Source organism: Triticum urartu, chromosome 4A, assembly GCF_056163025.1.
Source record: "Triticum urartu cultivar PI428250 chromosome 4A, HENAU_Tu73, whole genome shotgun sequence".
NCBI classification, from domain to species: Eukaryota; Viridiplantae; Streptophyta; class Magnoliopsida; order Poales; family Poaceae; genus Triticum; species Triticum urartu.
Window position 1 is genome coordinate 35,916,234 of NC_141876.1, and position 72,089 is coordinate 35,988,322.

Genomic DNA, 72,089 nt, shown 5'->3' on the forward strand with positions numbered 1-72,089 from the left:
ACCACTATCGTTTTGGGGTTATGCATTAGAGACAGCTGCATTCACGTTAAATAGGGCACCATCAAAATCCGTTGAGACGACGCCTTATGAACTGTGGTTTGGCAAGAAACCAAAGTTGTCGTTTCTGAAAGTTTGGGGCTGCGATGCTTATGTGAAAAAGCTTCAACCTGATAAGCTCGAACCCAAATCGGAGAAATGTGTCTTCATAGGATATCCAAAAGAAACTATTGGATACACCTTCTATCACAGATCCAAAGGCAAGACTTTTGTTGCTAAATTCGGAAACTTTCTAGAGAAGGAGTTTCTCTCGAAAGAAGTGAGTGGGAGGAAAGTAGAACTTGACGAGGTAACTGTACCTTCTCCCTTACTGGAAAGTAGTACATCACAGAAAACTGTTCCAGTGACACCTACACCAGTTAGTGAGGAAGCTAATGATAATGATCATGAAACTTCAGATCAAGATACTACTGAAACTCGTAGATCAACCAGAGTGAGATCCGCGCCAGAGTGGTACGGTAATCCTGTTCTGGAGGTCATGCTACTAGATCATGATGAACCTACGAACTATGAAGAAGCGATGGTGAGCCCAGATTCCGCAAAGTGGCTTGAAGCCATGAAATCTGAGATGGGATCCATGTATGAGAACAAAGTATGGACTTTGGTTGACTTGCCCAATGATCGGCAAGCAATTGAGAATAAATGGATCTTCAAGAAGAAGACTGACGCTGACGGTAATATTACTGTCTACAAAGCTCGACTTGTCGCGAAAGGTTTTTGGCAAGTTCAAAGGATTGACTACGATGAGACCTTCTCGCCCGTAGCGATGCTTAAGTCTGTCCGAATCATGTTAGCAATTGCCGCATTTTATGATTATGAAATTTGGCAAATGGATGTCAAAACTGCATTCCTGAATGGATTTCTGGAAGAAGAGTTGTATATGATGCAACTAGAAGGTTTTGTCGATCCTAAAGGTGTTAACTAAATATGCAAGCTCCACCGATCCATCTATGGACTGGTGCAAGCCTCTCGGAGTTGGAATAAACGCTTTGATAAGTTGATCAAAGCATATAGTTTTATACAGACTTGCGGTGAAGCCTGTATTTACAAGAAAGTGAGTGGGAGCTCTGTAGCATTTCTGATATTATATGTGGATGACATATTACTAATTGGAAATGATATAGAATTTCTGGATAGCATAAAGGGATACTTGAATAAGAGTTTTTCAAAGAAAGACCTCGGTAAAGCTGCTTACATATTGAGTATCAAGATCTATAGAGATAGATCAAGACACTTGATAAGTTTTTTCAATGAGTACATACCTTGACAAGATTTTGAAGTAGTTCAAAATGGAACAGTCAAAGAAAAGGTTTCTTGCCTGTGTTACAAGGTGTGAAGTTGAGTAAGACTCAAAGCCCGACCACGACAGAAGATAGAAATAGAATGAAAGTCATTCCCTATGCCTCAGCCATAGGTTCTATAAAGTATGCCATGCTGTGTACCAGATCTATTGTATACCCTACACTGTGTTAAGCAAGGGAGTACAATAGTGATCTAAGAGTAGATCACTGGATAGCGGTCAAAATTATCCTTAGTGGAATAAGGAAATATTTCTCAATTATGGAGGTGAAAAAAAAGGTTCGTCGTAAAAAGTTACGTCGATGCAAGTTTTGACACAGATCTGGATGACTCTAAGTCTCGATCTAGATACATATTGAAAGTGGGAGCAATAAGCTAGAGTAGCTCCGTGCAGAGCATTGTTGACATAGAAATTCGCAAAATACTTACGGATCTGAATGTGGCAGACCCGTTGACTAAAATTATCTCACAAGCAAAACATGATCACACCTTAGTACTCTTTGGGTGTTAATCACATAGCGACGTGAACTAGGTTACTGACTCTAGTAAACCCTTTTGGGTGTTGATCACATATCGATGTGAACTATGGGTGTTAATCACATGGTGATGTGAACTATTGCTGTTAAATCACATGGCGATGTGAACTAGATTATTGACTCTAGTGCAAGTGGGAGACTAAAGGAAATATGCCCTAGAGGCAATAATAAAGTTATTATTTATTTCCTTATAATCATGATAAATGTTTATTATTCATGCTAGAATTGTATTAACCGGAAACATAATACATGTGTGAATACATAGACAAACAAAGTGTCACTAGTATGCCTCTACTTGACTAGCTCGTTAATCAAAGATGGTTATGTTTCCTAACCATGAACAATGAGTTGTTATTTGATTAACGGGATCACATCATTAAGAGAATGATCTGATTGACATGACCCATTCCATTAGCTTAGCACCCGATCGTTTAGTATGTTGCTATTGCTTTCTTCATGACTTATACATGTTCCTGTAACTATGAGATTATGCAACTCCCGTTTACCGGAGGAACACTTTGGGTACTACCAAACGTCACAACGTAACTGGGTGATTATAAAGGAGTACTATAGGTGTCTCCAAAGGTACATGTTGGGTTGGCGTATTTCGAGATTAGGTTTTGTCACTCCGATTGTCGGAGAGGTATCTTTGGTCCCTCTCGATAATGCACATCACATAAGCCTTGCAAGCATTGCAACTAATGAGTTAGTTGCGGGATGATGTATTACATAACGAGTAAAGAGACTTGCCGGTAACGAGATTGAACTAGGTATTGGATACCGACGATCGAATCTCGGGCAAGTAACATACCGATGACAAAGGGAACAACGTATGTTGTTATGCGGTCTGACCGATAAAGATCTTCGTAGAATATGTAGGAGCCAATATGGGCATCCAGGTCCCGCTATTGGTTATTGACCGGAGACATGTCTCGGTCATGTCTACATTGTTCTCGAACCCGTAGGGTCCGCACGCTTAAGGTTACGATGACAGTTATATTATGAGTTTATGCATTTTGATGTACCGAAGGTTGTTCGGAGTCCCGGATGTGATCACGGACATGACGAGGAGTCTCGAAATGGTCGAGACATAAAGATTGATATATTGGAAGCCTATGTTTGGATATCGGAAGTGTTCCGGGTGAAATCGGGATTTTACCGGAGTACCGGGAGGTTACCGGAACCCCCCGGGAGCCATATGGGCCTTAATGGGCTTTAGTGGAAAGGAGAAAGGGGCAGCCCAAGGTGGCCGCGCGCCTCCCCCCTCCCCTAGTCCTATTAGGACTAGGAGAGGTGGCTGGCCCCCCTCTCTCTCTTTCCCCCTCAGGGAATCCTAGTCCAACTAGGATTGGGGGGGGGGGGAGTCCTACTCCCGGGAGGAGTAGGACTCCTCCTGCGCCCTCCTCCTGGCCGGCGGCCCCCTCCCCCTTGGATCCTTTATATACTGAGGCAGAGGCACCCCAGAAACACACAAGTTGATCCACGTGATCTATTCCTTAGCCGTGTGCGGTGCCCCCAGCCACCATATTCCTCGATAATACTGTAGCGGAGTTTAGGTGAAGCCCTGCTGCTGTAGTGCATCAAGATCGTCACCACGTCGTCGTGCTGACGGAACTCTTCCCCGACACTTTGCTGGATCGGAGTCCGGGGATCATCATCGAGCTGAACGTGTGCTCGAACTCGGTGGCGCCGTAGTTTCGGTGCTTGATCGGTTGGATCGTGAAGACGTACGACTACTTCCTCTACGTTGTGTCAATGCTTCCGCAGTCGGTCTGCGTGGGTACGTAGACAACACTCTCCCCTCTCGTTGCTATGCATCACCATGATCTTGCGTGTGCGTAGGAATTTTTTTGAAATTACTACGAAACCCAACAGATGCACTACAGCAGCAGGGCTTCGCCTAAACTCCGCTACAGTATTATCGAGGACTATGGTGGCAGGGGGCACCGCTCACGGCTAAGGAATAGATCATGTGGATCAACTTGTGTGTTCTAGGGTGCCTCTACCTCAGTATATAAAGGACTAGAGGGGGGAGGCTGGCCGGCCACAGGAGGCGCGCCAGGAGAGTCCTACTCCCTCTGGGAGTTGGAATAGGACTCCTTGAGGGGGGAAAGAGAGAGAGGGGGCCGGCCACCTCTCCTAGTCCTAATAGGACTAGGGGAAGGGGGGAGGTGCACAGCCACCTTGGGCTGCCCCTTTCTCCTTTCCACTAAAGCCCACTAAGGCCCATATAGCTCCCGGGGGGTTCCGGTAACTTCCCGGTACTCCGGTAAAATCCCGATTTCACCCGGAACACTTCCGATATCCAAACATAGGCTTCCAATATATCAATCTTTATGTCTCGACCATTTCGAGACTCCTCGTCATGTCCGTGATAACATCCGGGACTCCGAACAACCTTCGGTACATCAAAATGCATAAACTCATAATATACCTGTCATCGTAACCTTAAGCGTGCGGACCCTACGGGTTCGAGAACAATGTAGACATGACCGAGACACGTCTCCGGTCAATAACCAATAGCGGGACCTGGATGCCCATATTGGCTCCTACATATTCTACGAAGATCTTTATCGGTCAGACCGCATAACAACATACGTTGTTCCCTTTGTCATCGGTATGTTACTTGCCCGAGATTCGATCGTCGGTATCCAATACCTAGTTCAATCTCGTTACCGGCAAGTCTCTTTACTCGTTCCATAATACATCATCTCACAACTAACATATTAGTTGTAATGCTTGCAAGGCTTATGTGATGTGCATTACCGAGAGGGCCCAGAGATACCTCTCCGACAATCGGAGTGACAAATCCTAATCTCGAAATACGCCAACCCAACATCTCCCTTTGGAGACACCTATAATGCTCCTTTATAATCACCCAGTTACGTTGTGACGTTTGGTAGCACCCAAAGTGTTCCTCCGGCAAACGGGAGTTGCATAATCTCATAGTCATAGGAACATGTATAAGTCATGAAGAAAGCAATAGCAACATACTAAACGATCGGGTGCTAAGCCAATGGAATGGGTCATGTCAATCAGATCATTCAACTAATGATGTGACCTCGTTAATCAAATAACAACACTTTGTTCATGGTTAGGAAACATAACCATCTTTGATTAACGAGCTAGTCAAGTAGAGGCATACTAGTGACACTCTGGTTGTCTATGTATTCACACATGTATTATGTTTCCGGTTAATACAATTCTAGCATGAATAATAAACATTCATCATGAAATAAGGAAATAAATAATAACTTTATTATTGCCTCTAGGGCATATTTCCTTCACTTCTATCGACACTCTTCTCATCTACCAAGTATCTAGGGTAATTCTGCTCCAGTGGTTGTTCCCCTTTATTACAGAAGCACTTAGTCTCAGGCTTGGGTTCAACTTTGGGTTTCTTCACTTAAGCAGCAACTGACTTGTCGTTTCATGAAGTATCCCTTTCTTGCCCTTGCCCTTCTTGAAACTAGTGGTTTCACCAACCATCAACAATTGATGCTCCTTCTTGATTTCTACTTTTGTGGTGTCAAACATCGCGAATATCTCAAGGATCATCATATATGTCCCTGATATATTATAGTTCATCACGAAGCTCAAGCAGCTTGGTGGTAATGACTTCGGAGAACCATCACTATTTCATCTGGAAGATCAACTCCCACTCGATTCAAGCGATTGTTGTACTCAGACAATCTGAGCACAAGTTCAACAATTGAGCTTTTCTCCCTTAGTTTGCAGGCTAAGAAAATCGTCGGAGGTCTTATACCTCTTGACGTGGGCACGAGCCTGAAATCCCAATTTCAGCCCTCGAAACATCTCATATGTTTCGCGACGTTTCAAAACGTCTTCGGTGCCTCAACTCTAAGCCGTTTAACTGAACTATCACGTAGTTATCAAAATGTGTATGTCAGATGTTCGCAACATCCATAGACAACGTTCGAGGTTCAGCACACTGAGCGGTGCATTAAGGACATAAGCCTTCTATGAAGCAATGAGGACAAACCTCAGTTTACGGACCTAGTCCGCATAATTACTACTATCAACTTTCAACTAAATTTTCTCTAGGAACATATCTAAACAGTAGAACTGAAGCGCGAGCTACGACATAATTTTGCGAAGACCTTTTGACTATGTTCAGGATAATTAAGTTCATCTTGTGAACTCCCACTCAGATAGACATCCCTCTAGTGATCTAAGTGATTACATGATCCGAGTCAACTAGGCCGTGTCCGATCATCACGTGAGACGGACTAGTCAACATCGGTGAACATCTTCATGTTGATCGTATCTTCTATACGACTCATGCTCGACCTTTCGGTCTCTTGTGTTCCGAGGCCATGTCTGTACATGCTAGGCTCGTCAAGTTAACCTAAGTGTTTTGCATGTGTTCCGAGGCCATGTCTGTACATGCTAGGCTCGTCAACACCCGTTGTATTCGAACGTAAGAATCTATCACACCCGATCATCACGTGGTGCTTCGAAACGACGAACTTTCGCAACGGTGCACAGTTAGGGGGAACACTTTCTTGAAATTATTATGAGGGATCATCTTATTTACTACCGTCGTTCTAAGTAAACAAGATGCAAAAACATGATAAACATCATATGCAATCAAATAGTGACATGATATGGCCAATATCATATTGCTCCTTTTAATCTCCATCTTCGGGGCTCCATGATCATCATCGTCACCGGCATGACACCATGATCTCCATCATCATGATCTCCATCATCGTGTCTTCATGAAGTTGTCTCGCCAACTATTACTTCTACTTCTATGGCTACCGGTTAGCAATAAAGTAAAGTAATTACATGACGTTTATGTTGACACGCAGGTCATAAATAAATAAAGACAACTCCTATGGCTCCTGCCGGTTGTCATACTCATCGACATGAAAGTCGTGATTCCTATTACAAGAACATGATCAATCTCATACATCACATATATCATTCATCACATCCTTTTGGCCATATCACATCACATAGCATACCCCTGCAAAAACAAGTTAGACGTCCTCTAATTGTTGTTTGCATGTTTTACGTGGCTGCTATGGGTTTCTAGCAAGAACGTTTCTTACCTACGCAAAAACCACAACGTGATATGCCAATTGCTATTTACCCTTCATAAGGACCCTTTTCATCGAATCCGATCCGACTAAAGTGGGAGAGACAGACACCCGCTAGCCACCTTATGCAACTAGTGCATGTTAGTCGGTGGAACCGGTCTCACGTAAGCGTACGTGTAAGGTTGGTCCGGGCCGCTTCATCCCACAATGCCGCCGAATCAAGATTGGACTAGTAACGGTAAGCATATTGAACAAAATCAATGCCCACAACTACTTTGTGTTCTACTCGTGCATAGTAACTACGCATAGACCTAGCTCATGATGCCATTGTTGGGGAACGTAGCATAAATACAAAATTTTCCTACGTGTCACCAAGATCTATCTATGGAGTCATCTAGCAATGAGGGAGGAGTGGATCTACATACCCTTGTAGATCGCGCGCGGAAGCATTCAAGAGAACGGGGTTGATGGAGTCGTACTCGTCGTGATCCAAATCACCGATGATCCTAGCGCCGAACGGACGACACCTCCGCGTTCAACACACGTAGGGAGCAGCGACGTCTCCTCCTTCTTGATCCAGCAAGGGGGGAGGAGAGGTTGATGGATATCCAGCAGCACGACGGCGTGGTGGTGGAAGTAGCGGGATTCCAACAGGGCTTCGCCAAGCGCTGCGGGAGGAGGGAGATGTGTCATGGGAGGGAGAGGGAGGCGCCAGGGCTTAGATTGAGAGGCCCTCCTTCCCCCACTATATATATAGGGAGCCTAGGGGGGGGTGCCGGCCCTAGGAGATGCAATCTCCTAGGGGGGGGGGGGGGCGGCGGCCAAGGGAGGAATCCCTCCTCCCCAAGGCACCTAGGGGGTGCCTTCCCCTTTGAGGACTCTTCCTCTTTTTTTATCTCTTGGCGCATGGGCCTCTTGGGGCTGGTGCCCTTGGCCCATGTAGGCCAAGGCGCACTCCCTACAGCCCATGTGGCCCCCCGGGGCAGGTGGACCCCCTTGGTGGACCCCCGGACCCCTTTCGGCACTCCCGGTACAATACCGATAATGCGCGAAACTTTTCCGGCGACCAAAACAAGACTTCCCATATATAAATCTTTACCTCCGGACCATTCCGGAACTCCTCGTGACGTCCCAGATCTCATCTAGGACTCCGAACAACTTTCGGGTTACCGCATACTAATATCTCTATAACCCTAGCGTCACCGAACCTTAAGTGTGTAGACCCTACGGGTTCGGGAGACATGCAGACATGACCGAGATGACTCTCCGGTCAATAACCAACAGCGGGATCTGGATACCCATGTTGGCTCCCACATGTTCCACGATGATCTCATCGGATGAACCACGATGTCAAGGACTTAATCAATCCCGTATACAATTCCCTTTGTCTAGTGGTACGATACTTGGCCGAGATTCGATTGTCGGTATCCCGATACCTTGTTCAATCTCGTTACCGGCAAGTCTCTTTACTCGTTTCGTAACACATCATCCCGTGATCAACTCCTTGATCACATTGTGCACATTATGATGATGTCCTACTGAGTGGGCCCAGAGATACCTCTCCGTTTACACGGAGTGACAAATCCCAGTCTCGATTCGTGCCAACCCAACAGACACTTTCGGAGATACCAATAGTTTACCTTTATAGCCACCCAGTTACGTTGTGACGTTTGGCACACCCAAAGCACTCCTACGGTATCCGGGAGTTGCACAATCTCATGGTCTAAGGAAATGATACTTGACATTAGAAAAGCTTTAGCATACGAACTACATGATCTTGTGCTAGGCTTAGGATTGGGTCTTTGTCCATCACATCATTCTCCTAATGATGTGATCCCATTATCAATGACATCCAATGTCCATGGTCAGGAAACCGTAACCATCTATTGATCAACGAGCTAGTCAACTAGAGGCTTACTAGGGACATGGTGTTGTCTATGTATCCACACATGTATCTGAGTTTCCTATCAATACAATTCTAGCATGGATAATAAACGATTATCATGAACAAGGAAATATAATAATAACTAATTTATTATTGCCTCTAGGGCATATTTCCAACAGTCTCCCACTTGCACTAGAGTCAATAATTCAGTTCACATCGCTATGTGATTAACACTCAAGGTCACATCCCAATGTGACTAACACCCAAAGAGTTTACTAGAGTCAATAATCTAGTTCACATTACCATGTGATTAACACTCGATGAGTTCTAGGTTTGAACATGTTATGCTTGTGAGAGATGTTATAGTCAACGGGTCTGAATCTCTCAGATCCGTATGTACTTCGCAAATCTCTATGTCATCTTGTAGATGCAACTACTATGCTACATTTGGAGCTATTCCAAATAACTGTTCCACTATACGAATTCAGTTTACTACTCAGAATAATCTGGATTAGTGTTTTGCATCGGCGTAACCCTTTACGGCGAACTCTTTTACCACCTCCATAATCGAGAAAATTCCTTAGTCCACTAGTTACTAATGATAACTTTGACCGCTGTCTTGTGATCCATTCTTGGATCACTCTTGTACCCCTTGACTGACTCATGGCAAGGCACATTTCAGGTGCGGTACACAGCATAGCATACTGTAGGGCCTATGTCTTAAGCATAGGGGACGACCTTCGTCCTTTCTCTCTATTCTGTCGTGGTCGAGCTTTAAGTCTTAACTTCATACCTTACAACTCAGGCAAGAACTCCTTCTTTGACTGATCCATCTTGAACACCTTCAAGATCATGTCAAGGTATGTGCTCATTTGAAAGTACCATTAAGCGTTTTGATCTATCCTTATAGATCTTGATGCTCAATGTTCAAGTAGCTTAATCCAGGCTTTCCATTGAAAAACACTTTCCAAATAACCCTATATGCTTTCCAGAAATTCTACGTCATTTCTGATCAACAATATGTCAACAACATATATTCATCAGAAATTCTATAGTGCTCCCACTCACTTCTTTGCAAATACAAGTTTCTCATAAACTTTGTATACACCCAAAATCTTTGATCATCTCATCAAAGCATACATTCCAACTCCGAGATGCTTACTCCAGTCCTTAGAAGGATTGCTGGAGCTTTGCATACTTATTAGCATCTTTCAGGATTGACAAAACCTTCCGGTTGTATCACATACAACCTTTCTTCAAGAAAATCGTCGAGGAAACAATGTTTTGACATCCTATCTGCAAGATTTCATAAATAATGCAGTAATCGCTAATATAATTCCAACAGACTCTTAGCATAGCTACGAGTGAGAAAGTCTCACCGTAGTCAACTCCTTGAACTTGTCGGAAACTTCTTAACGACAAGTCGAGCTTTCTTAATGGTGACATTTACCATCATTGTCCGTCTTCCTTTTAAAATCCATATGTACCTAACAGCCTTACGACCATCAAGTAGTTCTCCCAAAGTCTACACTTTGTTTTCATATATGGATCCTCTCTCGGATCATATGGACTCGAGCCATTTTGGAATCCAGGCCCACCATCGCTTCTCCATAGCTCGTAGGTTCATTGTTGTCTAGCAACATGACTTCCAAGACAGGATTACGTACCACTCTGAAGTAGTACGCATCCTTGTCATCCCACGAGGTTTGGTAGTGACTTGATCTGAAGTTTCATGATCACTATCATAAGCTTCCACTTCAATTGGTGTAGGTGCCACAGGAACAACTTCCTGTTCCCTGCCACACACTAGTTGAAGAGACGGTTCAATAACCTCATCAAGTCTCCACCATCCTCCCACTCAATTCTTTCGAGAGAAACTTTTCCTCGAGAAAGGACCCGATTCCAGAAACAATCCCTTATTGCTTTCGAATCTGAGACATGAGGTATACCCAACTGTTTTGGGTGTCCTATGAAGATGCATTTATCCGCTTTGGGTTCGAGCTTATCAGCCTGAAACTTTTCCACATAAGCGTCACAGCCCCAAACTTTTAAGAAATGACAGCTTAGGTTTCCCTAAACCATAGTTCATACGGTGTCATCTCATCGGAATTACGTGGTGCCCCTTTTAAAGTGAATGTGGTTGTCTCTAATGCCTAACCCATAAACTATCGTGGTAATTCGATAAGAGACATCATGGTATGCATCATATCCAATAGGGTGCAGTTATGATGTTCGGACACACCATCACACTATGGTGTTCCAGGCTGTATTAGTTGTGAAACAATTTCCACAATGTCTTAATTCTGTGCCAAACTCGTAATTCAGATATTCATCTCTATGATCATATCATAGATATTTTATCCTCTTGTCACGACGATCTTTCAACTTCACCCTGAAATTACTTGAACCTTTCAATAATTCAGACTCGTGATTCATCAAGTAAATATACTCAACATCTACTCAAGTCATCTGTGAAGTAAGAACATAACGATATCCACTACATGCCTCAGCACTCATTGGATTGCACACATCAAAATGTATTACTTCCAACAAGTTGCTTTCTAGTTCCATTTTACTGAAAACGAGGCTTTCACTCATCTTGCCCATGTGGTACGATTTGCATGTCTCAAGTGATTCAAAATCAAGTGAGTCCAAACGGTCCATTTGCATGGAGTTTCTTCATGCATATACACCAATAGACATGGTTCGCATGTCTCAAACCTTTCAAAACAAGTGAGCCCAAAGATCCATCAACATGGAGCTTCTTCATGCGTTTTATACCGATATGACTTACGTGGCAGTGCCACAAGTAGGTGGTACTATCATTACTATCTTTTGGCATGAACATGTGTATCACTACGATCGAGATTCAATAAACCATTCATTTTAGGCATAAGACCATTGAAGGTATTATTCAAATAAACAGAGTAACCATTATTCTCCTTAAATGAATAACCGTATCGCGATAGACATAATCCAATCATGTCTATGCTCAACGCAAACACCAAATAACAATTATTTAAGTTTTAATACCAATCTCGATGGTAGAGGGAGCGTGTGATGCTTGATCATATCAACCTTGGAAACACTTCCAACACATATCGTCAGCTCACCTTTAGCTAGTCTCCGTTTATTCCGTAGCTTTTATTTCGAGTTACTAACACTTCGCAACCGAACCGGTATCTAATACCCTGGTGCTACTAGGAGTACTAGTAACGTACACATTAACATAATGTATATCCAATATACTTCTATCGACAGTCTTCTCATCTACCAAGTATCTAGGGTAATTCTGCTCCAGTGGCTGTTCCCCTTTATTACAGAAGCACTTAGTCTCGGGCTTGGGTTCAACTTTGGGTTTCTTCACTTGAGCAGCAACTGACTTGTCGTTTCATGAAGTATCCCTTTCTTGCCCTTGCCCTTCTTGAAACTAGTGGTTTCACCAACCATCAACAATTGATGCTCCTTCTTGATTTCTACTTTTGTGGTGTCAAACATCACGAATATCTCAAGGATCATCATATATGTCCCTGATATATTATAGTTCATCACGAAGCTCAAGCAGCTTGGTGGTAATGACTTCGGAGAACCATCACTATTTCATCTGGAAGATCAACTCCCACTCGATTCAAGCGATTGTTGTACTCAGACAATCTGAGCACAAGTTCAACAATTGAGCTTTTCTCCCTTAGTTTGCAGGCTAAGAAAATCGTCGGAGGTCTTATACCTCTTGACGTGGGCACGAGCCTGAAATCCCAATTTCATCCCTCGAAACATCTCATATGTTTCGCGACGTTTCAAAACGTCTTCGGTCCCTCAACTCTAAGCCGTTTAACTGAACTATCACGTAGTTATCAAAATGTGTATGTCAGATGTTCGCAACATCCATAGACAACGTTCGAGGTTCAGCACACTGAGCGGTGCATTAAGGACATAAGCCTTCTATGAAGCAATGAGGACAAACCTCAGTTTACGGACCTAGTCCGCATAATTACTACTATCAACTTTCAACTAAATTTTCTCTAGGAACATATCTAAACAGTAGAACTGAAGCGCGAGCTACGACATAATTTGCGAAGACCTTTTGACTATGTTCAGGATAATTAAGTTCATCTTGTGAACTCCCACTCAGATAGACATCCCTCTAGTCATCTAAGTGATTACATGATCCGAGTCAACTAGGCCGTGTCCGATCATCACGTGAGACGGACTAGTCAACATCGGTGAACATCTTCATGTTGATCGTATCTTCTATACGACTCATGCTCGACCTTTCGGTCTCTTGTGTTCCGAGGCCATGTCTGTACATGCTAGGCTCGTCAAGTTAACCTAAGTGTTTTGCATGTGTTCCGACGCCATGTCTGTACATGCTAGGCTCGTCAACACCCGTTGTATTCGAACGTAAGAATCTATCACACCCGATCATCACGTGGTGCTTCGAAACGACGAACTTTCGCAACGGTGCACAGTTAGGGGGAACACTTTCTTGAAATTATTATGAGGGATCATCTTATTTACTACCGTCGTTCTAAGTAAACAAGATGCAAAAACATGATAAACATCATATGCAATCAAATAGTGACATGATATGGCCAATATCATATTGCTCCTTTTGATCTCCGTCTTCGGGGCTCCATGATCATCATCGTCACCGGCATGACACCATGATCTCCATCATCATGATCTCCATCATCGTGTCTTCATGAAGTTGTCTCGCCAACTATTACTTCTACTTCTATGGCTACCGGTTAGCAATAAAGTAAAGTAATTACATGACGTTTATGTTGACACGCAGGTCATAAATAAATAAAGACAACTCCTATGGCTCCTGCCGGTTGTCATACTCATCGACATGCAAGTCGTGATTCCTATTACAAGAACATGATCAATCTCATACATCACATATATCATTCATCACATCCTTTTGGCCATATCACATCACATAGCATACCCCTGCAAAAACAAGTTAGACGTCCTCTAATTGTTGTTTGCATGTTTTACGTGGCTGCTATGGGTTTCTAGCAAGAACGTTTCTTACCTACGCAAAAACCACAACGTGATATGCCAATTGCTATTTACCCTTCATAAGGACCCTTTTCATCGAATCCGATCCGACTAAAGTGGGAGAGACAGACACCCGCTAGCCACCTTATGCAACTAGTGCATGTTAGTCGGTGGAACCGGTCTCACGTAAGCGTACGTGTAAGGTTGGTCCGGGCCGCTTCATCCCACAATGCCGCCGAATCAAGATTGGACTAGTAAGGTAAGCATATTGAACAAAATCAACGCCCACAACTACTTTGTGTTCTACTCGTGTATAGTAACTACGCATAGACCTAGCTCATGATGCCACTGTTGGGGAACGTAGCATAAATTCAAAATTTTCCTACGTGTCACCAAGATCTATCTATGGAGTCATCTAGCAACGAGGGAGGAGTGGATCTACATACCCTTGTAGATCGCGCGCGGAAGCGTTCAAGAGAACGGGGTTGATGGAGTCGTACTCGTCGTGATCCAAATCACCGATGATCCTAGCGCCGAACGGACGACACCTCCGCGTTCAACACACGTACGGAGCAGTGACGTCTCCTCCTTCTTGATCCGGCAAGGGGGGGAGGAGAGGTTGATGGAGATCCAGCAGCACGACGACGTGGTGGTGGAAGTAGCGGGATTCCAACAGGGCTTCGCCAAGCGCTGCGGAAGGAGGAAGATGTGTCATGGGAGGGAGAGGGAGGCGCCAGGGCTTAGATTGAGAGGCCCTCCTTCCCCCACTATATATATAGGGAGCCTAGGGGGGGGGGGCGCCGGCCCTAGGAGATGCAATCTCCTAGGGGGGGCGCCGGCCAAGGGAGGAATCCCTCCTCCCCAAGGCACCTAGGGGGTGCCTTCCCCTTTGAGGACTCTTCCTCTTTTTTTATCTCTTGGCGCATGGGCCTCTTGGGGCTGGTGCCCTTGTCCCATGTAGGCCAAGGCGCACCCCCTACAGCCCATGTGGCCCCCCGGGGCAGGTGGACCCCCTTGGTGGACCCCCGGACCCCTTTCGGCACTCCCGGTACAATACCGATAATGCGCGAAACTTTTCCGGCGACCAAAACAAGACTTCCCATATATAAATCTTTACCTCCGGACCATTCCGGAACTCCTCGTGACGTCCGGGATCTCATCTAGGACTCCGAACAACTTTCGGGTTACCACATACTAATATCTCTATAACCCTAGCGTCACCGAACCTTAAGTGTGTAGACCCTACGGGTTCGGGAGACATGCAGACATGACCGAGATGACTCTCCGGTCAATAACCAACAGCGGGATCTGGATACCCATGTTGGCTCCCACATGTTCCACGATGATCTCATCGGATGAACCACGATGTCAAGGACTTAATCAATCCCGTATACAATTCCCTTTGTCTAGCGGTACGATACTTGGCCGAGATTCGATTGTCGGTATCCCGATACCTTGTTCAATCTCGTTACCGGCAAGTCTCTTTACTCGTTTCGTAACACATCATCCCGTGATCAACTCCTTGATCACATTGTGCACATTATGATGATGTCCTACCGAGTGGGCCCAGAGATACCTCTCCGTTTACACGGAGTGACAAATCCCAGTCTCGATTCATGCCAACCCAACAGACACTTTAGGAGATACCTATAGTGTACCTTTATAGCCACCCAGTTACGTTGTGACGTTTGGCACACCCAAAGCACTCCTACGGTATCCGGGAGTTGCACAATCTCATGGTCTAAGGAAATGATACTTGACATTAGAAAAGCTTTAGCATACGAACTACATGATCTTGTGCTAGGCTTAGGATTGGGTCTTTGTCCATCACATCATTCTCCTAATGATGTGATCCCGTTATCAATGACATCCAATGTCCATGGTCAGGAAACCGTAACCATCTATTGATCAATTAGCTAGTCAACTAGAGGCTTACTAGGGACATGGTGTTGTCTATGTATCCACACATGTATCTGAGTTTCCTATCAATACAATTCTAGCATGGATAATAAACGATTATCATGAACAAGGAAATATAATAATAACTAATTTATTATTGCCTCTAGGGCATATTTCCAACACCAACAACGTCTACAAGAAAAAGGTTGTGTAGTAGACATCAGGGTGCAGCGGCGACGCTGCAACAATGGAGATCATCAATCGTCATCGTCGGAGGTGAGGTCGACGAAGATGGCATCCTGCGCGGTGGCTTCATGGCACCACGCGGCCATGTTGTCATTGAAATCGCGTGCCATCGTGAGTCCCTGCTCGTACAAGACGGCGTCGAGTTCCTCGTCCCGGCGGCGGCGCTGTGGCTGCCTCAATGGCATCCGCATCGGAAGGGGGGGAGTTCCTCCGGCACGACGACGTCGGCACCCCGCCGCTCCGCCTCCGGCTCCCTCTTCACCGCGCGGAGTGGCAGGAGCTCCTCTGGCTCCCTCTTCATCGGCGAGAGAAGAATACGCGAGCTAGCCGACGCGGTGGGAGCTCCTCCGGCTCCCTCTTCATCGTCGGGAGCATAATACGCGAGCTAGCCGATGCGGCGGAGCTGCCCGCGCCATAGAAGAGCCAAGCCTGCCGCCGGTCATACTCCTCCATCTCCCTGCTTCGTGTGCTGCCGGGTGGAGCGCTTCCTCGCTGCATCGGCGGCGACGCAGCGCTTCCGCTCGGGGTCCTCACCACTTCTGGCGCCGCGGCCGGAGCTCCACATCCCGCGCCACATGGTGGTGGGTCTGTCGGCGGTAGCGGGGTGGGGTGACGGATTTGGGTTGCTCGTTTGATATTTTTTCAGCGGAACTCGTAATAAGGTATTTTAGAATATTTAATGAAGTATATTAAGAATGATAAAGAGGTATAATCAACGCGTATACAAGGTATATTGAAGATGGCAGTACATACTCCTAGGAGTACATAAAGTTAGTCCTAAAAATGTTGAACGAGCATTTGAAAAATGTTGAATAAGTATTAAGAATATTTAACAAGTATTTGAAAAAATGTTGAATGAGTATTAAGAAATGTTGAATGAGTATTTGAAAAATGTTGACGAGTATTTTAAGAAATGTTGATCATGTATATATAAGTGTTGAACAAGTATTTAAAAAATGTTGAACGAGTATTTGAAGAAATGTTAATCATGTATATAAAAATGTTGAACAAGTATTGAAAAATATTGAACAAGTATCTGAGAAATGTTGAACGAGTATTTGAGAAATGTTGATCATGTATATAAAAATTGTTGAACAAGTATCTAAAAAATATTGAACAAGTAGTTAGAAAAATATTGATCATGTATAAAAGAATGCAGAATGAAAAAAAATAAAAAAAATGGAGAAGAAAAAATAAATAAAAGCAAAGAAAACGAAAAAGAAAGAAAAAACGGAGAAAACCGGCTCCGATCGCCTCCAGTAGGTTGCGGTCCTACTACTAAACAGTAATTGGAAGCGATCACAGTATTTAGCAGCGCCGGTGTTGCCCCTGTGACTAGGGTTCAATACTTGGGGTGCGCTTCTTTTCTTCCCCATATTTTCAATCTCAGCGCGCTAAATGAGCTGTCTCGACACTGCTTTCTTTTCTATTTCTCGCCTTACGCGAGCCAACAGCAGGCCCCACGCACCTGGTCGGCACCGGCTCTATGTACAAACGAGATACGGAGGGGAGCTACACGATGACGAGTGCAGGAAGGGATAAGGCAAGGATGAGACAAAGTGTGTGGAAGAGACCAGAGGATAAGCCAAAGATGAAGAGCGGCACATCGGGCCCACAGGGGCACATGCCATGTGTATGAGGCCGTGGAACTCTCCACAACATGAGCCAAGTTGCACTCGAGAGCGTGCAACATGACCCATGCCGCAAACCGGTTGGATCAAGAATCGCTCTGTGTGCATGCGTTGAATCAATTTCGGATCCGACAACCCGGTAAGTCGACCGTCGAGTCGCGCGGACAGTTATCAGTCGGGTGAATGCCAGCGTTTTCCATCTCATCTCATAAATGCAGTGAAGATGATGCGGTTGATTGTCCACCGCAAACTTCGAAAGGTGATCGATCGGTCTCTTTTGTGCAATGTACAATCTCGCTCGTTCAAAGAGTGACAGTACCGAACGTCCCCGGCGCTGTCCGCAGTCGTGTACCACGCCCCGTCGGTTTCACGGCAGCTCCCGTTGAAAGAGTTACCCTTGGCCTGCAAATCGCACCCGTCGTTCGGTTCACCGCGACCGGACCAGCAGAACCCAAACAAACGGGTCCGCTACACCGGCGACGCAGCAATAACCCGCTCCCGGCGAGGCCAACCACAAAATTGACCCTGCCTCCAATGGCGTGCGCGTGCGCGTGCTCCCCCGAACCCCCGCTCATCGCAAGCGCGTGATTCATTCCGCGCAACCTCCACTCCACGGCGTTGGTGCGGTGTTGCCTCCCCAGTCAGTCCGCCTCTCCGCCCTTTGTCTCTCTCGTGTTGTTTATTGTTGCGCCCCTAGACGGCAGGAGGAGGAGGAGGAGAGCGCCGTCCAACTCCCAGCCAGCGCCGGCCAGCTCCTTCCTCGCCGCCGTTCCGTGGGTGATTCCCGGAGCCTGAGTTGCCGAGGTGCAGGTCCGGTTCGTCTTCTCCCCGGGGCTTCTTCTCCTGGTACGGGGAACTTTTCTCCTTATTTCTTGATTCCTTTTCCATTTCTTGTTCTTGTTACCTGCCTGCCTGGAAAATTATTCAGTTGATTCTTCCCCGTTCATGTTCTGATGATATTGAGCCACTCCTGCTCGCTACGTTCCCCTGCCGATTGGTAAATCCTGTGCTTGTGTCTGAAAAACTCTGAAACCATCCACCTGAAATCCATCAGGCTCTGTTCATCTGAAAACCCCTGCTATTTTACTGTATACTGTAACTCTGCAGGCATTAGTTAATTGTTAGGGCGGCATCTTTTTAGAAGGAAATAAACATGCTAGCATCAGCAGTACAGATTTAGGAACTCATAAATCTTGATGCTTCTTTGCTGAAGATTTATGAACCAACACAGAGTTATGTACTAGTAGATGGTAAAAGTAACATGTGGAAACCTTCATCTCTCCACAACCTTCTGCATTAGAAGTCAAAAGTTGGGGTGACAATTAACAAGTCAGAGTTGCATCAGGGCTGCTATTAAGGCCGCCCTAACAATTAACTAGTACCAATAAAGGCCGCCCCTCTATCTCTTCTTGTCAGCTACTGATAGTAGAAAACAGGGATTCCTCCACGCACCGCGGACCGTGGTGCGATCCACTCACGGTGGCAGCATGTGAAACCTCACGCACGTTTTCCTGCCACGTGATTAGAAAACAGATGTTTTTAGGCCCATCTGATCTGGTGCCGGCCTAGAACAATGCAACTTTTTCTAGAGGTCTTGGACTTGTTCATGGATGGAGTACGGTCACTTGTCGTTGCCTGTTGTAGTCTGCTGGGACAGTTGATCACGACGTGAGCTTTGTAGGCTTACCACATTTTCTGACCCTCTTAATTGATGTGTGACGGAAAATAAGGGGAAGATGCACCCATACTTTTTCTGCGACGGAGACAGTAGTTAGAGCAAGTGCGCTTATTTATGCTTGCTGAAATGGATCCAAATGCTTGTGGTCTATGGTTCATTTAGACTTACCAGGATGGTAAGACCTTATAGTGTGGTAATTTTTGCATTGGCACACAAAAGAGCTTACTTATGCTGTTCATTCTACAGCATTATGTAGTAGTAGAACACTAGAAATATAATTACATTATTATGGTCATTTTTGTCCAGCTTGAAACATCATGGTCTTTTTTGTCCAAATTTAATTGCCATTTTTAGTGTTATCTGCGAACTGTTGTAATAGGAAGAAAAACAGAGATAATATCAATAATCTCACTACATGATCTCTTGACTCATGCCAACTTGGTCAGATTTGAAGCCACTTCCTCTCAAAAGTAATGACGAACTTATGTTTGAAATTTAGTCAAATAGAAAGTACAACTGCATTCAATTATCTACTCATCTAATATGTATGTTAATTTGTCGTCATTTCACACTTGAAGGTTGAACCTCAGTAAGTTGAAGACAACATGTTTCGTAGGAAGCACACTTCTCATTTCAATTCAGATGATGCTGAGCAGCGACAAGCAAAGGTACTAATTGAAAGTCAGGTTTTGGTTATGCTGTAGAACTATTACCATGTAAAGTACATGTTCTAGGTACTAATATATACAATGATGGTGGATTCATTAGTTTCTTTCCAAGGTTTTTATCAAGCTTCCATCTTATGTGAATATCTAAACAAGTTTTTTTCTTTCCGGAAAGGATATCTAAACAAGTTAACATGGGCAAAACTTTGAACCTGAATATAGCATAGTAGCCCGAATGGTTCTGGCTTAATAAATGAAGAACAAAGGCAGATATATGTAAGTTATCACCTATATATTATTTATTTGATCCGAGACAAATAGTTTGACATACTCCCTCACAAAGGATTGTCATGTCTTATGTTGCGACGGGAATGATACTGTGACAATATGTCTCTTTGCATATTTTTTTGTGGTAGTTCAGATCTTACGTAGACTACTGAATGATATTCTGTTTTGCATAAAAGCCCGTAATGTAGCATTTTTACTCTTTAAGAGTGTGAAATGTACACAAGCTTTTTTACATGCGCTTCTTTTGATACAAATGTATGTTGTAACTGATTCAACATAGCCCCCTTCCGTATCGAGACTGTAGAAGCTCTATTATGAATCCTTTAGATGTTTCCAGTTCAGTGGAAGCCCGTAAGCAATATCGATGCATACTAGTTCTTGTCAAAGAGAAAACTACCTTGGTATCTTCATCTTGGTTAAACATATATACTACTGTTTTTTCGTCCATTTCTCATGAAACAATCTTCCGTGAGCAGATCAACGAACTGAGAGCTGCACTTGGGCCTGCGTCTGCCCGTGGCGACAAGTACTGCAGTGAAGCATGCTTGGCTAGGTATCTCGAAGCCCGCAACTGGAATGTTGACAAGTCTAGGAAAATGTTGGAAGAAAGTCTCAAGTGGAGGGCAGCTAGCAAGCCTGAGGATATTCGCTGGGTAAATATGCATTTTCCTTCCTTGAAATGCTCAAGTGATTTCATTCCAAAAACTTGACCAAGTAACCAAGCATTCTTTTGATTGTTTTCATTTTCATTTCAGCCTGATGTTTCTGTGGAAGCAGAAACAGGTAAAATGTACAGGGCAACTTTCACAGATAGAGAGGGGAGAACTGTCGTTATTATGAGACCTGCAAAGCAGGTAAGCACTTGCTGTTTTTTGTGGGCCTATGGCTTCCTTAACCTCGAATTCACCTGCATAATATTTTTTAAACAATTTCAGAATACATCGTCTCATGAAGGGCAGCTTCGGTATCTTATATATACCTTGGAGAATGCAGTTCTCAGCCTGCCTCAGGGTCTAGACAAAATGGTGTGGTTGATAGACTTCACAGGATGGACGCTGGCCAATGCAACCCCCATAAAGACTGCCAGAGACAGTGCAAATATCCTGCAAAACCATTACCCTGAGAGGCTTTCAGTTGCGTTTTTGTTCAACCCCCCAAAAGTATTTGAGGCTTTCTTTAAGGTGTTGCCTCTGAACACCATCCTTTCATTACCCTGATTCTGTTCAGAAAGATTTTCGAAAAGAGCTATATTCTGTGTTTATGATGTTCCAACTGAAATGTTTCAAATGGTTTCAGGTTATAAAAGTATTCCTTGACCCGAAATCAATCCAGAAAGTCAACTTTGTTTACAAGGACAACGAGGAAAGTATGAAGACCATGTACAAGCACATTGATCCAGAAGTCCTTCCGGTGGAGTTTGGAGGGAAGAACATTGTGGTGTACAACCATGAGGATTACTCTAAGTTGATGACAAAGGATGACACCAAAACAACAAGCTTTTGGGCAGCAGATGGTAGCCATGCCGTAAACGGGGGCTCGGTGCCTCAGGTCATACCGCAGTCGTCACCGATTGTTGCTAAAGCAAGTTGAGGAACATCGGCGAGCCATCTCACCTGTTATTGCAAAAGTAAGTTGAGGAGCTTCAGCGAGCCAATGTGACGGTTCACAGCTCTAAAAGAGGAATATATATATCGATACGTTGAGGATGCTTGGATAAATAAATGTAACTGCAATATCTTGCATGTGATGTTACAAAAATAGTTATTACTAGTATATCCCCAAACAAGTGATCTCACAACAGTTCCATATTCCGTTGGCCAATAATTTGAAACACTAAAGAATAATTCACTTATTATTTACCCGTCTTCCATCTGTATTTTATTATACACTTAAATTTGTAATATGCAGCTGCCATTTCAGGAATATTAATCGAATTTGTTTTTACCATTTCCCCAAGTTACTCCATATATACCCTCCGCAAAAAAACTCCATATATATGAAAAGATGATGGTCATAGAGAAACCTCATGTCTATGATCTCTTTTTAATATTCATATGTAACTGCTTTTCTCTCTGGTTGCAAACTCGCAATCAATTCATAATCAATCTCGTGATCTTGTCGGAGTGGTTAGGGTTGTGAGGCAAAGTTTGCGGAGACAATGGTCGAGCCAAGAGAGGGGACATCCATGAAGTGTTCAAGGACAGGAGTGGGTGTCAAGGTTTTGGATGTTCATTGGTGTCTCCTAGACTTAAAATTTATGTTTATCTAGTCGTTGATGATGTACACCAGGTCGGTGAGAGCTATTTTACGACAGAGTTCGCGGAACAATAGAATTAGACAACCGGTCTTTCAGATGGAGTGTAATAAGGCGTAATAAGGCGGCAGGGCCGGATGGTTGTCCTATGGAGTTTCAGTGGTCCTTTTGGAAAGGTGATTGAAGGTGACCTTAGTGCACATTTTGCGGATTTTCACAAGATTGTGCTTTCTTTTTACAACTTGGATTTTGGGTTTATCACACTACTCCCAAAGTGTCTGGAGGCAATCAAAGTTCAAAAACTCTAACGTAATTGGAGCTAACGAAGTTCATATGCTGTATTGTTGTACACTCCCGTCCTTGTTTTTTTTTTCCAGAAAACTTTCAATCTATCCATCCTCGATCACGGTAGTACAATGAACACCATAAATAATAAAAATCACATCCAAATTCATAGACCACCTACCGACGACTACAAGGACTAAAGCAAGCCGAAGGTGCTCCGCTATCATCGCCCCTCCATCACCGGGGTTGGGCACAACTTGTTGTAGTAGACAGTTGAGAAGTCGTCATGCTAAGGCCCCATAGGACTAGCGCACCAGAACAACAACCGCCGTCGATGAAGAATAACGTAGATCGAAAGGATCTTGTTTGTTGGTGTGCATATATTTTTAGCTCTTCGATTTGATCAACAAAATATAAATTATGCGACAAACAAAGATAAATTTTAATTTTTGTTCAAATATGAATTCAATGAAACGCATTTTTGATACAAACAGACGCACATCCTACAAGACAGTGTAGGGACCATAGCAAGTACTACCTCAGTCCTGGTTTATTGGTCTCGTTCGCACATTATACTAAATTTCGACCTTAGATTTAACTAACAAAACGTTAATGCATGTAACCGAAAATAATGCCACTGAAAACTATGTTCAAATACGAATCAAATGATATAATTTTTGATGACATGCATTATTATTTTTTTACTTAAATCTATGGTCAAAGTTTGGCACAAACAATACGGAGTTAGTACCGTATCGTGGACTGCCGACCTTCCCCTGTGCCGAAAGAGACGATATTTTGGGGGTCCCCGTGCCGTTCACATGCATGCAGTACGGGCCCCGTCACACATCTGGTGGGATGCGATGTCCACTACGAAAGTCTTGCCACCGGACCCGATCCCACACGTCAGAATGCAAAGCACTTTGGCGCAAGTCATTAACCGCTCCGCAAAGCTCTTCATCGTCCACAAGCTGACCCCTTAATGGCCGGCTCCTCCAAATCCCTCCCCATCGCAACATCAACAGCAGTGGCGTGAGATTCCACAGATTCATTCCACGCCGTCGTTTCGGTGTCGCTTCCTTCCCCGGCCCAGCTCCTCCCTCTGTCCCTCCGAGAGGTCAGGACTCAGCTGGAGGAGAAAAGTCCAGCCCAACTCTATCGACATCTCTCCTTTTAACGCCAGTCCAGGTCTCGCCGCCATTGCGCCAGGGACTCTCGGAACCCCGGTTCTTGGTCATCGTTCGTCTCCCGGGGCTCCCGTCGAGGTCGATCCTGGTACGCATGGAGATTTTTTCTTGATTCAGTTTTCATTTATTGTTCTTGTTTGTCCTGCTGGATTGACAACTGCTGTGGTGGATTCTTGCCCAATCATGTTCTGATTATGTATTCAATTACTCGTGCTCGGGTTATATTCCCTGCCCTTGGTGATTCATGATCTTGCGCTTGTCTCTGTGAAACCATTCATCAGGAATCTGTCATTCTCTGTTCCATGTAACTGTGACTCTGCGTGTATGAAACTATGAACATCAGAACATGTTCATCTTTTAGTGGGGAAAGCTTTAAGTATTCAGAAATCTTCAGCCTATTTTCTTATGAGCCCACCCGTCTTCTTCTTTCTGATTCATGCTGCCTTAGGAGATCCGGGATTTCTGCGCATCGAAATGATAAAAAGTAACGTGTTGAACCTTCAGCTTCCACGAACTTTCCCCTTAAAGGTCAAAGTCGGGCAATAATACTTACCACTTACGTGCATTTCCCGGCCACGTGATTTGAAAAAACGGATGTTGCGATCCGACCTGGTGCCATGTTACAACTACCATAGGTTTACTTGGCCTTTGTTAGCACTGCTTGACAGATACCACGATTGTTTCTAGAGGAGATCGACAGCAGATTCTCCCTAGGGGTTGTGCTTTTCCATTCAGCGAAATTGCTTGTGTTTTCGGTGTCATAGTGTGGTACAGTAGTGATTAGGACGACGTCAACAGGCTTGACATTTGGCTGCTGTACGTGCCGAAATGATACATGCATGATAGCAAAATAAGGGAAAGAGGCACCCATCGTTTTGCGCTGATAGAGACAATTTATAAATCAATGTCTTGCTTATTTATGCAAAAAATGTTTGTGGTCTACAATCCCTTCGGACTTGACAATATGGTAAGATTCATTGTATGGTAGTCTGAAGTATGAATATTGACACACAAAGTATACTATGCATTAATAGGCTAGAAATCTAAACACTCGCTCCGTTTCAAATTACGAAAAAGGGTTTCCCCCCGTTTTGTATACAAAGCAACCAACCGGGACAACCAACGATAGGTGCTGGGGCGGAAGCAGCACAGACACGCCCAAAAGGAATGAAAGAGAAAATACAAGAGAAACAAATGCCGACAACGGCGGATCGACAAAAAACGAAGAAGCCTCGTGGCCGCTGCATCCACCGGAGATCGCCCACCAAGCTTCGAGCCTCCGAAGCACCTCCAATAAGAAGGGACGCGACGATGACGACGCTGCTGCCAAGGGTTTCCCCGGTATGCGGTGAGGAGAGAGGAAGGATAGCCCCGACGCCCTCCAGGAAGGTCCGGCGGCACCCTCATGCGCCACCGTGTCGGTGTCGGCCAAGCCAACAGGGATTTCTCCCGATCCCAACCTTCACCTCAGGCACTCCGGAGCTCACCACCAAATTGACCACCACCCTGCACCAACCCGGCCATGAAGCTACCCACGCTGTCTCACCACGGCACCGTGAAGCATGGCCTGCACAATGAAGAAGAGGAGCCGGGACTAGGGCAGCAACACCGTCGGCACGCAGGAGGGCCCCATCTCCACCGTCAATGACGGTAGCTGACCGGACGCAATAACGGGAACATACCAGGCCTGTGGCCGCACAGGCCCGGCAAGGATCTCTGAGGCCCGTAAAGTTCCCGCCTTCGCGCCGCAGCCGGCACGCTGTCGGCGGCGCCGCCCCTGTCCAAGCCGCTCCCCTGCCTCCCCGCACAGAGAGCCGCCAAGTGGAAGCACCACCTCCACGCGCACCGCCAGCCACCACCACCAGGTCGCCGGACCGCCACCAACCGAGCCGCACCACCACGCACGCCCGCGACGGAGAGGAACCAACTCAGCCGCCGGGAGCCTGAGGCCAGACCCCAGCCGCCGCCCACGCCGCCTGCCGGACGGATCCAGGCGCCACGGCGAGGCGCGCTCCACCGCGCAGCCGGCCACGCAGCGCCACGCCCGCCAGGAGGCCGCACGCCGCCATGCTGCGCCGCCACGTGCCCACACCCGAAAAAGCACCCCGCGCCACCCCGTCGCGCCGGAGGAAGAACAAGCCCGCCGGCGCCGGCGTTGGTCGCCCCCCCTGGCGGCGGCGAGGGAGGAGGGAGGAGGGGAAGCTCGCGGCGGGAGGATCTGGGAGCCCTCCCCGGCCGCCTCGCGGGTGGCGGCGCGGGAGGGTAGGGTTTCGCGAGAGCGGGGGATGCGTGGATTGGAGAACTCAAGACAATCTCTTTATATGGCCCGTTTCAGATTATATGAAGTTATAGCTTTGTTCGGAGTCAAGTTTGTAGAAAAATGTGTTAATATATTTCACTAAGTTCATACAAAAATGGGCTAGTATCCACAATGTTAAATATATATCGTCAGGAAATATATTTTATGATGAATCTAAAGAAAATAATTTGGTGTTACAGATGTTGATCAAACTCAAATGATTTGAAATGGATAGGGTATATTGTTATCACCTTTCGTCCAACTTCAATTGCCGTATTGTGCGTTACAGGAGATCGACAGCAGATCTTTCTAGGGTTCATTGAGTGAACTGCTGGTGTTTCGCGATTCATAGTCTGGTACAGTGACTAGGACAACGTCAATAGGCTTGACATTTGGCTGGTGTACGTACTGAACTGGTACATGATAGTGTCAACTAGGGGAAGTAGGCAACCATCGCCTTGCACTGATAGAGACAATTTGAAGTTAATGCTCTTATTGATTTATGTGGAAATGGATTCAAATATTTGTGGTCTATAATTTAGTCAGAGTTTGCAGTAATGGTAGGTAGGATTCATTGTTTGGTAATCTTCAGACATATACACTTTGGAGTATGAATATTTATGCACTTCGTTTCAAACTATTTGAAGTTCTAGCTATGTCGCAAGTCAAACTTCTCCATATTTGACCAAGCTTGTAGAAAAAATTACCCAGAAACTATAACATCAAATATTTATAGTGTGAAAATATATTTTTTGATGATTGTATCAAAATTAGTTTGGTGTTGTAGATGTCAATATATTTCTTCTAGGCTTGGTCAAACTTAAAGAAGTTTGAATCAGCGCTGCCAGCAACGAGAGAAGTTTGAATTATTATCACCTTGTGAGCAACTGTAATTGCCATTTTATAGTGCTGTGGTTGAAGTTTTTACAATACCAAAACAAAAGTAAGATAACATCAAGCATCTCTCGTTGGATTTGCGACCAACTTTCAGAGTCTTGATATTTTTCATCCAGTCTAGCTTTATGTTTCTCTCAAAAGCCACTATAAACTTATTTGGAAGTCTGGTCAAACAAGAAATTATATTTTTCATACATATGCATTCGTATCAATTGTGCAGAATCAGGCATGTATATTAATTGACCATCATTTCAAATTCTGTTATTCTTTAATAGATGTTTGATAGTTCTTGCACGTACTATTTAAAATGTAACTGCACTCAAACATTTGAAGTGGGTTTGCACAAGGGTTGGCCACTGTCACCTAATTTTGTTCCAAATATATTTTCTGTTTAAAGGTTGAGCATCATTGATTTAAAGGGAACATGTTTCGGAAAAAGCAAGCTTCTCATTTCGATTCAGATGATGCTGAACAGAGACAAGCAAAGGTATTTTTGAAAATTATCATATTCTGGTTACCTTGTGGAACTATTAGCATGCAGATTTTATGGCTTCTAGTAAATAAATTACAATGTTGACCCCCATCCTAACAAGAAAAAGAAAAGGTAAAAAAAATCGTGGTGGCTGCATTAATTTGTCTATCTCCGGCTTCAACCTTAGTTGCATTTGTAATAAAATGAAAATGGTCAAACTGTAATATAGCCAAGTAGAATCCTGAAAGATCATGTCATGGTAAATCAAGAAGAAAGGGACACCATGTCAATTTATCTCCTACATACATACTATATTTATTGTGACCCAAACAGCTTATTCTCGGTCCTTGTGTTATGAGTTAATTTTGCTGTCATTACATCTTCACCTTTCATGGAATATTTGTTTCTCCATGATAACGATTCTCGGTTTTATGCACAGACAACTCCACGATTACAAAGTTATGTGGAGTTTGTGTATCTTGTTCTGCTTAAAGAAATATAAACGCATCAATCCAGCTGTATAATGTACTTCAGATACTTCCTCGCAAGGATGATCACATCTCACCCTCTGATGATAATGACCATTTGAAAAAATGTGTCTTACTAAGCATAGTCTTTTGTCAGCAATTCAGAGTTCACGTAGTCTACTAGTTCAATTTTTTTTTGCACAAAATCCTACAATGTAGAATTTTAGGAGTTCGAAATGTCTGACCATGCATTCTTTCATCTAGCTGTACATACACCTGTATGTTGCAGCAGAATCACCATAATCCCCTTTTGAACCAGAGCCTGCAGAGTCATTTTCATCTTTCCACTTACTGGAAGCTCGTAAGGGGCCTACGGTGATAAAAAAAAAATACTAGTTCAAGGAACTTGTGTTCATTGTTATCTGTATAAAGCATACAGGGTTTACACGTATTTATTATTCTAATCTGTTAATTCAAAGATGTCTACTATTTTCTCGTCAATTCTCTCATGTAACAATCTCCTGGGAACAGATCAAGGAACTAAGAGCTGCTCTTGGGTCTTTATCTAGCCGTGGAGAAAAATATTGCGATGAAGCATGCTTGATAAGATATCTCGACGCCCGCAACTGGAATGTTGACAAGTCTAGAAAAATGCTGAAAGAAAGTCTCAAGTGGAGGGCAACTAAGAGACCTGAGGATATTCGCTGGGTAGTTTTTCTTTTTCACTTTCCTTGTTTCTATTCATCAAGTTGCTAAACTCTCCGTTAATTGTCTTATTCCTCATTTCAGCCGGATGTTTCCGTTGAAGCAGAAACAGGTAAAATGTACAGGGCAACTTTCACAGATAGAGAGGGCAGAACTGTGGTTGTAATGAGACCCGCAAAGCAGGTAAGAAGTCAACATGTTCCTAGCTTCAGAACTGTCACCCTCTAGCTTGCTTGTCCTAGCTAGAACTCACATGTATAACATTTTTACACAATTTCAGAATACATTGTCTCACGAAGGGCAGTTGCAATATCTTGTATATACCTTGGAGAATGCAGTCCTCAGCCTGCCTGAAGGTCATGACAAAATGGTGTGGCTGATAGACTTCACAGGATGGACACTGGCCCATGCGACCCCCTTCAAGACTGCCAGAGACTGTATGAATGTCCTGCAAAACCATTACCCGGAGAGGCTTTCAATTGCGTTTCTGTTCAATCCGCCCAAAGTATTTGAGGCTTCTTTCAAGGTGTAGGCTTTTTTCGGAAGTTACTGCTTCATAAACGTAGTCTTGCATGCCTCATTTTTATCAGGAAGCACTTTCATTTATTTCTTAAGAACAGCTATTGACCGATACAAAAAGGTACCATACTTATTTTCCAACTTGAATGTTTCAAATGCTTTCAGGTTCTCAAAGTACTGGTTGACCCGAAATCAGCCCAGAAGCTGAACTTTGTGTACAAGGAGAACGAAGAGAGCATGAAGACAATGTACAACCACATTGATCCAGAAGTCCTTCCTGCGGAGTTTGGAGGGAAGAACAATGCCGTGTACAACCATGAAGATTACTCCAAGTTGATGACAAAGGATGACATCAAAACGGCAAGCTTTTGGGCAGCAGATGTTAACCATGTCATCAACGTGGACTCGGTTCCTGAGGTTAAGCCGCAGCCGTCACTAATTGTTGCTAAAGCGAGTTGAGGAGCATCGGCCAGCCATCTTATCTGTTATTGCAAAAGTTGGTTGAGGAGCTTCAGTAAGCCGTTGCCACGGTTCTCGGTACGGCTCTGAAAGAGGAATGTATAGATATGTTGAGGATGCTTGGATAAACAAATGTAACTGCAGAATATCTCGCTTGTGATGTTACAAAAATAGTTACTACTAGTCTATCCCCAAATAAGTGATCTCACAACAAAATCATATTCCCTTGGCCAAGAATTTGACGCACTGAAGAATCCAAAGCCCTTTGGCGCATGCCAGCGATGCCGGCATGTTACTCCCCAGAGCGCTTCACCGTCCACAAGCTGACACTCAACCGCAACATCAACACCAATTGCGTGATTCCACAGATCCAATCCAAGGCTTCGTTTCGGTGTTGCGTCCTCAACTCCTCCCTCTGTCTCCCACTCCCTCGCTTTGACTATTCCCTCGCTCCCGCTCCCGCTCCAACTCTCTCGGCATCTCCCTTTTTAATAACGCCAGCCAGCGACGCCTGTGCAGGTCAGGTCTTGCCGGCATTGCGTCGGTAAATCTCGCAATCCCACGTTCTTGGTCATAGTCGCAGGCCTGGTCCGTCTCCCTGGGGCTCCTCTCCTCTCCCGGTCGATCCTGGTACGTACGGAGATTTTTCTTGATCCACTTTTCATTCCCTGTTCTTGCTGTCTTGCTGCTGGATTGACAACTGATGTGCTGGATTTCTTTCCCATTCATATTCTGATGATGCATTGAACTACTCGTGCTCGGCTTATATTCCCTGCCCTTGGTGATTGATAAAGCTTGCGCTTGTCTCTGAGACCATCCATCAAGAACACCTCATTCTCTGTTTCATGTCGCAGTAACTCTGCTAGCTAGTACGAACATCACACCATGGCGTTGCAGAGGGCGCCACGCCCCATCGGCCGTGCCTGGATCGACAGACGGAGCCACGCGCACGCGCTGGGGGCGGGGCAACCTTCTCCCCTCCTCTTCCTTTGCCGAGTCCACGGCCGGCGGCAGCGGCTGGGTGAAGAGGATCGTGCGTGACCACCAGGCCGACGGGACGGCGCGGGGAAGGTAGCTGCGCGCCTTCCACGGGACAGCGGCCTCCAGGCGGGAGACGGCGGCGGGGAGCGCCGTTGCGGGGAGAGCGAGGACGGACAGGAGTGGGGGCTCTGTGCCGCCGTCCACCTTCCCCCCAACCCCTGATCTAGATCTTCCATGGGGGGAATTTTAGAGGAAGAAGATAGAACCGACATGTGGGCCCCACATGTTGACAGATAAAATTAATGGAGTAGCACACTAGAATTCGAACTAATACCTCCGTTTCAAATCTTTTGAATTAGCTTTGTCTGAAGTCAAAGTTCTCTATATTTGACCAAGCCCATAGAAAAAATTGCTGATATCTATAACATCAAATACTTATAGTGTGGAAAAATATTGCATGATGAATCTAGCATTTGTTTGGTATTGACATCAATATATTTCTTCTAGATGTGGTCAAATTTAAATAAGTTTGATTTAGGATAAAGCTAGAACTTCGAAAAGATTCGGCACGGAGGGGGATATTATTATCACCTTGTAACCAACTGTAATTGGCATTTTATAGTCCATGGTTGAACTTTTTTACAATACCAAAACAAAGTGAGGTAACACGCATCTCTCGTTGTATTTCCAACCAACTTTCACAATATTGACATTTTCATCCTGTCTAGGTTTATGTTTCTCTCAAAAGCCACTATAAACTCATTTGGAAGTATGGTCAAACAAGAAATTATATTTTCCATACATATGCATTCATATCAGTTGTGCAGAATCTAGCATGTATATTAATTGACCCTCATTTCAAATTCTTTTGTTCTTCAATAGATATTTGATAGTTCTTGAATACATATGCATTCATTAAATTGGTATTTTCTTGGAAGTACTATCTAAAATGTAATTGTACTCTACTCAAACATTTGAAGTGGGTTTACACAAGGGTTGGCAACTGTTACCTAATTTTGCTCCAATGCCTTTTTTGTTTAAAGGTTGAGCATCATTGAGAGTTGAAGAAAACATGTTTTGGAGAAAGCAAGCTTCTCATTTTGATTTAGATGATGCTGAGCAGAGACAAGCAAAGGTATTTTTGAGAAACGATATCATACTCTGTTTCCTTGTGGAGCTATTATCATGCAAATTTCATGGGTGCTAGTTTAACAAAAAGTTTCATGGTGGCCGCATCTGCCTGTCTCGCGCTTCGTCCTTATATGCATTTATTATCAAATGAAAATGGTCAAACTATAAACTTAATTTAACCAAATAGTAGATTGAAAGATGTGAAATAAGGGTCACTATTTCACTTTCTCTCATACATACATTTATTGGGACGCAAACTGGTTATTCTCATCTCTTTGCTATAATTGATGTTCACCTGTCATGGAATATTTTCTTTCTCCATGATAACAACTCTCGGTTTTATGCATGCACAACTCCACAGTTAGGGCATCTCCAACGCCGTCCCCCAAATCAGACTCACTATCCATCCGCAGACGCATCCAGACTCATTTGTAGACACGGATACGGGAGCCGACCATCCAACCTTGTCCATCAAACATCCACCCATGTTTTTTTATCTAAAGTCTGCAACACTCAAACTAACTATAGATGAGCACAATTCTTTGAGTACTGAATATATTCAATTGCAACACAAGTTCAAATTTAAATATTAAAATCCAAAAGTTAAGTTTTCAAAAAAAAGTCAAACTTGAATTCAACTTATGTTCTAGTTGTCCCCGTTAAACGCTCATAGATGCTCAATCAGATCATTCTTAAGATGCACATGAGTTCCTCGATGCCAAATATGTTGATGCATTTGGACGGAGGAGCTTCTCCTTCAGTCAACCTAGCAAACAATGAAGACCGCTGCAGCATGTTGATGTCATTGTGACCCAGGCATGCCAAAGAAAGCGTGCCAAGTCCAGAGGTCTTGTGATGCAACAACTTCAAGAATGATGGTGGGCTTCTTGACATAACTGTGATATTGCCCTTGTACAACATATGGGCAGTTATTCCATCTCCAGTGCATTCAATCAAGAGATCCGAGTATACCTGGCCACTCTCTTGCTACTGAGAGTGCCATGACCTTTCAGTGTTTGCGACAGTTCGTTCTTTCAAGTACTGCAGTCCAACACCTTGACCAGTGCAGTAGAAAACCTAACCATAGCAACTACACATGTGCTTTCAGATATCCAGAGGTACTTGTCTCACGAATCTGTGGTTGTGCCATAGTCCAACATCCTCAATGCAGCCATACACTATAGGTAACCAGAGAATCCAATTTTTCCAATGACATCCTTCTTCAAGTTGAAGTAGTCATCATAGGCCCAGACACCATTATAGAGGCAATCAAAAACATTTTTTCGCATCCCAAAGTGCAGACAAAAATTGTCCACAAATAGAGCATCAGGGGCAAAGTAGTCGTCCATCAGCGTCAAATGCCCTCATGACCTCTTCAGATTCAACACTCGATGTCCCTTGATTGATCCGTTGAAATTCAAAACATGCTCCGCACTCTCCACATCCACTTGGGCCACCTACATCATCGCATTTTCAGCATCATATTCACCCTCATCTGACGAGGACGGCTCCATGAAGTTGTTGTAGAAGTACTCGTTTTCCGAATCCATCGTGGTTGCTTCAAAGTATCAAAGTAAAACAATTGTCAATAGTTTGGCTATGTCATTTGGACAAACACTTGTCTGGCATGGTGTCCAGTATGAACGACAGGTGCAGGAGCGGAGGGTACCTGGGCGGCAGATGAACGAGGGGGAGGGGGGGGGGGTAGCATATGTAAAGCGGGCTTGGTGCCCGGGTGGAGCGGCGGAGGTAGGCCTGGGCGGGTGGCTAGGTGGTACAACGGCATTGTTGTTGGCCTGGAAGGGAGCGGACACAAAGCAATGGGGGAGGGATGGCGTGGGAAAGATGTGGGCTCTGGTGGGGTTTTGGCTGGGCTGGGGTATCTTGAGTCCTATGTGGGGGATGTCCAGACTCCCCACAAACCTCCCCCAACTTTGCATCCAATTTGCGGGAATTCAGACGTGTAGACTTTTTCGCGGACGTATGCATCACCACATTGGATGGAAAAAATGGCCCAGACATTTGTTGGTGTTTTATGGCACGGCATTGGAGATGCCCTTACATAGGTTTTTTTTTTTGCAGTTGTATATGTTGTTTTGCTCAAAGGGATATAAAATGCAACAATCCAGCTGCATAATCTACTTCCTACGTTCACTATTATAAGATATTTTAACTTTTCCGAATTGGATGAATATAGACATATTTTAGTGTGTTTGTTCACTCATTGAGTCTGTGTAGAACATATTGAAATATCCGAAACATCTTATATTTGTGAACGGAGAAAGTACTTCTTATACTTCCTTGCAAGGATGGTCAAACCCTCTGATGATAATGACCATTTGCAAAATGTGGTTTACTTGGCATAGTGTTTTGTTAACAATTCAGGGTTCACGTAGTCTACTAGTTGAAATTTTGTTTTGCACAAAATCACAGGGTGTAGAATTTTAGGAGTATGAAATGTCTGACCAAGCATTTTTTTCATCCAGTTATACATATACCTGTATGTTGCAACCGAATCACCATAGTCCCCTTTTGAACCAGAGCCTCCAGGAGCTTTCTTAGGAGCCCTTGTGTTTCCAGTTGACTGGAAGCTCGTAAGGGGACTACAGTGATAAAAATATAAGTTCTTGTCACAGAGAACTGTTGTTCCTTCTTTTTAATAAAGGGCGTTTTTTAACTTAAAATGTAGCATTAAGCGGATACATTATCAACAACATCCAGTCTCTGCATAGCTAAGATGCACAGAGCCAAACACACAGCCTAACAAAAGAAAAGATAAAAACCGGCATATCAGCAACAAAGAAGTAATAAAAGACCGACACTATGCCTATGTCGAAGGAGGTGGTGAACCGATCCAGAGATTATGCTATCTCCCATATTGGGTAAAAACCTCCCTGACTTCCCGCTCCAACCGCATACAGATACAAGGTTCAACTATTGTTCATCGTTATCTGTATAAAGCATACAAGGTTCACACGTACTCCCTTTGGTTTTATATACAAGGCCACTTTCAAAAATACAATTTGCATCTCTACAATGCCTCTATCCCTTCCCGAGAAAAATCAATTAGATTTTTGCCTTGTATGATGATGCTTATTAATGCAAATGTTGCATGCAGCCATAGAGAAAGAGGCACCACATGCAACATGTTTAAATACTAGCCTGAATCATGAGAGGTTTTTCACATAATTAATTGTGCTATTGATTAGTTATCATAATTTTCTTGGTATATGAAAAATGGGATAGTGGTCTTGTGTACAAAAAGAAGGGAGTATTTATTATTCTATTCTGTTAATTCAAACATGTCTGCTATTTTCTCATCAATTCTATAATGTAACAATCTCCTGGGGACAGATCAAGGAACTGAGAGCTGCACTTGGGCCTTTGTCCGCCTGTGGAGAAAAATATTGCAATGAAGCATGCTTGGTAAGATATCTCGAGGCTCGCAACTGGAATGTTGACAAGTCTAGAAAAATGCTTGAAGAAAGTCTCAAGTGGAGGGCAGCCAGGAGGCCTGAGGATATTCGCTGGGTAATTTTTTTTTAATTTTCATTTTCCTTGCTTGCATTCATCAAGTAGCTGATGTCCTCATTAATTGTTTTATTCTTCAATTCAGCCGGACGTTTCGGTAGAAGCAGAAACGGGTAAAATGTACAGGGCACCTTTCACAGATAGAGAGGGGAGAACCGTGATCGTAATGAGACCTGCAAAGCAGGTAAGAACTCAACATGTTCCTAGCTAGCTTGGGAACCGCCGGTCTCCTAGCTAGAACTCACCTGTATTTTTATTTTTTAAAACAATTTCAGAATACATCATCTCACGAAGGGCAGTTGCAGTATCTTACATATACCTTGTAGAATGCAGCCCTCAACCTGCCTCAAGGTCAAGACAAAATGGTGTGGCTGATAGACTTCACAGGATGGACACTGGCCCATAGAAGTCCCTTCAAGACTTCCAGAGAGAGTATAAGTACCGTGCAAAACCATTACCCGGAGAGACTCTCAGCTGCATTTATGTTCAATCCGCCCAAAATATTTGAGGCTTCTTTTAAGGTGTGGCCTTTTTCTTCGTAAATGTAGTGTTGCTTTATCCAGGAAGCTCTTTTAAAAAAAACAGCTATAGATCGATACAAAAAGGTACCATACTTGTTTACCAGCTTAACTGTTTCAAATGCTCTCAGGTTCTCAAAGTCCTGATTGACCCGAAATCGGCCCAGAAACTTAACTTTGTGTACAAGGAGAACGAGGAGAGCATGAAGACAATGTACAACCACATTGATCCAGAAGTCCTTCCTGTAGAGTTTGGAGGGAAGAACAATGTAGTGTACAACCATGAGGATTACTCTAAGTTGATGACAAGAGATGACATCAAAACGGCAAGCTTTTGGGGGGCAGATGGTAACCATGCCATGAACGGGCACTCGGTTCCTGAAGGTAAATCGCAGTCATCACTAACTGTTGCTAAAGCAAGTTGAGAAACATTGGCCAGCCATCTCACAAGGTGTTGCTAAAGCAAATTGAGATGCACCAGGCAGCCATTATGAGCTTACGATGGCCTTCAGTGCAGTTCTGAAAGAGGTATAAAGAAATGCAACTGTAGAATATCTTGCTATACTTTACCATCATCAAATAAGTGATTTCATTACTATCCCATGGCCAAGATATCCACACACTAATTAACATCAAGTGGTATTTATTTTTGGGAAAGATCTAGTGGTAGAGTACTCCGTATTTGGTAGTACTCCTTCCCACAAAATAGATCTCCCACGTTTTGTCTTGATTTTTTTTTAAATGATCAAAATTATAGGTCAACATTCACTATAAAAGGTAAATATACTATGAATACATATTGGGTGTTTCCCCTACCCCAGTACGTTTTTACACCCCCTTGATAAAAGTGGATCGGTCGACCCTACCATGACGCCAGACGGCACCACCACCCTGCGCTCGTCCATCATCACGAGTTCGCCGCCTAGAATCGGCTTACACCTGGCTACGCAAAAACTGAACTTGAACAGAACTTAATGACCACTATTTTCCTAGATTTTTTTCCTAACCTTCAAGCCCAAAAAGCTCCATCTTGAGCCCAGCCCCGAAAACAGGCAGCTCCTTCTTGGCTGCTAAAGCCACCGGAAGCGACACGAATGTCGGCAGGCTTGTTGCGTAGACCGCAAAAATGATCTTGCTCTGAAAGTTGTATCTCTGAATTTCAAAAGCATGTACCTGATCGTGGTGGGATTCAACACCACTGACACCCTATTCAATTCATTTCCAGCATGTATCTAATCTGGAAAAAATGGAAAATAATAACCGAGAAAAGAAGGACTAAAAAGGAAGAGATAAATATGATGGGTAAAGTAGTGAAATGAGACATGTAAATAGACTGGAAACCAACTGAAAACTTGCTAAACTAGTTAACTAACCTTCCTTCATGGTAACACACAAAACATGACTGAAGAAAATGACACCTAACACTGAAACTACTGACGATAACTGACGAAAATGATGCCTACTCGTTGTTGTCGCCTTCATCTATTTCAAGTAGTGCACTGCTAGTACCATAGATGTTCAATGTGCATGCAAATCCGTTTGGGGGTTTCGATGCAGGGCAAGAGGGAAAACAGAACATGAACAAGGAGATTCAAACCAAAATGTCCTACCCCCAAGACAGACCGAGGGACTGAAAATAAATAGCAGGGCCGTCCCCACACATTTGGGGCCCCAGGACGAAACGCAAAATGAGGCTCAAACATTAAACATATATAGCTAATACAACTAAAGTATACTTTCATTTAATTCAATTTCTTAATTGTGTGTTATTTCATATAATTTCAAAATACATCAATTATGAATTTAAAGTACTGAAGGTACTGCTAAAGCAATAAAACTAACATCTTCTTCTACTGAAAAGCATCATTACATGTATTCTAGGCTTACCAAGGTAAGAGAACAAAAGAATGCGAACCTTGAAACTCGGATGAACAACTATCTTCGAAATCTTGTATGAGCAACTATCCTCAAAATAGTTCTATCTGAAACAATCAAAGAAATGCATGGTCGATCGATGATTTGAGAACAAATACATGATAGATGGACAAATGTCATCAGGGTAATAACAAAAGGAGAACAAAAGTACGCTCTGCCAACAACAGCTAGACGAGCTACAATACATGATCAATTGATGAATAATGAATAGATCGATGATTCATTGGAGGTTTCATGCACAAAGTCAGGACTGTCCTGCAGACAACCTGATAGCATAACTACAGTATTACTAGTACATGTTCAGCGGGAATCAATTCTGAAAACCAAAATTTAAGAGCACGTCGCAGTTTAAGTTTAGTGTCGTGCGAGCAAGACAAGTAATTCAATCATGGATAATTAACTAATTATCGATAGGAGGAGAGTAGGAACAGCAGGAAGTTACCTATGGATACGGTGGTACATGCATTATCGAGAGGCCTAAACTTGAGGCGGCCAAAGAAGGCGCAGATTACAGAAAATTGTTGCACGGCGATGTTGTCATCCGGCAGCGCGAGTCGAATTTCTGAACCGGGGTTGCGCTACGCTTCGGCGCTGTCATCGTCTGGCGGCGGGAGGCGAACTGCTCGATTGGGGTTGCGCTACGGCGCTGTCGTACATCAGGGATGATCCAGCAGGCAGGTAAGCTGGGCCTTTTTCAACCTGACACAAAACTGCGATTTGGGGGCCCTAGGAATTTGGGGGCCCTGGGCGGTCGCCCACTTTGGCCCCCCTTGTCGACGGCCCTGATAAATAGACAATGAATGAAGAATGAAAAATGAAAAACGGAATACTGAAAAAAAAGAGTGAACACTAAATACAAAAATCTACTACTATAACTGAAGAAAACTCTGAACAACTGAAAGAAACCTGCATTGAAGATGACTGAAGCTGAAACTGGCATAATGAGGAATAGAAAGACTGAAACTGAGATAAGGACAAACAGATAGGACTGAAACTGAAACCGACATAATGAAACTGGCCGAGAAAATAAAAAAAAATGATTATGAGAGACTACAACCGAAGAGAGAAAAACTGATTGAACTGAGATACTCAGCCCCATAAAGCACCATAGTCTGCCCCTGTGAACGTACCGATGACAACATCAACATTCCGGACAGCTGCCCCTTTTCATATTTGTCTGAACACCTCCCATGGAAACTACCAAAACAACTAGGCATGGAAGATGGTTTGGTAGATACTGAAAAACTAAGCAAGAACAATCCAAGAAAATGAAAAAAAATGTACTGAATAACTAAAAACTCTGAAGCACTAGAAACTCTATGAGCAATGAACAAAACGAAAAACTGAATAATGACAAACAAATGTGAAAAGTGAGCATTCTGAAAACTAAGAAGATGAAGCACATGTACTGAGAAACTAAAATAATAAACATAGATTATATGTCATCTGGGGGACCTCAACTAAGATGGACAATGAACAACTAAGATAACAAAAGAAAAACACCGTGTCTACGCAAAAAAAAAGAACCTTAAAATGAAAAGCGTCGTGCGTGCGAGAAAAGTGGCGAGAGCTTGACGACGGCTGGAGCTAACGTGCGGGTTCCGCCTGGCGGTGTGAGAGAGAGACACGAGAGAGAGAGAGAGAGATGCGGGTGCCCTCCTTTGAATAATTCCTTTTTGATTTTTTGAATGAACTCAAAAATAAAATTGACTTTAATTCTTTTTGGGAAATATAAAAAATCTCAAAATATTAATTTGGGCTTAATAAAAATACTTTCATGCCTACATAAAATATTTATTGTCACCCTATTTTTGGAATATCAATTTATTCCCTAAATATTTATGGTTCAATTTAATTGCCAAATGACTTTAGGGTTTAAAAAATAGGGATTTATGGAAATTATTTTCCAACCAAAAATTAAACAAGGTCACAACCTTTTTGTGAGCTCGAACTTTTGGTTTTAATTCCCAAATGAAAATTTAGGGTTCTGAATAATGCCAAAAGTTTTATTTGAGCCACATTTTCAATCAAATCAAACAACTCCTAATCAAAACTAGCTAATATCAAGCAATCACAATAATAACTCCCTCCGATTTATTTATTTACACTCCAAATTTGGGAAAAAACTAGGATGTGAGAGTTGATGGGATACAAAAATATTCCGTTAACATAAATAAATATGTTTTTTTGTGGAAGAACATAAATAAATATGTTAACGGTGTAAACAATGGCTTTTTGTAAACTGTATTGTTTTACTCTTGCCTTGTGTATTTCATATGGCGTTCTTTTTGCATGGATATTTCATATGGTGTTGATGTTTTTAAGTTTTTATGCAAAAAGTCCCAAGGCCATATATTAAGTATCATAGCTCCTTACAAACACATTTCCATCAAAATAAAATTACATTCAAAATCATGGGAGCGGCGAAGTCTTCTTCCTCCTACATCCATCGGCGCCACCACGTGAGCATACATCATTGCCGCCTCTGGGTCTGCACCTCGATTGAGCAAACTTTTCAAAACCCATGTAGAAGCAACCGTCGAGAAGTCATCGATGATGACCAGGAGACACCGACGGCCACGGTCTGCGAAGCAAATCACCGATGAGGGCATGTAGAAACTCCGAAGATCATGAAAGGCGGCTGAATCCAGATAGATCCTCCGAAAACCTAAATGGTTATACCGATCGGATGTCGGAAGACCCGCCTGATGAAGCTATGTACCTAGGGTAGGGTCATGGATCTGTCCAACATACCCTCCCCAAGGACATCTCTACAAAGAATCAGAAGCAGTCGAAGAGAAAACATCATCCACTCGACCATGAAGATGTGCTCACTCGACCACCTTGAAGACACTCGACCACCAGAAGATGAGAAACCCTCCACTCTGCAACGGTCATGACTTAAACCATAGCTTTATGGGCATTTATAACACTTTATTGTAGACGTTACCAGTAACGCCCCCACCTTTATGAGCATTGAACCCTGTGTAACGGAGGGGAGTTGGGGTCCTGGCGCACTCTATATAAGCCACCCCCCTCCTCTGGGACAAGGGTTCACACTTTCTGTAATTCACACACATATATTCAGTCGACCGCCTCAGGGCTCCGAGACGTAGGGCTGTTACTTCCTCCGAGAAGGGCCTGAACTCACAAAACTTGTGTGTACAACTCCTCCATAGCTAGGATCTTGCCTCTACATTCTCACCCCTACTCTACTGTCAGTCTTAGAACCACGACAGTTGGCGCCCACCTTGGGGAGGTGTCTTAGCGACTTGTTGGAGAAGTTGCAATTTTTCCGATCCCCTTCATCATGGTTCCAGGCGGAGGTTTGGTTGAGGGCCGCGAGATCCGTCTCGGCGCGCTCGTGTTTGTCGCCGACGACTCCACTTGGCTTCAGGAGGCTCCACTCGACGCCGACGTGCTCCCCGCCCGCGGGGCGACGCACTTTCACGCGTGCGTCCGCAGCGTCCTCCTGCGGCAACCGTCGACCCAGTACCAGTCGACTCCAACAGCCTTCCCCCTCCCTGCGGCTCGCCGGAGCAAACGCTCCGGTCGGTCGAGGCTTCAGCGGTGGGTGAGGCATGCGGTGGCCCGCCAGTCGGCCACCCCTCAAGTCGCGGCGATCGAGCCCGACGAAACTCTCTACGGCCTGTTCGATCTGTCGACTGGCTCCGTAGAGACCGCATCCGAGTGCGACAGCAGCGACCCAGCGGCTGAAGTTCTGATGGTCAATGGACCACGCAGCCCTCCTGGCTTCAACCATGAAGACGGAGGCGACGGGAACGGTGATCCGTCGCGCGTTCACGAGGAGTACCGCCCCGAACCCCTCTCCTCGCAGCAGAGGGAGGAACTTCGCCGCTGGAACATGGATGCATTGCATACTCCTATAGTTGGAGAAACCCCTGAGGCCCAGGCCTTGGAGCAGGCGCGCTTGGCCAACCTGGCTGAGCGCACTCGACTGGAGAACCTCCAGCGCGCACTCGACGATCGCGCTCGGCAGCGCGCTCCCAAATCCAGTCGACGCCAGCTTTTTCCTCCTCCGACTCAGGTATACCGAACCCCGATCTAGAATTTGGCTGCTGCTGCCCGGATAGCGGAGTCGATCCAACCCTCCCAGTCAGAAGCTGGTCGAGGTCTGGTGCAGATCCGAGCCTTGCTCTGGGCGGCGGGAGAACATAATACGGTTGTATCTCAGTCGCGGGATAGGATCCACATCAGATCCGTGATGGCAGGCACAGTTCAGTCGGCCCATAGCCCAAGATCTCCTCCGAGGTGTGAGGGACGTGGGGATCGACGAGATCAGTACAGAAACCGAGAGCGGTATGATCGCCGAGTCGATCGTGATGATCGCCGTCGAGTGCCCACGCCTCCCCCAAGGAGCGGGTCGTACGTGCCTCGGCAGCATGAAGACAGACGCCCTCACAGTGTCGGGCGAGGTATTCCAATCGACCCCAGAGAGCCAGGCTTTGATGCGAGATCTATTCTCGTGTAGGGCTTGGTCGACAGAAACAGAGCTCACCGAGAGGGCCATGATAGAGATCCACAAACCAGCAACAGGGTGCATGTCTCTGGTCCAGAGTGCTTCAGCAGAGCTATCAGAGCTGCGGTGATTCCCCCCAACTTCAGGTTGGCGTCTAGAGTTAGTAAGTTCACCGGAGAGTCCAAGCCTGACACTTGGCTTGAAGACTACCGAGTGGCTGTCCAGATTGGTGGCGGCAATGATGAAGTGGCCATGAAACACCTTCCTCTGATGTTGGAGGGCTCAGCTAGAGCATGGCTGAATCAGTTAGCGCCTGGCAGCATCTATACTTGGGAAGATCTCGCCCGAGTGTTTGTCAGAACATTCGAGGGCACTTGCAAATGGCCGGCAGGTTTGACAGAGTTGCAGTGTTGTGTTCAGAAGCCGAATGAAACTTTGAGGGATTATATCCAGAGATGGATCACCCTGCACCACACGGTACAAGATGTGTCAGATCATCAGACAATTTGTGCCTTTAAGGAAGGCATCAGGTATTGAGAGTTGAATATGAAGTTCGGCCGGACAGGAAATATGACTCTGGCTCGGATGATGGAAATTGCCACCAAGTATGCCAATGGTGAAGAAGAAGAGCGACTCCGGAGCGGCAAGCACAAAGCAGTCGCCCACGAAGCTGGAGGAGGAAACTCCGGTCGGAAACAGAAGCGCAAGGCCGAGCCAGCTGCTCCGGGTGAAGCCTTGGCTGTGGTTCAAGGAAAGTTCAAGGGGAAGCCCAAAGGGCCATAGAACCCCAAGAAAGTAAAAGATCAAGATGGGAATGACGTGTTGGATCTGCCGTGCTATATCCACACCAAAAAAGATGAAGAAGGTAATTTCATTTACCCGAAGCACACCACTCGCCAGTGTCGGCTCCTAATCCAGCAGTTCCGAGAGAAACAACCCAAGGAAAAGGAGAAAGAAGCAGGCAAGGCTGAGGATGAGGAAGAGGATGATGATGGTTATCCCCACGTGAATTCCACTCTGATGATTTTTGCTGACGTTGAGAGCAAAAGTCGATTGAAAGTCATCAACAGAGAAGTGAACATGGTCGCTCCGGCGACACCCAGTTACTTGAAGTGGTCGCAGACTGCCATTACATTCGACCAGTCTAATCATCCAGCGCACATCGCCACCCCTGGGAGGCAAGCACTGGTGGTTTACCCGGTGGTCAAAGGCACTCGACTGACAAAGGTCCTGATGGACGATGGCAGTGGCCTGAACATACTGTATGCAGAAACTTTGAAGGGAATGGGCATTCCGATGTCCAGACTCAGTGAAAACCATATGAGTTTCCATGGGGTCATTCCAGGCAACAAGGCTGCATCCCTCGGTCAGATTGCACTCGACGTGGTTTTCGGTGATTCTAAAAATTACCGTAAATAAAAGTTGACGTTTGAAGTTGTGGATTTCCAGAGTGCTTATCGTGCAATTCTGGGCAGGCAAGTTTATGCACGATTTATGGCTCGACCATGTTACGTGTACCTCAAACTGAAGATGCCTGGTCCCAGAGGAGTGATCACTATCTCTGGTAATCGGAAGAAGGCAAAAGAGTGCTTCCAGAAGGGCTCAAAGATCACCGATGCCCGGATGGCCATGGTAGAATTGCAAGAATACCAGAAAAATGCAGATCCGAGTGACTTGCTGCGAGCCAAGAAACCAGCCACAGATTCAGCATTCCAGTCGTCTGGTGAAACGAAGTTGATTCACATTCATCCGACAGATCCCAATGCTGCTCCGACTCACATTTCAACCTCACTCGACTCCAAATAGGAAGAAGCGCTCATACAGTTCCTCCGTGAGAACTGGGACATCTTTACATGAAAGCCTTCTGACATGCCGGGTGTTCCCAGGGGACCGGCTGAGCATCGTTTGCGAGTCGACCCGAAGGTGAAACCAGTTAAAGAGCATCTTCGACGGTCCGCCGTCCAGAAAAGAAAGGCAATCGGTGAAGAGGTGGCTCGGCTTTTGGCAGCTGAGTTTATCTGAGAGATTTATCACTCCGAGTGGTTAGCCAATGTTGTCATGGTCCCAAAGAAAGACGACTCACTTCGTATGTGTATTGATTTCAAGCATATCAATCGGGCCTGCCCGAAAGATCACTTCCCTCTCCCTCGCATCGATCAGATAGTCGACTCGACTGCAGGGTGCGAGCGTTTGTCCTTTTTGGACGCCTACTCCGGGTACCACCAGATCCGTCTGTACGGACCCGAGGAAATAAAGACAGCTTTTATCACCCCGTTTGGGTGCTTCTGTTATGTCACAATGCCATTCGGTTTGAAGAACGCCGGAGCCACATTCATGCGGATGATTCAGAAGTGCTTGCTCACTCAGATTAGTCGGAATGTGGAAGCATACATGGATGACATTTTGGTTAAGTCACGTAAAGGTTCCAACCTACTGACTGACCTTGCTGAAACCTTTGCCAACCTCAGAAGGTATGATATCAAGATCAATCCATCAAAGTGCACGTTTGGAGTTCCAGGCGGAAAGTTACTCGGTTTTCTTGTTTCTGAACGAGGAATCGATGCTAACCCAGAGAAAGTAGGCGCTATACTCCGAATGAAACGCCCTGTGCGTGTGCATGATGTCCAAAAGCTTACTGGTTGCTTGGCCGCCCTAAGTCGATTCATTTCTCGCCTCGGTGAAAAGGCGTTGCCTCTTTACCGACTGATGAAGAAATCAGACAAGTTCGAGTGGACCCCAGAAGCTGATGCAGCATTTGCAGAGCTAAAAGCCCTGCTTTCCACCCAGCCGGTGCTTGCTGCTCCAATCAGCAAAGAGCCTCTACTGCTTTATATAGCAGCCACTGGACAAGTCGTCAGTACAGTACTTATGGTCGAGCGGGAAGAAGAAGGAAAAGCTTATAAGGTTCAACGTCCAGTTTATTATATTTCCGAAGTCCTGACCCCGTTAAAGCAGAGATATCCTCATTATCAGAAGCTTGTCTATGGGATTTACATGACCACGAAGAAGGTTGCACACTATTTTTCGGATCACTATGTTACAGTCGTCAGCGACGCTCCATTGTCAGAGATTCTGCACAACAGAGATGCAACTGGTCGAGTGGCCAAATGGGTGATTGAACTCCTTCCCTTGGATATCAAGTTTGAGGCAAAGAAAGCTATCAAGTCCCAAGCAATAGCAGATTTCCTCGCTGAGTGGATCGAACAACAACTACCGACTCAAGTTCACTCTGAGCACTGGACCATGTTCTTTGACGGATCCAAGATGCTGAGCGGTTCTGGTGCTGGAGTAGTTCTGGTATCCCCCCGAGGAGACAGGCTCAGATACGTCCTCCAGATTCACTTTGATTCCTCCAACAATGAAGCAGAATATGAAGCACTCCTGTATGGGTTGCGCATGGCCATCTCACTCGGCGTCCGTCGCCTCATGGTCTATGGCGACTCAGATTTGGTAGTTAATCAAGTGATGAAGGAGTGGGACGTCAGAAGCCCAGCCATGACTGGTTATTGCAACACGGTGAGAAAGCTTGAGAAGAAGTTTGAGGGGTTAGAACTCCACCACATACCCCGACTGAAAAATCAAGCAGCCGACGATTTGGCAAAGATAGGTTCCAAGAGAGAAGCCATTCCCGGCAATGTGTTTTTGGAGCATATTCACTTGCCGACAGTTCAGGATGATCCTTTTACTGAAGAGCCCCCGCAACCTAAGAGCGCCACAGATCCGACTGAAGTCAAGGTCCCAGCCGTGGTCGACCTGATCATGGAGGTTCTGGCCATTACTCCCGACTGGACGGTGCCCTACATTGCGTACATCCTCAGGAAAGAACTCCCAGAGGATGAAGAAGAGGCTCGACAGATCGTCCGTCGATCCAAGGCCTTTACTGTGATAAGAGGGCAGCTGTTCAGGGAAAGCGTGTCTGGAGTCGGTCAGAAATGCATAACACCAGAAGAAGGTCGAATGATCCTCAATGACATCCACTCGGGGACCTGTGGTCATCATGCGTCCTCTCGGGCCATCGTGGCTAAAGCATACCGAGCTGGATTCTATTGGCCACGCGCAAATGAAATGGCGAAAGATATAGTCGACAGATGTGAAGGCTGCCAGTTTTACTCTGACTTGTCTCACAAGCCAGCGTCAGCCCTGAAGACCACCCCCCTCATCTGACCCTTTGCTGTTTGGGGACTGGATATGGTTGGACCACTGAGAACTGGCAGGAGCGGCTTCACTCATGTGCTTGTTGCAGTCGACAAGTTTACCAAATGGATCGAAGCTAAACCTATCAAGAACCTTGATGCTAGCACCGCTGTCAGTTTTATCAGAGAATTGACATTCAGATATGGAGTCCCACACAACATCATCACGGACAACGAATCGAACTTCGATTCCGATGAGTTCAGAGCTTTCTGCGCCTCTCAGGGCACTCGAGTCGACTATGCTTCTGTCGCTCACCCGCAGTCGAACGGACAAGCAGAAAGAGCTAATGGCCTAATTCTTAAAGGACTGAAACCCCGACTGATGCGTGATCTCAAACACGCAGCAGGCGCTTGGGTTGATGAACTTCCGTCAGTTCTGTGGGGTTTGAGGACAACTCCTAATCGGTCGACCGAACGAACTCCTTTCGTCTTAGTCTATGGAGCCGAGGCTGTTCTGCCAAGTGATCTGCTCCACAATGCACCCTGAGTTGAGCTCTTCTCCGAAGAGGAAGCAGAGCAGGCCCGGCAAGATTCAGTCGATCTCTTAGAAGAGGAAAGAGAGATGGCCTTGATCCACTCGACCATCTATCAGCAAGACTTGCGTCGATTCCACGCCAGAAATGTGAGGGGTCGAGCCTTTCAAGAAGGAGACCTGGTTCTTCGAGTGGATCAACAGAAACCACACAAGCTTGCCCCAACTTGGGAGGGGCCCTTCATCATCACCAAAGTTCTCCACAACGGAGCATACCATCTTTACAACATTGAGCATTAGAAAGACGAGCCACGGGCTTGGAACGCGGAGCTGCTCTGCCCCTTTTATACTTAAGCACTCATTTGAATAAAATGTAATAAGAAACACCTTTGTAATTTGTTTATCAAAGACAAGAGCTTATGGTCCTATCATTCGACTGTTGCGTTCTTATTTACTTCTGAAATCCCCCAGTGGGTGGGCTTAGTCGCGAATCCGTTTCGCCTAAGTTCAAAAAAATCCTACCGAGTGGAGAGCAATCCTCCCATTCGGGGGCTTAGCTGCAGTCCAGTACTCGCCTAAGTTCTCTCACTAGGAGACTTAGCTACAGTCCAGTACTCGCCAAAGTTTGAAAAATCCTACCGAGTGGAGAGCAATCCTCCCACTCGGAGGCTTAGCTGCAGTCCAGCACTCACCTAAGTTCTCTCACTAGGAGACTTAGCTGCAGTCCAGTACTCGCCAAAGTTTGAAAAATCCTACCGAGTGGAGAGCAATCCTCCCACTCGAGGCTTAGCTGTAGTCCAGCACTCGCCTAAGTTCTCTCACTAAGATACTTAGCTGCAGTCCGGTACTCGCCTAAGTTTGAAAAAATCCTACCGAGTGGAGAGCAATCCTCCCACTCGGGGGCTTAGCTGCAGTCCAGTACTCACCTAAGTTCTCTCACTAAGAGACTTAGCTGCACTCCAGTACTCGCCAAAGTTTGAAAAAATCCTACCGAGTGGAGAGCAATCCTCCCACTTGGGGGCTTAGCTACAGTCCAGTACTCGCCTAAGTTCTCTCACTAAGAGACTTAGCTGCAGTCCAGTACTCGCCAAAGTTTGAAAAAATCCTACCGAGTGGAGAGCAATCCTCCCACTCAGGGGCTTAGATGCAGTCCAGTACTCGCCAAAGTTTGAAAAATCCTACCGAGTGGAGAGCAATCCTCCCACTCGGAGGCTTAGCTGCAGTCCAGCACTCGCCTAAGTTCTCTCACTAGGAGACTTAGCTGCAGTCCAGTACTCGCCTAAGTTAAAAAAATCCTACCGAGTGGAGAGCAATCCTCCCACTCGGGGGCTTAGCTGCAGTCCAGTACTCGCCTAAGTTCTCTCACTAAGAGACTTAGCTGCAGTCCAGTACTCGCCTAAGTTTGAAAAATCCTACCGAGTGGAGAGCAATCCTCCCACTCGGAGGCTTAGCTGCAGTCCAGCACTCGCCTAAGTTCTCTCACTAGGAGACTTAGCTGCAGTCTAGTACTCGCCTAAGTTGAAAAAATCCTACCGAGTGGAGAGCAATCCTCCCACTCGGGGGCTTAGCTGTGGACCATCACTCGCCTAAGTTCTCTCACTAGGAGGCTTAGCTACAGTCCGATACTTGCATAAGTTTGAAAAAAATCCTACCGAGTGGAGAGCAACCCTCCCACTCGGGGGCTTAGCTGCGGTCCAGCATTCGCCTATGTTCTCTCACTAGGAGGCTTAGCTGCAGCCCGGTACTCGCATAAGTTTGAAAAAATCCTACCGAGTGGAGAGCAACCCTCCCACTCGGAGGCTTAGCTGCAGTCCAGCACTCGCATAAGTTTTCTCACTAGGAAACTTAGCCGTAGTCCGGTAATCGCCTAAGTTTGAAGAAAATCCTACCGAGTGGAGAGCAATCATTCCATTCAGGGGCTTAGCTGCAGTCCAGTATTCGCCTAAGTTTGAAACATACCCCTATCCGCAAGGACGACGAGGTACAGGTCGACTGCAACCTTCTCCTTCGGAGCTGCGGCACAAGTACAACGTCCGCTCCATCCCTATCCGCAAGGATGACGAGGTGCAGGTCGACTGCAACCATCTCCTTCGGAGCTGCGGCACAAGTACAACGTCCGCTCCATCCCTATCCGCAAGGATGATGAGGTGCAGGTCGACTGCAACCTTCTCCTTCGGAGCTGCGGCACAAGTATAATGTCCGCTCCATCCCTATCCACGAGGATGACGAGGTGCAAGTCGACTGCAACCTTCTCCTTCGGATCTGCGGCACAAGTACAACGTCTGCTCCATCCCTATCCGCAAGGATGACGAGGTGCAGGTCAACTGCAACCTTCTCCTTTGGAGCTACGGCACAAGTACAATGTCCGCTCCATCCCTATCCGCAAGGATGACGAGGTGCAGGTCGACTGCAACCTTCTCATTCGGAGCTACGACACAAGTACAACGTCCACTCTATCCCTATCCGCAAGGACGACGAAGCGTTCCGAGCGGTGAGCAAAGTCCATTCGAAGGCAAACACAAGCACATTCGGAAATAAACCAAATTCAGATAAATCCTAAAAGTTCCAAGCAGCAAATCAAAACTACTCGGGCACCAAGCCCGAAGGAGTTCAACGGTTACAACAATCACTCGGCATTCTGAGGCAAATTTAAAGGAGATTCAAGTTTCATAAGTTTGTTCACTCGGCCGGAGGAGGGCTGGCAGGCTCCACGAATGAGTCCAGGTCGATCCCATCAGCTATCCGAGCGGCGACAGCAATGAAAGTCTCCATGAAGGACTGGAAGTCGTGCTTTTTGGTGTTAGCGACTTTGACCGCAGCCAGCTTGTCTTCACGAACTTCCTTGCAATAGACTCGCACCAAGGACAACGCCACGTCAGCACCACACCGGGCGGAGGATTTCTTCCATTCTTGCACTCGGTCAGGGATTTCGTTCAGTCGAGTCATCAGGGATTCCAGATCGTTCTGAAGCGTCACCTCCGGCCAAAGCGATGAGTCGATTCGGGAGACTACCTCCTTCATGCGCGCGAGGTAGCTTATGGCGCTGGCGATATGGGACTCCAGTCGGAGCACGTTCATCGCAGTTTCGTCACAGACTGGAGAAGCGATAGGGTCCAGACTCGTCTCGACTCTTCCAGTTTCCTCGTCGAAGTCTTGACAGAATTTTGCAGCAAAAATTAGTCAATCGATCGAGCAAGATCCGATCGCAAGCATCAACACAGTCGGATTAAAAGAAATACCTTCCAGCGTGAGATAAAGCTTCTTGGCAAGAGTCCTCAGATAAGCTTCCGTGTCATTCCTCTTGCGGATCGCAGACTCCAGCTTTTCATTCAAGGCGATCTTGTCCTTCTTCAGACTGGTCACTTCGCGGTTAACTTCATTAAGACAAGATTTCAGTTTGGTCACCTCTCCTTCCAGCGTTCCGATTGAAGCAAGCTTCTGGTCTGCGAGAGCAGTTTTTATCTTGGGCTGCTTTTTGCGTGGCGGCGAGGTCCGAGTCCTTCTTCTCCAGAGCCAACTTCATTTTCTCTACAAAGAAGCAATCGAATCAAAGAAGAGATCAAAGAAATGTATTGAAAATCAGTCGATAGTCAGTTACCTTCCATACCAGCGGCTTCGTCTTGAGCTTTCTTCAGATTCTGCTGGGCTAATTCCAAGTCGAGGTTGAGTTGCCTCTGCTTCTCCTCAAGTTCAGCAGACTTAGAAATGAGAGTGCAAGACTTCTGCAGAAGGCAAAAGACGGATCAGTCGATAAGATCAAAAAGTTGTTTACTTCCGAGTGAATAAAACCTAAAGAAGTTCGCTTAGACCCCAGCCGACTACACACAGTCGATTGCGGTCTCAGGGGCTACACCCAGCGGGTGCACTTGGCGTGCCCCCGCTAACTAAGACTCAACTCGACTGGTCTGTCCGGCCCAAAAAAAAGCCTGCTCAGACCCCAGCCGATTGCCAGCAGTCGACTGCGGTCTCGGGGACTACACCCAGTGGGTGCACTTAGCGTGCCCCCACCGGTTCAGATCCCACTCGCCCAGACCGAGTGGACGAACGAAACTACTCGACCGGTCCGCCTGAGTTGAGTGTAAGGAGTACAAAAGAAAGGAAAGAAGAACTCAGACCCCAGTCGACTGCCAGCAGTCGACTGCGGTCTCGGGGACTACACCCAGTGGGTGCACTTAGCGTGCCCCCACCGGTTCAGATCCCACTCGCCCAGACCGAGTGGAAGAACGAAACTACCAAAAACAACAAAACACCCAGTGGGTGCTCTAATTCGACGCAAACAACAGCAGATTATGTAGAAGAAGATTTTTTCGAGTGACACTTCCTCACAGAGCAAAAACAGTCGGAAAGTCTACTCACTTGGACATTGGCCCGAAGGGCAGCACTGGCGTCGTAGGCAGCCTGGCTGTTCTCATGCACCGTCTTCACCCGCTCCATCATCATGTCAGCCTGTCGGATGGCTTCCGCAGCCGCTTCCGACTGGTTGTCCGGGACGGGGTAGCTGGTGAAAAAGTGAGCAGTCGACCCAGGTGCGGCGGCTTGGAGCTCTGCGGCGTGGAGTTGGACAGCTGAAGGAATCACAGGTGCAGTCGACGGTGCGGGATGCCCACTCAACAAGGGTGCAGCGAAGGTCACGGAGGCCCTGCCCGCGTCTTCAGGTTGACGGACATGAGGTGTTGTAGTTGGTTCTTGCCGAGCCATCGTGCCAGCTGCGACCTTCTTGCTCTTCCTGGGCTTAAGAGCCACATCTTCATCGTCATCTGGAAGATCAATGATGTTGGGTGGAGCTGCAAGGCAGATCATTCGACCCCAAGTGAACCACTAGAACACAATCGACCAAAGAATCAAGAACAAAATCGCAAGAGTTGATACCTGGGTTGGAGGTTACCGCATCTTCCATTTCCTCGTCCCGGTACTGGAAAGAAGAAGTTCCTGACGTAGCGGCACTGCAAAGACCCGCATTCAATCGGTTACGTCCGGTTAATCGAGTCGACGAAAAGGACCAGTCAGATGGTTACCCGGAGATAGTAGGAACGGTCACTTTGATCCTGGGCAAAGCTTTTGGCAGTTTGGAGGAGGTGGCTTTCGGCGCTTCCGGCGCTGGGGGCGGCGCAACTTTGGACTGCTTTGGAGCCTTCTCAATCGGCGTTGGAGAAGACGTCCTGGGGCGCTTCGAAGACTGACCAATCGGCGCGGCCACCAAGTCCGGAGCGCTCGCCGGGTCGTGAGCGTGTTTGGATCTCCTCTCCCTGCGAGGAGGCGAGTCGACTTCTTCGTCATCAGTTGATTCGTCGCTCGCCTCTTCTTCCTCGGCATCCGAATGCTCCTCGCCGCTCTCGCTACCGCTCCCTTCTTCCTCGGCCTCTTGGTCCTGCACTCCGTTGGGCATTGAGTACATGTCGATGAGGGCCTGAAAGGACAACGATCAAAGGAAATTCAATCGACCATAAACAAGATATCACTCGGTGAATCGGAAAGATACTTGATAAGGCAGAATTATACCTGCTCCGGCTGGTGCGAGTGTCAAATGGAATCACCCTCCTAGACCCCCGAGGGTTGTCTTTGTTGCTGGTGATCCCCATCAACCACTTCTCCAAGGTATCCTCGCTGACGTCCTCCGGGTGGATCCGAGTGGAATCCTAGAGCCCAGAGTACATCCACATCGGATGATCACGCGCCTGAAGAGGTTGGATGCGTCGACCGAGAAAGACCTCCAGCAGGTCCATCCCGGTCACCCCGTCGCGGACAAGCTGGACGACCCGCTCGACCAGCACCTTGACCTGCGCCTTCTCTTCTAGAACTACCTTCAGAGGGCGGGCTTCTCCACTCGAGCCAAGGAAAAGGGAGGAAGTCCAGTCGACTGACCTGGGGTCGGTTGATCCTTGCAGTAGAACCAAGTCGACTGCCAGCCCCGGACCGAGTCGGGAAGAATCATGGCTGGGAAAGTACTCTTGCTCCTCATCTGGATCCCCAGACCCCTGCACATCTGGATCACTTGTGTCTTCTCGTCACTCGACTTGGCCTTTTTGACCGACTGGGAGCGGCAGGTGAAGATGTGTTTGGAAAGGCCCCAGTGCGGTCGACAACCCAAGAAGTTTTCACACATCGACATGAAAGCGGCCAGATAGACTATGGTGTTTGGAGTGAAATGGTGGAGTTGAGCACCATAGAAGTTCAAAAAACCCCAGAAGAAAGGATGGGGAGGCAGTGAGAATCCGCTATCTACGTGGGTGGCGAGGAGAACACACTCACCCTCCCTCGGCTGCGGCTCAGTTTCGTTCCCCGGGAGCCGTGCCGACTTGTGGGGGATCAGCCCCCCCTCCACCAGGTCGTCGAGGTCGTCCTGGGTGATTGTCGAGCGGATCCAGTCGCCCTGGATCCAGCCCGCCGGCAGGCCAGATCTCGACGAGGATCCGCCCCGGCTGGTCCGCTTGCCCTTCGCCTTCGCTGTCGCCTTCTTCGCGCGTTCCAGCGCCACCGTCCTCTCCTTTCCCATGGCGACGAGTCGAGCTCGAGCAAAGGTCCGGCGACGAGGGCGGAAGCAAGCGTGGCGGAGAGATTGGGAGAAGAAGAAGAGAGAATGAGAGCGCACGGGGCAGAGGCCTGGTCTGGGGCCTTTTATAAGGTCGTCACCCGAGTGACTGACTGGTGGACCCAGGCAATCTAAAAAAATCCCGCAACAGTCGCGCGCGTAGTATGTGGCGAAAAAGGTGGCACGGGGATCGATGAGACTTGCCTAATCCGCCCCGATAACCTCGGTTCCGTCCATCTGGCACACTTCCCAAAATTCGAATCCCGCGAGATCCGCGGAGAGCAGAACAACCTGTCAGACTGAAGACAAACATCCTCTACATCATTATTCAGAATCCTACCGTGAAAATTCACTCGACAAAACCAAGAATGGACCAAGGCGACTGAGAAAGGAATCGGCGTCCCCACCTCAACTCATTGTTCCAGAACAAGATATACTCATAGCATAAAGAATGGGTCGAAAGTGTTCCCAACTCCTTCCCCACTCAAACCCTGATCCATTCGGGGGCTAATGATGAAGCTATGTACCTAGGGTAGGGTCATGGATCTGTCCAACATACCCTCCCCAAGGACATCTCTACAAAGAATCAGAAGCAGTCGAAGAGAAAACATCATCCACTCGACCATGAAGATGTGCTCACTCGACCACCTTGAAGACACTCGACCACCAGAAGATGAGAAACCCTCCACTCTGCAACGGTCATGACTTAAACCATACCTTTATGGGCATTTATAACACTTTATTATAGACGTTACCAGTAACGCCCCCACCTTTATGAGCATTGAACCCTGTGTAACGGAGGGGAGCTGGGGTCCTGACGCACTCTATATAAGCCACCCCCTCCTCTGGGACAAGGGTTCGCACTTTCTGTAATTCACACACATATATTCAGTCGGCCGCCTCAGGGCTCCGAGACGTAGGGCTGTTACTTCCTTCGAGAAGGGCCTGAACTCGTAAAACTTGTGTGTACAACTCCTCCATAGCTAGGATCTTGCCTCTACATTCTCACCCCCTACTCTACTGTCAGTCTTAGAACCACGACACCGCCAAAGACACAACTCCACTCGCCCTCTGCCGATGATAAGCTCATCCACGAAATGAGATAGGACTGGGATGACATTATCCCTACACTTTGGGGGGGGGGGGGGAGGGTCGCCTCACCTTCCCAAACCAAACACGAAACACGAAGACTCCCTACAAAATCTGAAACAAATTGCCCACACCGCTGCACACCAGATCCAAATCTGAGGCCAAGCTCGCTCCCGTGCAGGACTATGCACGGCCGCAGTCTTCCCCTGTGACCTAGCCATGCCAGGCCGCTGTTGAAGATTGCCGCGTTTGGTCCCTCCGACCGCTGCCGAGCACCACCTGACGAAGAACCCGGCCCCTCCCCAGCCCTCATCTCCTTTGCGGTCCAATGCAGCCCTCCTACACCTCCTCAACAAGACGCCCCCCGATCAGGACCTCCCCCTCCCGTCGGCGCCATGCAAACTTTGGACGGCGACGTGCCTTGGCAGCTGCGACAGGGGTAAGCGGCAGTTGCTGGCTAGGGTTCGGTCGCCCACCTCGACCTTGCAGCATAAATGGAGTACGTACACTATTTTTTGCATTGGAATACGTAGACAATGGCTATTTGTGAATTGTATTGTTTTACACTCTTTTTTGCGGGTGTATTGTTTGACTCTTCACTTGTGTATTTCATACGGTTCTGATGTTTCTCAGCTGACTGGGATACAACAATTTCTGAGCCGATCCTGCGGACCATTTCATTTAAACGCTGAGATTCGTGTGAGTAAAAGAAATGTATATAAAAAAATCTTAGTAGATTTCTAGCAGCATCTAGAAGCATGCAGGATCCTTTACGCTAGTCATTTATTCTTACAGATTTTTCGTATATTAAAAGGCCTTTAAAGCAGCATCTAGAAGCATGCATGCAGGATCCTTTCACATATCTTTCACTCACGAAGCAGCTTCGCTGCACGTCGATCTGTCCACAAGAGGTCAAGAACGTGTTCGCTAGCTACACGTATCGGGCACGCTTGGTAACCACGGGCAAACTCGAAATCTCGGCGCCACCAGAAGAATTGGCCCGTTGCCGTCAGAGATGATGTAAGCAAGCCATACAGTACAGGCCTTCTACTATTAAGCCGCTCTGCCTCTGCTTCATCTCCAAGTCCAAGTGCATCCTCCTCCCAAATACGTAGCAGCAATGGCGCCAGCGCAGCAAGTGCAAGTCTCGCCACCCCCGATTCTCAGCATCCTCGAGACCACTCTCGTAGCGCCCTCGCCCAGCGCCGGCGCCGCCCCGCCGGAGTCCTCCCTCCCGCTCACCTTCTTCGACGTCCTCTGGCTCACCTCCCCGCCCGTCGAGCGCGTCTTCTTCTACCGCCTCGCCGCCGACGCCGACGTCCCCGCCATCCTCTCCAACCTCAAGACCTCGCTGGCCAAAGCTCTCGGCGCCTACTACCCGCTCGCCGGCCGCCTCCGCCTCACGCCCGGGACGGCTGACCGCTACGAGATCTACTACCAGCCGGGCGATGGCGTCACCTTCACCGTCGCCGAGTACCGCGACGATGTGGGCTTCGACGACCTCGTCGCTGACAAGCCGAGGGAGGTCCGCAAGATCGCGCCGCTCGCGCCGCCTCTTCCCAAGGGGGACGCGGTGCTCGCGCTGCAGGCCACCGTGCTGCACCGCGGCCTCGCCATCGGCATGGCCGTGCACCACGCGGCCTGCGACGGCGCCATCTCCACGCGCTTCCTGCACACCTGGGCGGCGGCCGTCACCGGCGCCGTCGCTCCGTCACCTCCTGTCATCGACAGAACACTCGTAAAGGACGCAACGGGTCTCTACGACGTCTTCGTCAAAGCCATGCCGTCCGCCGACGAGATGGAGCACGTCAAGCTGTTGGACGACAAACTCCTCGCCACATTCACACTGTCCAAAGACGACATACAGCGTGTCAAGGACGTGGTAGCCGGCGAGGCGGGGCGGCGAGGCGCGGCGCCGCCGCGATGCTCCTCGCTGGTGGCCACCTTCGGCTTCATGTGGTCATGCTACCAGCGAGCCAGAGAGGATGCAGGAAGCAACGGCGGCGACCGCCCGACGTACTTGGTCTTCCCCGTCGACCACCGCGCGCGGATGAACCCTCCCGTCCCGGACGAGTACCTCGGCAACTGCGTCGGCGGCGCCATGCACGCCGCGCCAATGGACAAGCTCGTGGAAGCCGGCGCCGGCGGCCTCTTCGTCGCGTGCACGGCGGTCGCTGCGGCAATCGAGGAAGCGGTGCGCGGCATCAGGTCACCCGAGACGATCGCGTTGTGGTTGGACAAGTTTAGGGAGGCTGCCATGGCCGGCATGTGGACCGTGGCCGGGTCGCCGAGGTTCCGCGTGTACGAGGTGGACTTTGGGTTCGGGCGGCCGGCCAAGGTGGAGATCATGTCCGTGGCGAGAACCGGCGCCATGGCCGTGGCAGAGGGCCGGAGCGGCCGCGGCGGCATCGAGCTGGGCATCTCTCTGCCGGCAGCTGCCATGCAGAGCTTCCAAAAGTGCTTCCAAGATGCCATTGACTCGCTTCATCACCAGTAAACAGGGAGTGATATTTTTTTTGCTGTGCAATCGTGGTAGCTAATCAGGTGAAATTAAGACGTAGATTTGATGTTGAGGAGCAATGGTCAGCGAATCCATCGTGCATATGCACAGCTAGTGATGTTGGCACATTAATCTTCTTGGTAAAAAATTATTTTGGAGGTATATAATCCAAATTTTCTTCCGTGCAAAACAAAACTGCCAAAGTCATGACAGGGTTAAAAAAGTAAGGAAATTTTGATGAAATTTTCAAAATATCGCATATTTCTGTGGGGTCCGAAATACTTGTATCCCTGAAATTTTGAGCCCAGTTCAAACTAAAATTAAATTAGGTCAAGCTAAAATTTGTTGAATTTTGAAAAGTCAAGGTCCAGAATATTTTTTGATATATGTGAAATTTCCAAATTTCGCTACTAATATGCACAGAACCACCACTTTCACGTCGTAGCTCTCGGAAGACCACCACTTTACAAAATGTGGCACGCGAACCAAAAATTTGACATTGAGAAAAAACATTGATTGAAGATGCTAAGTGTTTTGGCAACATCACTAGTTGGTCAGGCCGTTTATCGGGCTGAGTTCGTGAAAAAAAATTCCACGTGGTGCTTCCCTCCAAACTGAATGAACCCTTACATATGGAGATTTTGATATGGCCTGGGGAAAGCAGGTCGTATTCTGTGTACAAGCTGGCAGCATAGGGCTCAAGGTTAATAAAGACATATGTCATTATTTTCAGACACAATAGGGACCGAGACAGGAGGATCCAATGTCTAATAGTATCATGTTTAATGTTGTTGTTGATATGTTGGTGGTCCTCATTGATAGGCCAAAGAGGACGGGCTGGTTTGTGGGCTTATTCCTCGTCTCGTGAATGATGATGGGGTGTTCATACTAGTACTACAATACCCATACGAAAGGTTTTCACATAGTATCTTTTATTTACGAAACCGTGTGCCCATTTTTGATACAAAGAGTCAAGAGCAGGTTCGGATGACTAGCTAGCTAAGTTAGTTTGATTTTGCTCACATCGGTCAACAAGGGCCTCGTAACCACTGGAAAACTCAAAATCTACCGTCCCGAAATTTACTAGCAGTAGAATTTTTTCAAAAAGAAACTAGCATTGAAAAAGTCATACGTACTGTATTTACCAGCTCCGCAGAGCATCACCACTAAACTGCGAATATGGCTATGCCTAACCGATTGCACGCACAATTTAAATCTATTTCACACATCGCCATGCACATCACATCAGTCAGTACACTGTGCACATGTTGTCACATCTGCATGTCTATTCTCTCTCTTTTCTCTATTCTCTCTCACAAACAAATCCATCCCTTTTATTTCATCTTTTCCAACTAAAACCATTTATATCTTTTAAACCAATATTCTGATTTCAAAACAAATTATTTTTGTATAATCATGACGAAAAGACCATTAGAATAAGACTAATATTGAATATATCTCAACTACTTTGAATTTTTAAATGAGTGAAATCTGTTATTGAAACGAGTGAAATGGATGAAATTTTTTATTGAAATGAGTGAAATTAGTTATTGAAATTAGTGAATTAGTGAATCAGTTTTTGAAATGAGTGAAATCTGTTATTGAAAACGAGTGAAATCAGTAAAATGAGATGAAATCAGATTTTGAAATGATTGAAATCTATTATTGAAACAAGTGAAATGTGTTAAATATGCTATTGAAATAAGTGATATGATTGAATAATGTTATCAAAATGAGTGAAGTCTGTTATTGAAAAGAGTGAAATATGTTATTGAAAAATTTAAACTAGTCAAAATATATCCAAAAATGATCTTGTTGTAAAGGTCCTTTTGTCAGGAGTTCAAATATATAAAAATTTCCGAAATCAAAACATTAGTTTAAAAGATGTAAATGATTTAAGTTAGGAAATGTGAAATAAAAGGGTTGGCTTTATTTGGGAGAGAGAAGAGCGAGTGCACATGCTGATGTGACACCATGTGTACCCGCTGATGTGATGTGCATGGCAAGGAAAAAGTCCAAAATAAACCTTAAACTTGTAGATGAAAGCTAAATTGAACCCCGAACTTGTAATCCCAGAAATCAGCACACCGAACTCTTTGATCCCGGTCTATTTTGACCCTTGAGGGCGTTCCCAAACAGAGATTGTTGACATGGCAGATCAAATCCCGGGATTGTTTGCTGCGAACGCTATTGGGACGGCCCATCATGCGAGAAGCGAGTGTTTTTTTTAACTTTTTCATAAGGCTTGACTTAAAAATACAAAAATAGAGACACTAGGGGTCGGGGTACTGAACTTGCAAGTTGGCGCTGCCGTTCTGCACTTGCTAGCCACCTAAGTAGACTAGTAGAGTGCCCATGCGTTGGCACGGGCCTTAAAAAATAAGAACATTCTTTTGTTGATACTGGGTTATTCTTAGCATTACTATGTCTTCCTATTCATTGTGGATTGGTTGTTACTGATTGCATATCAAATGTCACACGTATACAAAACATAGCCAATAACATACAAAAAATAATTAAAATCCTCTTCACTTGTAATCTATTTCGATAAAAATGCAATTCACTAACATATACTATCAGATCTAACGCAGAAAATAAAGAAAGTGGTACAAAAACATAGAACTCGTTATTGTGCATTACAAATGATAGGTGGCACATGGATGCCTTTTTATGCTTAAGACCAGTCATCCCATGAAAGCATATCTATTTTATTATCTATTAATTAAAGAGAACACATGCAGGATTTTGTTCCCTTATTCCACGTTTCTACAACTAGACACTTGATTGCATTTTGCAATTCCTTGGCAAACCATTACACATGAAATTATGCACTTGAAACCATACAGGTTGTGACACATGCTTAACCATTAAGAACCATAGCAACACCAAATATTTTAACATTTTCCCATCTACTATTCATAGCTTGGACAGGCCCCATCTATTTTTTTGCGATAGAAAAGGATTGCATTAATCAAGGAAGATCATTACAATCCTGTTGGCAGAGTGTGCTAATTTCATCAGGTCCATTACGCAGCCATACAGCGGTGCGAGGTACAGAGTGACCCAAGTGTGCAAGTGTATGGCTGACTTTATTCCTACTCCTATTCACATGCGAAATCACATGCTCACGACCTAAGGACAGTAGCCTTTATCTCACCAATCATAGCTGCTACGGGTGATCTATTGTGATCAAGCTCCTTGATCATAGTGGCTGCAATAAGACTATCTGTTTCCAGGATGAAGGGCATCGTGCTCCACTCAAGGGCTAGAGCTATCCCTTACATGCATGCTGCCACTTCTGCCTCCAGAGGACTCGTACAAGACGTGAGGTACCTGCAAGATACGGAGTACAAAGAGTCAAGAGCTGGTTCGAATGGCTAGCTAGCGAAGCTAGTTTGTTTTTGCTCACATCAGGCAACTAGGGCCTCGTAACCACTGGAAAACTCGAAATCTACCGTCCCGAAATTTACTAGCAGTAGAATTTTCTCAAAAAGAAATTAGCATTGGAAAAATCATACGTACTGTATTTACTAGCTCCGTAGAGCACGAGTGTTTGACAAAAAACTCAGTTTAGGGGTTCGTGTCCCACAGAACTACCACTTTTTAAAAAGTGGCCGAAAACTACCGAAAAATCGTAATCGCGTGACTAAAGACTACCAAGTTGACGGAATGGTCATTTTGACTGTTTTAACCCCGATTCTGGCCTGAGTGGCCCACGTGCCAGGCTGACGGTCGGCCTAACGGCTAACAGCGCACGCGTGCAGTCGTTAGAGCCACCGCTCGGTCGCACCTGGCCAGCCGGCTCACCCATTCCTCACCCTCTCTCACTCTCACCTGAGCTCCTCCCTAGCCCTAGCCGATGCAAACTCCAGCGGCGATTCAGGCATACCTCCGGACGTCGTCGGCAGCGCGGCGCAGCGGCCTTCTCAGTCTGAATCTCATCCTTCGCAGAGGCTGGATTAGTCGGCGCCGACATGACCACCGTTGACGACAAGAAGCACAGGTCAAGGTTGGCGGAAGCTTCCTCATTCTATGGGCGACGGCAGGTACTGCATCTCATCTGTTAGATTCAGAGATTTTAATTGTGAGATTCAGAGATTTTAATTATTTTCATTTAGGAGGAAATTTAGGCTAGTTTTTTTTTGCATAGTTAGATTCATCTTTCTATCATGTCTGATAGCTTTGGTGACCTTGCAAATTGTTAATATTGTGCATACTTTGTTGTGTAAGAAACTGAAAAAACAGTTTGACAGAAACTCAATATTATGCATACTTAGGTTCAGTTATCCAGTTTTTCGTTAATAAAGGTTATTCATTAAATAATTTTCAGAATTGATGACCCAAAGTGGGCAATTTGGTTCCATTTCAATGCTAGAGAATCTGTGGTTCGAAATCTGTACCAGTCAGACATATCATATTTGATAATGCTTTCTCTTATTGGGAGTGAGGGCTTTGTGGCTGATGATTATATGTACTATTTGATGAGGAGAAAGGATTAGAAGATTTAGATCAAATATGCTGTGAAGATGATGTGCAGCAGATGTTGATCCACTCTCATAATGAAAAGATTCTGAACATAAGAGTAGTGGGAGCTCTTGAGGCATGTAATGCATATGAAAACAGAGATAATTATTTTGCTGAACATTGCACTAACACTCAACAAAGTTGCACTAAGGTGGTGGATATAAGCATGGACAGAAAGGAAGAGCTGAAGAAAAGCATGGTGCAGAGAGAAGCTGACCTTAACCATTTTGAAGGTGACACTGATGTGTCTGAATTTGTTTCTGATGATGAAGTTGCAAATTCAGGTTCAGATGGGAACAATGTGGATTTTTAGTTACAGTATTCCTCTGAAGATGAAGCTGCAAAACAAGATACAACAGTGGTACCGAAACTGAAGGTAGTGAGAAAACCTGGTCCAACCAGCAGATCCCACCATGAGGTTGAGAAAAAGGAGAAAGCAGATTGGTTCCCTGAAGCAGATGAAAAACGTTACCCTGATGATTATGGCATCAGTGATGAAGAAGATGAGCCTGAAGGATCCTATAAACTACCAAGTGGTAGGAAGAGAAGGAATAAGAAGTTGAAAGACATGATATGGTATGATCAGAAACTTCAACGACCAGTAGAACAGTTCTGTAAGGGCTTGTGCTTCATCACTGTGTATGAGTTCAGAGATGCACTTAGGGATTTTCACATTAGGACTTTGAGAAATTTTCATTACCACAGAAATGCCCTAGATAGGATTATTGTTTGGTGCTTAGAGAGAGCCCAGGGATGTGATTTTTATATATGTGCCTCTAAGTTAGCTCATGAAAAAACATTCTACATCAAGAAGTGTGATATGTTGCACACTTGTGGAGCATGTGCAGAGTCCACAAAGGTTACTACTAAGTGGATGTCAAGGTCAGTAGAGGCATCATTGAGGGAAGACATTAGATCTCCTGTGGATGCAGTAATTAAGAAGACTGATACGTCTCCGTCGTATCTATAATTTTTGATTGTTCCATGCCAACATTATACAACTTTCATATACTTTTGGCAACTTTTTATACTATTTTTGAGACTAACATATTGATCCAGTGCCCACTGCCAGTTCCTGTTTGTTGCATGTTTTTTGTTTCACAGAAAATCCATATCAAACGGAGTCCAAACGGGATAAAAACTGACGGAGATTTTTTTGGAATATATGTGAATTTTGGGAAGTGGAATCAACGCGAGACGATGCCCGAGGGGGCCACGAGGCAGGGGGACGCTCCCTGGGCCCTCGTGGCCACCCCATAAGGCGGTTGGTGCCCTTCTTTCGCCACAACAAAGCTAATATCCGAATAAAAATCATGTACAAAATCCAGCCCAATCGGAGTTACGGATCTCCGGGAATTTAAGAAACGGTGAAAGGGCAGAATCAACGAACGCAGAAACAGAAGGAAACAGAGAGACATATCCAATCTCGGAGGGCTCTCGCCCCTCCCATGCCATGGAGGCCATGGACCAGAGGGGAAACCCTTCTCCCATCTAGGGAGAAGGTCAAGGAAGAAGAAGAAGAAGAAGAAGAAGAAGGGGGGCTCTCTCCCCCTCTCTTCCGGTGGCACCGGAACGCCGCCGGGGCCATCATCATCACCGCAATCTACACCAACAACTTCACCGCCATCATCACCAACTCTTCCCCCCTCTATGCAGCGGTGTAACCCCTCTTTTACCCGTTGTAATCTCTACTTAAACATGGTGCTCAACGCTATATATTATTTCCCAGTGATGTATGGCTATCCTATGATGTTTGAGTAGATCCGTTTTTTCCTATGGGTTAATTGATGATCGCGATTGGTTTGAATTGCATATTTTATTATTGGTGCTGTCCTATGGTGCTCTCCGTGTTGCGAAAGCGTGAGGGATCCCCGCTGTAGGGTTTGCAATATGTTCATGATTTGCTTATGGTGGGTGGCGTGAGTGATAGAAACACAGACCCGAGTAAGTAGGTTGTTTGCGTATGGGAATAAAGAGGACTTGATGCCTTATAATGCTATGGTTGGGTTTTACCTTAATGATCTTTAGTAGTTGCGTATGCTTACTAGAGTTCCAATCATAAGTGCGTATGATCCAAGAAGAGAAAGTATGTTAGCTTATGCCTCTCCCTTAGATAAAATTGCAATAATGATTACCAGTCTAGTTATCGATTGCCTAGGGACAAATAACTTTCTTGTGACAAAAAGCTCTACTAAAACTAACTTAGTTGTGTCTTCATCTAAACAGCCCCTACTTTTTATTTACGCGCTCTTTATTATCTTGCAAACCTATCGAACAACACCTACAAAGTACTTCTAGTTTCATACTTGTTTTAGGTAAAGCGAACGTTAAGCGTGCGTAGAGTTGTATCGGTGGTTGATAAAACTTGAGGGAATATTTGTTCTACCTTTAGCTCCTCGTTGGGTTCGACACTCTTACTTATCGAAAGAGGCTACAATTGATCCCCTATACTTGTGGGTTATCAAGACCTTTTTCTGGCGCCGTTGCCGGGGAGCAATAGCGTGGGGTGAATATTCTCGTGTGTGCTTGTTTGCTTTATCATTAAGTAATTTTTATTTGCCGTTCTAAGTTGTTCTCTATCTTTAGTTATGGATATGGAACACGAACTACCAAAAAAATTAGGTTTACTTGCTACTCATGGAGATGGGGAACCTCCTAAAACCCTCGATGCTCATTATGTAAAAGATATTATGTACTACTTTGATAATCCTGAGAAAACCCCATTCAATTATATAATGGGAGACACATTGGATCAACGTGAATACTTTAGGGATTATCACTTGACTAAAAATGGAAACTATTATGGGATAAAATTGATATGTTGTATTGGTATGCTAGGCAACTATGCTTGAGATATGATTATACTTATTGCTCTAGGATGAAGGCTCCACACCTTCCCTTTTCATGCAAATTTAATGATGATAAAACCTTGGCTTCTTATGCTAATGGTATATATAATTACTATGATGTGGAACAAACATAAGAATCCGTTGCTTTTATGGGTGCTTATGAAATTGAATCTTTATTTAAAGAGTGTGAAAATCTTGATGATGTTGTTTACAGACCTAAAGATTTTGCTATACTTAAATATTGCTATGAGAATTATGAATTCAATTCTGATATTGATGAATTTATTGAGCGAGTCTCCGCTGTCCAAGAAGAGACTAATATTTTGCAAGAATCGATGGAAGAATAAATTGATGAAACTATGAGCTCATTGGATGAAAAAGATGATGAGGAGAGCGAAGAACAAAAGGATGAAGAGCGGATTAGCTACCCGTTCCCACCTTCTAATGAGAGTAACTCTTCAACTCATACATTGTTTAATTTCCCTTCGTGCTTACCGAAGGATGATTGCTATGATCCTGTTGATTCTTTTGAAATATCCCTTTTTGGCGATGCTTGCTATGCTTGTGGACAAGATGCCAATATGAATTATGCTTATGGAGATGAACTTGCTATGGTTCCTTATGTTAAACATGAAATTGTTGCTATTGCACCCACGCATGATAGTCCTATTATCTATTTAAATTCTCCCGACTAAACTATATCGGAGAAGTTTGCCCTTATTAAGGATTATATTGATGGGTTGTGTTTTACTACTACACATGATGATTTTGATAGATATAATATGCATGTGATTTCTGCTCCTACTTGCAATTATTATGAGATAGGAACTACATCTCCGCCTCTCCATGTTTCCAATATGATAAAATTGCAAGAAACTGTTTATACTATGCATTAGCCTTTACTATGTGTGCATGAATTGTTCTTTTATGACATGCCGATGCATAGGAAGAGAGTTAGACTTCGTTGTTGCATTATATATGTTGCTTTGTTCTCACTACTAAATCACAAATCATTGCTAATTATAACTGGCTTTGATATACCTTGGGATTCGGGTGGATTCATTACTTGAGCACTTTATGCCTAGCTTAATGGCTTTAAAGAAAGCGCTGCCAGGGAGACAACCCAAAAGTTTTAGAGAGTCACTTATTTCTGTTGAGTGCTTTTATATAGTTTAAAAACAAAAAAATAAAGAGGGGAACCCAAAACTTTTCAAAAAGGAAAGTGAAAGTGAGAGAGACAAGCATTGTTGAAGTGGGCTAGCTCCTTGAACTTTGTTCATGCTCACGGAAACTTTGTGAATCTTGATTACAGAAACTTTCCAACAAAAATAATTATTCCCTTGCACAATTCCATTGTATTATAAAAATAATGTGCCAAGATTTGCCTTTAGGATGTTTACATTGCTTGTTGGTTTGTGAGGTGCAGAACAAAAACTTTGGCTGTAGTGCGCGATTTTACATTTTTACTGGAATGTCAAACGGTTGTGAAACTTTTTGCACTGTCTTTATATACAAATTGTTTATTTTTCCTAATTTTTTGAGTACCATATGTATGGTGAATGTTCAGATTACTATAGACTGTCCTATTTAAGACAGATTCTGTTTTTGATGCATAGTTTGCTTGTTTTGATGAAACTATCAATTTCTATCAGTGGATTAAGCCATGAAAAAGTTATATTACAGTAGCTACAATGCAAAAACAAAATATGAATTGGTTTGCAACAGTAATTAGAGTAGTGATTTGCTTTATTATACTAACGGATCTTACCGAGCTTTCTGTTGAGTTTTGTGTGATTGAAGTTTTCAAGTTTTGGGAGAGATCACGATGGATGAAGGAATAAGGAGTGGCAAGAGCCTAAGCTTGGGGATTCCCGATGCACCCCAAGGAAATATTCAAGGACTCCCAAGCAACCAAGCTTGGGGATGCCCCGGAAGGCATCCCCTCTTTCTTCTAACGATCATCAGTAATTTCACTTGGAGCTATATTTTTATTGGTCACATGATATGCGTGAATCTTGGAGCATCTTTTGTATTTAGTTTTCACTTTTCTTTGATGCACCATGCTGGTATGAGATAGTCCTTGGTTGATTTATAGAATTCTCATTGCACTTCACTTATATCTTTTGAGTATGGCTCTATTGAATGCTTCGTGTGCTTCACTTATATCTTCTGAAGTTTGGATTGCCTGTTTCTCTTCACATAGAAAACCGCCATTTGTAGAATGCTCTTTTGCTTCACTTATATTTGTTAGAGCGTGGGCATATCTTTTTTAGAAAGAATTAAACTCTCTTGCTTCACTTATATCTATTTAGAGAGATGACAGGAACTGGTCATTCACATGGTTAGTCATAAAATCTTACATAAAACTTGTAGATCACTGAATATGATATGTTTGATTCCTTGCAATAGTTTTGTGATATAAAGATGGTGATATTAGAGTCATGCTAGTGGGTAGTTGTGGATTGTAGAAATACTTGTGTTGAGGTTTGTGATTCCCGTAGCATGCACGTATGGTGAACCGTTATGTAACGAAGTTGGAGCATGAGGTATTTATTGATTGTCTTCCTTATGAGTGGCGGTTGGGGACGAGCGATGGTCTTTTCCTACCAATCTATCCCCCTAGGAGCACGCGCGTAGTACTTTGTTTCGATAACTAGTAGATTTTTGCAATAAGTATGTGAGTTCTTTATAACTAATGTTGAGTCCATGGATTATACGCACTCTCACCCTTTCATCATTGCTAGCCTCTTCGGTACTGTGCATTGCCCTTTCTCACCTCGAGAGTTGGTGCAAACTTCGCCGGTGCATCCAAACCCCGTGATATGATACGCTCTTTCACACATAAGCCTCCTTATATCTTCCTCAAAACAACCACCATACCTACCTATTATGGCATTTCCATAGCCATTCCAAGATATATTGCCATGCAACTTCCATCATCATCATATACATGACTTGAGTATTTATTGTCATATTGCTTTGCATGATCGTAAGATAGCTAGCATGATGTTTTCATGGCTTGTTCGTTTTTGATGTCATTGCTACGCTAGATCATTGCACATCCCCGTACACCGCCGGAGGCATTCATATAGAGTCATATCTTTGTTCTAGTATCGAGTTGTAATATTGAGTTGTAAGTAAATAAAAGTGTGATGATCACCATTATTAGAGCATTGTCCCATGTGACGAAAGGATGATGGAAGCTATGATTCCCTCACAAGTTGGGATGAGTCTCCGGACTTTACAAAAAAAATAGAAGAGGCCAAAGAAGCCCACACAAAATAAAAGAGGCCAAAGAAGCCCACCAAAAAAATAAAAAAATAAAAAAATAAAAAAATGAGAGAAAAGAGAGAAGGGACAATATTACTATCCTTTTACCACACTTGTGCTTCAGAGTAGCACCATGTTCTTCGTATAGAGAGTCTCTTGAGTTATCACTTTCATATACTAGTGGGAATTTTCATTATAGAACTTGGCTTGTACTCCCTCCGTTCCAAAATAGATGGCCCAACTTTATACTAACTTTGGTGCAAAGTTAGTATAAAGTTGGGTTATCTATTTTGGAACGGAGGGAGTATATTCCAACGATGGGCTTCCTCAAGTGCCCTCGGTCTTCATGAGCAAGCAAGTTGGATGCACACCCACTTAGTTTCCAGTTTGAGCTTTCATAAACTTATAGCTCTAGTGCATCCATTGCATGCCAATCCCTACTCCTCACATTGACATCAATTGATGGGCATCTCCATAGCCCATTGATTAGCCGCGTCGATGTGAGACTTTCTCCTTTTTGTCTTCTCCACAAAACCTCCACTATCATATTCTATTCCACTCATAGTGCTATGTCTATGGCTCATGCTCATGTATTGTGAAAGTTGAAAAGGTTTGAGAACATCAAAAGTATGAAACAACTGCTTGGATTGTCATCGGGGTTGTGCATGATTTGAATATTTTGTGTGGTGAAGATGGAGCATAGCCAGACCATATGATTTTGTAGGGATAACTTTCTTTGGCCATGTTATTTTGAAAAGACATGATTGCTTTATTAGTATGCTTGAAGTATTATTGTCTTAATGTCAAATGATAGACTATTGCTTTGAATCACTCGTGTCTTAATATTCATGCCATGATTAGATTACATGATCAAGATTATTCTAGGTAGCATTCCACATAAAAAATTATCTTTTTTTTCATTTACCTACTCGAGGACGAGCAGGAATTAAGCTTGGGGATGCTGATACATCTCCGTCGTATCTATAATTTTTTATTGTTCCATGCCAATATTATACAACTTTCATATACTTTTGGCAACTTTTTATACTATTTTTGGGACTAACATATTGATCTAGTGCCCAGTGTCAGTTCCTGTTTGTTGCATGTTTTTTGTTTCGCAGAAAATCTATATCAAACGGAGTCCAAACGGGATAAAAACTGACGGAGATTTTTTTTGGAATATATGTGAATTTTGGGAAGTGGAATCAACGCGAGACGATGCCCGAGGGGGCCACAAGGCAGGGGGCGCGCCCTGGGCCCTCGTGGCCACCCTGTAAGGCGGTTGGTGCCCTTCTTTCGCCGCAAGAAAGCTAATATCTAGATAAAAATCATGTCCAAAATTCAGCCCAATCAGAGTTACAGATCTCCAGGAATTTAATAAACGGTGAAAGGGCATAATCAGTGAACGCAGAAACAGAGAGACAGATCCAATCTCGGAGGGGCTCTCGCCCCTCCCATGCCATGGAGGCCATGTACTAGAGGGGAAACCCTTCTCCCATCTAGGGAGAAGGTCAAGGAAGAAGAAGAAGAAGGGGGGCTCTCTACCCCTCTCTTCCGGTTTTAGGTAAAGCGAACGTTAAGCGTGCGTAGAGTTGTATCAGTGGTCGATAGAACTTGAGGGAATATTTGTTCTACCTTTAGCTACTCATTAGGTTCAACACTCTTACTTATCTAAAGAGGCTAAAATTGATCCCATATACTTGTGGGTTATCAAAGACCAAGACTAAGTTTTCAGTGGATGTATCAAGAAGTGTGGCATATAGGGCAAGGAGGAAGGCTGTTGATGTAGTTCGAGGTGACCACAAGCAGCAGTACTTGAGACTCAGGGGTTATCTTCAAGCAGTTCTTGACACAAACCCAGGTAGCAGGTGTATAGTAACAACATTTGAAGATCCAGAGAACCCAGCACCTACTCCTAGATTCAAGTATATGTTCTACTGTTTAGCAGCTCCAAAGAAAGGTTTCCTTAATAGTTGCAGACCATTTATAGGTCTTGATGGATGCTTCATCAAGTTAACCACTAGACAGCAAATTCTTGTAGCCACAGGAAGGGATGGAAACAACAATATTTATCCTATAGCTTTTGGTGTGGTTGACAAGGAAGGCGGTGATAGTTGGAATTGGTTTTTAACTCAATTGAGATGTTGCATTGGCAGTGGCAACAAATTTGGAACATACACTATCATATCTGACAAGCAAAAGGTTGGGAAGAATTTGGTCCATTACCTCAGTAGCACATCCTATGAATCTCCTGCCAGTGCCAGTGCCTTCAAATGCCACAAACTTGCCTAGTCTCTGCCTGTGCAGGATGCACCTTCTCTCAGATTCAGTCATAGGGCCACGGAAACTAGGGTCTATCGCAGTGTCAGGAGTTTGCTGCAACAGCAAACACACACACAGAGATATATATATATACATATATATATATATATCAACTACCACTCACATATATCAACTTAAATGGAAGAAATCTCAAATATCTTTAAACCCTAACCCTAACCCTAGAACAGACAGGAGAGGGAGAGGATAGACCGAGATGACTTACAAAGTACTCCATCTGCATGCTGCTGAACTCGCTCATGTGCTCATCATCGTTGGCGACTTCACTAGTTGGTCAGGCCCGTTTATTGAGTTCGTGGAAAAAAAATTCCATGCGGTGCTTCCCTCCAAACCGAATGAGCCCTTACATATGAAGATTTTGATGTGGCATGGGGAAGCAGGTCGTATCCTTTGTACAAGCTGGCAGCGTAGGGCTCAAGGTTAATGAAGATATAGGTCATTATTTTCAGACACAATAGGGACCGAGACAGGATGATCCGATGTCTCATATCATGTTTAATGTCGTTGCTGATATGTTGGCGGTACTCACTGATAGGAGCCAAAGAGGACGGGCTGGTTTGTGGGCTTATATCTCATCTCGTGAATGATGGGGTGTTCATACTAGTACTACAATACCCATACGAAGGGTTTTCACATAGTATCTTTTATTTACGAAACCGTGTGCCCATTTTTTCTATAAAGAGTTGATACGTCCATTTTGCATCATGCTTTTATATCGATATTTATTGCATTATGGGCTGTTATTACACATTATATCACAATACTTATGCCTATTCTCTCTTATTTTACAAGGTTTACACGAAGAGGGGGGATGCCGGCAGCTGGTATTCTGGGCTAGAAAAGGAGCAAATATTAGAGACCTATTCTGCACATCTCCAAAAGTCCTGAAACTCCACGGGAGCACTTTTCAGAATATATAAAAAATATAGGGCACAAGAAGTACCAGAGGGGGGCCACCCACCAGCCACGAGGGTGGGGGGTGCGCCCTACCCCCTGGGCGCGCCCCCTGCCTCGTGGGCCCCCTGGTGGCCCTCCGATGCCCATCTTCTGCTATATGAGGTCTTTCGTCTGAGAAAAAATCATAAGCAAGCTTATGGGACGAAACTCCGCCGCCACGAGGCGGAACCTTGGCGAAACCAATCTAGGGCTCCGGCGGAGCTGTTCTGCCAGCGAAACTTCCCTCCGGGAGGGGGAAATCATCACCATCGTCATCACCAACGATCCTCTCATCGGGAGGGGGTCAATCTCCATCAACATCTTCACCAGCACCATCTAATCTCAAACCCTAGTTCATCTCTTGTATCCAATCTTTGTATCCAAACCTCAGATTGGTACCCGTGGGTTGCTAGTAGTGTTGATTACTCCTTGTAGTTGATGCTAGTTGGTTTACTTGGTGGAAGATCATATGTTCAGATCCAATATGCATATTAATACCCCTCTGATTATGAACATGAATATGCTTTGTGAGTAGTTATGTTTGTTCCCGAGGACATGGGAGAAGTATTGCTATTAGTAGTCATGTGAATTTGGTATTCATTCGATATTTTGATGAGATGTATGTTGTCATCCCTCTAGTGGTGTCATGTTGTGACGCCCGGATATTTAAGCTACAGTGAACCTCTGCTAATGATGCCACGTCACCTCGTTTACTGTTGCTAATCTCGCTTCGGTTCGAAACTTTCAAATTCAAAATTTAAATATTGTCAAACATCAAAAGTTTTCAAACATCAAAACAAAAATGTTCGGTTAGTGCCAAATATTGCATAGGTAATTAGAGTAAAGAAAACACAAATTTATAAAATACTTATATGCCCTAAGTTGAATTAAAACAGTAAAAGAAAATAAATAAAAGGAAAAGGAACAAAACAGAAAGCAAAAATAAAAGAAAAGAACCCCCCGGCCCCTTGGGCTTCGGCCCACCAGGCCACAACCGGCCAGGCCACTGGCCC

General features: G+C 45.2%; 4 protein-coding genes across 4 annotated transcripts; all 4 read left to right on the plus strand.

The window, feature by feature from the left end:
• Positions 1-18,037: 18,037 nt before the first annotated feature.
• On the plus strand, positions 18,038-22,109 carry LOC125550475 (phosphatidylinositol transfer protein PDR17). Its single transcript, XM_048713476.2, has 7 exons — positions 18,038-18,244; positions 18,321-18,469; positions 19,880-19,969; positions 20,731-20,907; positions 21,010-21,108; positions 21,190-21,435; positions 21,551-22,109. The coding sequence occupies exons 3-7, from the start codon at positions 19,907-19,909 to the stop codon at positions 21,842-21,844; spliced, it is 879 nt and encodes a 292-aa protein (XP_048569433.1). The 5' UTR covers positions 18,038-18,244; positions 18,321-18,469; positions 19,880-19,906; the 3' UTR covers positions 21,845-22,109.
• Positions 22,110-23,701: 1,592 nt separating this feature from the next.
• LOC125550474 (phosphatidylinositol transfer protein PDR17) lies at positions 23,702-29,946 on the plus strand. Its single transcript, XM_048713474.2, has 6 exons — positions 23,702-24,068; positions 27,574-27,663; positions 28,647-28,823; positions 28,905-29,003; positions 29,101-29,346; positions 29,505-29,946. Exons 2-6 carry the CDS (start codon positions 27,601-27,603, stop codon positions 29,796-29,798), a joined length of 879 nt encoding a protein of 292 aa, XP_048569431.2. The 5' UTR covers positions 23,702-24,068; positions 27,574-27,600; the 3' UTR covers positions 29,799-29,946.
• A 144-nt stretch (positions 29,947-30,090) lies between these two features.
• On the plus strand, positions 30,091-36,554 carry LOC125527879 (phosphatidylinositol transfer protein PDR17). The gene is given in 6 exon segments (XM_048692384.2): positions 30,091-30,428; positions 31,823-31,914; positions 35,265-35,441; positions 35,527-35,625; positions 35,717-35,962; positions 36,091-36,554. Coding segments are annotated over 5 exon segments (879 nt in total). The 5' UTR covers positions 30,091-30,428; positions 31,823-31,851; the 3' UTR covers positions 36,385-36,554.
• A 19,141-nt stretch (positions 36,555-55,695) lies between these two features.
• Positions 55,696-57,338, plus strand: LOC147974642 (anthocyanidin 3-O-glucoside 6''-O-acyltransferase-like). The gene has a single exon (XM_087517640.1). The coding sequence runs from the start codon at positions 55,778-55,780 to the stop codon at positions 57,152-57,154; it is 1,377 nt and encodes a 458-aa protein (XP_087373766.1). The 5' UTR covers positions 55,696-55,777; the 3' UTR covers positions 57,155-57,338.
• Positions 57,339-72,089: the final 14,751 nt, after the last annotated feature.

Coding starts and splice junctions, on each gene's coding strand:
- LOC125550474 (XM_048713474.2), top strand. CDS start 27,601: ATGTTTCGGAAAAAGCAAGCTTCTCATTTCGATTCAGATGATGCTGAA. Junction 27,664..28,646: donor CTGAACAGAGACAAGCAAAG/GTATTTTTGAAA, acceptor TCCTGGGAACAG/ATCAAGGAACTAAGAGCTGC. Junction 28,824..28,904: donor GACCTGAGGATATTCGCTGG/GTAGTTTTTCTT, acceptor TCCTCATTTCAG/CCGGATGTTTCCGTTGAAGC.
- LOC125550475 (XM_048713476.2), top strand. CDS start 19,907: ATGTTTCGTAGGAAGCACACTTCTCATTTCAATTCAGATGATGCTGAG. Junction 21,109..21,189: donor TTATGAGACCTGCAAAGCAG/GTAAGCACTTGC, acceptor AAACAATTTCAG/AATACATCGTCTCATGAAGG. Junction 21,436..21,550: donor TATTTGAGGCTTTCTTTAAG/GTGTTGCCTCTG, acceptor AAATGGTTTCAG/GTTATAAAAGTATTCCTTGA.
- LOC147974642 (XM_087517640.1), top strand. CDS start 55,778: ATGGCGCCAGCGCAGCAAGTGCAAGTCTCGCCACCCCCGATTCTCAGC.